Source organism: Mizuhopecten yessoensis, unplaced genomic scaffold, assembly GCF_002113885.1.
Source record: "Mizuhopecten yessoensis strain PY_sf001 unplaced genomic scaffold, ASM211388v2 scaffold8393, whole genome shotgun sequence".
Classification (NCBI taxonomy): domain Eukaryota; kingdom Metazoa; phylum Mollusca; class Bivalvia; order Pectinida; family Pectinidae; genus Mizuhopecten; species Mizuhopecten yessoensis.
The window spans coordinates 351,473-423,561 of NW_018407525.1; the positions used below are offsets into that span (position 1 = coordinate 351,473).

At 34.6% G+C, this 72,089-nt stretch overlaps 1 protein-coding gene across 2 annotated transcripts; it reads right to left on the reverse strand.

Annotated features, from left to right (window-relative positions):
* Positions 1-2,528: 2,528 nt before the first annotated feature.
* On the reverse strand, positions 2,529-43,267 carry LOC110455885 (transcription factor AP-2-epsilon-like). 2 transcript variants are annotated; one of them, XM_021506306.1, is made up of 8 exons: positions 43,179-43,267; positions 40,778-40,888; positions 14,710-15,189; positions 9,855-9,918; positions 6,377-6,578; positions 5,210-5,328; positions 4,214-4,355; positions 2,529-4,010 (listed from the first exon to the last, which is right to left on the reverse strand). In XM_021506306.1, exons 2-8 carry the CDS (start codon positions 40,814-40,816, stop codon positions 3,710-3,712), a joined length of 1,347 nt encoding a protein of 448 aa, XP_021361981.1. In that variant the 5' UTR covers positions 40,817-40,888; positions 43,179-43,267; the 3' UTR covers positions 2,529-3,709. The 2 variants fall into 2 exon arrangements, with proteins under 2 accessions (XP_021361981.1, XP_021361980.1); XM_021506305.1 differs by lacking the exons at positions 40,778-40,888; positions 43,179-43,267 and adding an exon at positions 15,526-15,993.
* Between the last annotated feature and the right edge of the window lie 28,822 nt (positions 43,268-72,089).

Sequence of the window (72,089 nt, forward strand, 5' to 3'; positions counted from 1 at the left end):
TTAATGTATCGCGCCAACGGAGAATTACCCGAGCAATAGAGCTCGCTAAATCACTGTGATTCGGGAGCAATTTTGCAGTGATTATACGCTCGTTGAATACCCTCTCTAGCGTTGAAGGTACAAAACGTGTAATCCAAAATATCGTTTTGGTCATGTGACACATTGAGAGATTCATTTGAAAGGAAAGTGTCGATATACTTAGCAATTTGAAAGGAAAGGACTGAATTTGGAAACAATCCTGATTTCGAATCATTTATTATTATTACCTTTACTTTTACAGCGATGTGGGAGAAAAATACATTTCTCATTATCATGAATATCTTATACACAAAAATAAACCAAATCCATGTGATGGATTTATAATACTGAACAAAACATATACGCTTGGAGCAATTTTCAAAGAAGGCACTTGTATCTTTTTTTATGAAAGAGTCCCTGTGTCTTCTCGCAATTTAAGTTATAATTTAATTTTCCCTGAAAAAAGTAGTTTAATAAACGACTCGGTCATAAATATTTGAACACTTAAGAAATCGTTTTTTCCTGTCTGTCTTCACGCACCTAGGTCTTCTTCAAGGCGTGCAAGTATTTCTACCTCAGATGGACGTGACCCCGTTACGTTGTCGTGTTCATTTTTAATTCGAACGAAGTATTGATGTTTTATCTTCCTTTTAATTCTGTAACTATCTGTTATGTAGAGCGCCAGAGCAGTCCAAGTAAATCCTGGCCATCTGGTACATTTGTAATTCAAACAGGTCATTTATATTCAGTGAACTTCTGTTTATACAATCTAGGGAGAGTGTCGGTCGTGAGGTCTACCTAATGTTTACAAGGATAGATCAGGTTAATTCTCACATGTTTAGAAACGCGTCCCCCGATTTTTAACTTTGCACATGAAAAAAGATGTATTAATACAAAGAGAACTTCTTTTTTATTTGCTGCAAAATATAAACAGTTTATTAGCGTTACTTTAAACAATAATTTTCCTGTAAACAAGTTTAATCTTTATTATCATTATCCCTGTAAAATTATTTAATTAATATTATTCCTATAAACACTTATATCAGAATATTTTATTATTCAGCACTTAGATACAAGAGGAATTGGGACAACAGTTAAAACCAACAAACAAAACACTTCCGGTTAACATTACTGCTGTAAACACCTTAATAAGAATAATTCTAGTCATTGTTGTTAATATTTTAATTGGCATTTCCCCGTAAACAATGCTATTTACGTTAAGCATAAATCATGTTAACATATAAATAACACTTCTTATTTGCACAATTATTGTAAACATTTTAAATTAGAGGTTTTCCTGTAAACACGTAATAGTATTATTATTCCTGAAACCCGTATTAATTTGCAATATTCCTGTAAACGTTTCTAATTAAATTTAACAACATTTACTGTAAAAAATGCTTATCATATAAAAAGCATTATTACTGTAACACTTGTAATTAGCATCATCCTCTAAAACTTTTTATTAGCATTATTAATAAGTCTAATTACATCTACTCTGAAAACTTCTAATTACATTTACAATAATTCCTGTCAACAGTTCCAATTAGTATCATTGGTGTTAACACTTCTAATTATTATTACTTTTAATTGTTTTTATCTGTTCAAAAATATATCCTGAATTTTTTTATTTTTTTTTGTAATATGTATACATGTTCCATAGTGTAAATCTGTCAAACAGTTGAGCACGTCACCGGCAGGAAGTATATAAATCAGATATACAAAATATAAAGATACCTCACATCAGATTGCTCAACGACATTGATCAGTCAACTCATAATGTTAAATCCTAACCAGGCTTTCTACTTCGTTCGTTAGGGGATATCATGATGACGAATATTGATTATTTAGGCATCAGTAAATCAATTTTGTCATAAAATTTCTATGTCGCTAGATGGTAACTTATGGGCATTAAAATCGACAATACAAACAGCGTCAATTTCAATTTAACGTTATAAGTTATTTTAGTATGCGCCCGCTTCTAAATGCGTTTGTGAAAGGGCCAAGTTTAGGATATTGATAAAGATGTACTTTTTTGAGAAAATAAACTGCTGGTCCTACCTGCTCTGGTGATAGTGTTTTTATGATTTTTGAAGCATGTCTATTTTTGTAATACTCTGGATAACGTAAATTCATGTTAAAACCCTCAACTTCCACAATGTTGGAAACGTAGGTTTTTGGATAATGACTCAAAATAATTTTGACAAAAATCCAACAAAATATAGTTGAACTATAAATTTTCCATAGAGCATTAGTAATAAGAGTTACCTTGAAGATAAAGAAAAATAAGGAAAACTGCCTCTTTTATATCAAATAAAGAAACGAAAAGAAAGGTTCTCATATTGCCAGATAAAAAAAATCCTAGGAAACAGAAAATTAAATGCCACCTAAAATAATATTTGATCACCATCCTTGAGAATTTTATTTTCTGACAATGCAACACTTTATTTTCGTATCGCTTAGTTTTCCCTTTTCACCTTCAGCAAAACAAATAACCACATACAAAGAAGTGAAATTTCTAAACTTTATTAGGATTCGCATATCATCCATTTCATTGAGTGACGAAATGGACATGAATATATTTGATTCTTTGTCCATCTCTCTTACATAAAACTTTTGGTAAGAGGATAAAAGATATCGTCACAGACAAAATTTGTACATGTTACAGGAATGTCCCTAGAAACTCCTTCAAGACATACACATCTCAAAATAAAACAAGAGACTCGAAAAATTCTCACATATATACTTAAATTAAAATGTACACTCTCGCCTTGCAGCTTGCTGAAAATTAAAATAAATGCGACACAAACATGAACTTGGACTAGAGATTTAAATTATAATCACATAATAATAATAATTTTCAAAATATTTCAATATACAACAAAATGGTGATACAATGAATGTAATATGTCGACCCGTTTACGGTGAGGGAAATCCGGAATGCTGAAGTAAAGTTCCAAACAAAATCAACTTTGAGCGACCTACGTTGTCATCGTTAACTATAAAAAAATGACACCCATTCTCAATAAAAGTGTTCAGCCAGAGAACTTTGTATTCATGCGCATGCATACTTTTATCGAATAGGAATAGCGATAATAGTCCAGAATAAACCACTATACCAAATCAAATCATCAGTTTATTTTTTTTAGAATCGTGTAGGTTGAAATGTTGACGAAGGAAAATTATTTGACATGAATAACTGACTTGGATAAAGAGACATTTCTTTAAAACACAAAAGGGCAGGACAAACGCAACGCAATAGGCACTTACAATCTTCTGTGCCCCCAGGTCACGTGCAACGGAAACGTCCAAGGCCCCAACGCAAGATGGGTTCTACCACATACACTATCGTAATCATTGCACTGTCGTTTGTGTGGCATTTCACATAGTCATGATTAGTCTTTCATGATAATTGTTCATATATATTACGTCATATTCCATCCTTTGTCCGTTGTGGAAAGACACATGGATTTCCTGTATATATAATATTGTATCCCATTGTGAAATAATTTAATGACGTCACGGTTTTATCAATAATGGTCCATTCAGAAGCACCGAATTGGTTATCGATCAAAACACAGTTTGCGTTATTTAAGCATGACGAATTAATGCTATGTTCAAGCACTTCTTTGACATTGAACCGGAAGTTCACGTATGTTTTTCTCCAATTTTTGTTCATGGAATATAATAACTACTCTCTTCTGTTTTCATCCTTTTCCTGTTTTGTCTTTCCATTGTCTAATTGTCCACTTGGTACCTGAGCATTTTGAGATGTTGAGTAATTTTTGTCTAAAATTTTCAGCATCTCGTTCAGATAATTTTGAACTGCAGTGAGTGAGGCAACGACAGCTGGCGATCCAAATCCATGGGTGATGAGGCTGAAGTGAGTAAGATGGCGCTGTATCCCCGGTTCCAGGATCATCTGTGGTCGGGTGTTTCCTAGCGGAGATCGGTCCTGATTCAGTAGATCCATGAACTCCTTGAGAATTTGTCTGTAAAATAAAGGATAAAAATAGATATTTTTTGTTAAATAATATTTGGAAGTGAGAAATAAATATTTAATTATTGAAAATGTATAAATATTACATATTATTTATTATTAATATAATATGATATATTTAAGTATACAGATTATTCTATCGAAACCTCGTGATAGGTGTGGCTGGAAGAACGGGAAAAGTACAAGTCTACTTACTTTGTGGCTAAAATCATGTTTTTTCTGGTCATCTGGTCGGCAGGATCTGTGTATGTACGACAGTTGTATTCCGCGCATTGTCTCGATGGAAATTCAGTCTCACACAGGTAGCCATAGTCACGAGCTAACCTCACGGATTCACCTGTAACATACATTGAAATGTATTAGGATACATCAAATTATATAATATTAAGCAATAACATACAAGTAAGGCGTTGAAACCGATTCAAAATGAATATTGATATATCTCAATGTTTCTCGTAATCAAATCCTTTCTATCAACATTATTTATTGTTTTTGATTTTATGTTTGCTGAATCGGACAGTCAGTGGTAAGTTGTGGTATCTGCTAACACAGAATATGTATTCCCTGATGCGTGTTAGGTTTAAGACTCATTAAGTTAGCGTGTATTTCCAGGACCCTTGGTCACGCATGGAGGATTTCACTATCCCCATTTATCATCCGTGTCGTCGCCAAGAAAGCTCAGTCGACCGGTGATCAATGATGAGGATACAAAACAACGGCTTGATTTTCAAACGGGGTGAATCACTTTCAATATACCTTAATATTCTGAAGGTTTTTTTTGGTGATGTTATTAGAAATTTGCCAATCAAATCGTTTGAATGTGTAACTGAAAACATGTAGTGCAATTAAATTGATCAAGATGACTGAACGAAAGTGCTCGCTTAGAAGAGACCGGTGTTGTGGTGAATGCTATGCACTGTGCGCGTCATAGGTAAGAGGTACATGTATAAAACCACAAGCCCACATTGCTACTCTGTCAACTACTCATGTACTTCCTTACCTCGATGCTAAGTTTAAAACCTGTAACTCGCTCATGTGAGACGTTGTAAATCTTATCTGATTTTTGAAACGGCAGAAAATTGAAAAAGTTACAGTTTTTATTCTCAGTAAATATATTTAACCGTGATATACGTCTGACTTATTTGAGCGCTTATACATTCTTGAAATAAATATATTTCAATTAAAACCTACCTTCGACAAGCGACGTCAGCAGGGTCACGTTGGCTGCCTTCCTGCGTCCGGCCGGCAGACTCAGACCAATCTTGTCCAGTTTGTCACGGAGTGACCGTCCGCCATTTTTGGACTTGGCCCTGAAACAAACAATATTTTTTTTTTATTGAAATGTAAACGTAACGACATACAGCCGGTTTTGTGTTGACAACTGACTTGGCAAGAATTAGAGAAGATTGGACGTTATTAACGGTATAATCTACATACATAAATGCCGTACTTGAAATTATCCTGAATACACTCGATTGCATAATTACACATACTAATACTTCGGTCAAATACACGCAGTTAATATTTCAAATACACACAGGTAACATTTCATAACCGATCTCCTTGATTCGTGAACTTTAAAACGAATGAAGCTTCCACGTTACGAAATGTTAACGGATTAACCGCTCTGTTGTTTCACCAGGGAAAGATAATCCATGTATTGTTTAACGTGTTGTTGTTGGATTATCTGCTCTTGACGGTAACGCCTGGTACAGGTATTATCACACTCTAGGGCTCTTATGCCACGGATATTTATCTTAACGCCTAATACCCTTAATCCGGTCTATTCCATTCTACCTACTGTCAAATACATAGAACTTTCTACTTCATGCTACTGTCGCTCCCTATGTAGGATTTATCTTGCTGACTTGTCGCTTTGGTTCACACAAATGTAGCCTCTAAAATCACCTTTACTTAAAGATCCACCCGTGTCAGCTGTTGTATGTTAAAGACGTGCCGGATGTTTCTTCAACTAGCTGGGGTTATGTCCTACTAAACACCGGCCGTGATTCTGAGGAACTGTTTGTAAAGGGCACCATGGTGAGCGGATCATTGTCGCTTAGCTCTTCCACAGAAGCTCACAATAGTACCGCCAAACACTAATGACAATGTTCGCAGTTTCAAGCATCACGTGACCTTATTTTAATGAAGTCAAATTGTACAGCGGTTCTAAAGATATATCAGATGGCTGGACGAACGTATCCTAGGGGGTCCACTATCCGGTGTACAGACAAACGCCCCATCTAAACAAGACAATATCGTCTCCAAATATGTTAAGAACAGGTTGAGGAAACTTGATAATCCCATAACTATCCCGTAAATACCAAATATACATGCATGTCATAAAAATCTACAAACCTGCGTAGAACACCTCCCAACAGCGATGCATTGAGACATTCAGGGGGAGACAACCGTCTTTGGACTTCAGCTACTGTGACCTTGTACTTTGATGTGGAACTAAGCAGAGAAAGACGACCCGGGACAGAACAGAAGACGTCACTAGGCGACGAAACACCGGAGATCACAAGGTCTTTGTTGTTTTCATTCTTTTGTCGGATACCTAAAAATACCAAAACAAAATACAATAATCATTATCACGAAAATGCCAGTTAAGTTGTATAAGCAATAAAACAAAGTATTCCATGTTCGACTCAACACTAGATTTTACGAAAATGTCACGGTTTTCCACGTCATGATAAAATCTGTTTAGTGCACTAGATGGTTAAGCTCGACTTGAGTGGTGGAAGTGAGAATTGCTTCACAGAAGATTATCAATTCTCGTCTTCCACTCGGTGTGTGAGGCGCTTGAAATTGGTACATTATTGTTTCCATGGCGGTCTGATAGCCCAGAAATCTGTCAGGCTAGGGATAGGGAATAGGCCTTTTACTTCAATTTCATAAATTGTGAGAGAAGGCCGCAGACACATAATCTGTGAGTAATTTCTTCTCATTAGCTACGATCTTAGAAATATTCACCCGAACAGAATTAATTCAATTTTCCTCTCGCTTCTCTCCTCGGCTTGGTAATGATACAGATTAGCTAATTATGAGGCACGCATCCCCAGTCAGCAACGAGACTTGTTAAACCAAAATACTCGTAAAAGATCGCCTATGTTCGAGATATTCAAATGAGTAAAAAATGTATATGAAAGAGAAGAAAAAAGACATTAAAATAAAGAATGTAAGACCTTAGGTCTCGTTTACTTAATAATCAATACTTGAAGAATTGAAAAAACGAGGTAGATTGACTAGCGTGTTGTATCAGATTCAGCATCAGTTGCCGTTGGAGAGGACAAGGCAGGGAAACTGATTGGGTTCCAAGCGATCGTGCCTCATGAAATTAACTGCTATCCTATTGCATTCAAGATTGGGCAAACAATGACATCCTCAGAAATTTCATTAAGTAAAACCACCAATGTTTACTTCCACCTAAGTTAGGCTTGTAATTGGTCGACGATTAGAATATTAGAACTTAGAATCCTTTCCTCAAATATTGCAATCGATCGTCTCTGCAATATTCCAGAAGATGCGAGACATATCTAGGGTAATTTAATTGCCGCCATAAACGGAAGTTATTCTGTTGTAAGACGCCATATTTGTTTTGGTAGCTATGACACCCCATTTGATTATGGTGATAGAAATGTACAAAAAGCACATATTCGAGAATTGATTCAGTTCTAACATGGGTGGTTTGATGTTAACTAAAACTCTATGTGCAAACACTTCAGTATCACAGTCCCTTTGAAGCTATCTAAACACCTGGGGAGAGTTGAGAGGCTATGTTTGAACAGCAAGGTTACAAATCGCCTACAGAATGAGCATTTCAAAAGGAGTGTATTCAAATTCAATAAAAGCCGTTGTCGTTTGTAAGGATATGATACACGCTCTATCAACAGTGTGCTCATTACAATTGTCGACTTCTATGACTATTTCATAGGACACTTCATTGCACGTAAATGGTAGGGACTAGAGTGGATGCACGTTGCATGTCGACCAGCTGATTGTTAATGATGTCTTATTGGTAGTTCCTAATCTATGGTCTATATTACTTCGTACGTAAATAATGTATCTTTAATTTTCTGAAGAGCTTGACTCGAGGGATCTGAAACACGTGCACTGTGTGTGGTTCTTGTAGAAAATTATGATGTCAAGTTACAACCACATGGAGTAATCAAGATATAAAGACAAAAGGAGAGTAACGAACTCTTTATTTATATGGAAATAGTTAGAATTGAAGTTTTGGGTCAGCGGAAGGAAGGCAGCCATGATGGGACCTGCGGAAGTGACGTATGTGATTTCACACTACAATCTTCAATATAAGCTATTTGTAAACACAAAATTGATGTCAATATCTTAATACTAGGGTGGTAATAGGGTATGTGAACCCTGTCAGCTCACGAAGGGAGATATTAGGAAGACAATTACGGTTTATACGCGGTTTGATGATGCCGCCTGAATGTAGAAAAATGCCCTCTTGTGTTTCGCTCTGACAATGGACAATCTCGGGACATTTGCCACCCATATTACCGTCAAACACTGAGGAATGAAACCCACAACAAGGAGAGTTATTGTGGGAAGAATCTTAAATTTCTCTTTCACGGTCTTCACAGAGGCGCACGAATTCACCTCTGTCGGCGAGAGTAAAGCTGCCCCAGGGGCCTGTATAGGTGTAGCTAGACATGATCGTGTTTACGTAGTTATAACCTACAGTGTCAAGGTAAGAAATTATACCTAACCAGAAATGTAACGTTACACACTGACAAGCCCGGGGGTATCAGACATTTTACTTCCGTAAATATAGCTTACCGGGACACTTAACATTAGCTACTGGAGGGATATGGGAAGTACATGTATATTGTAGTACTGGCATTATTTAACATTAAAATTGATTGCTCTTACACATTACCATTTTTTCTTTGTTAACGAAAAATTACTAAAAAAAGAAGCACTTTAATTTTATAGGGGTAGGCATATGTTGCTGAGGATGCAGACAACAAATCGAAAGAATTGTTTATGCAATCAGAGCAGTGATTAATTTCTACAACTCTCCGTAAAAAGGTTCCCCCTCTCTAACCTTATAATGAGTGCGAAAACACTTGAAATCTTTATCAGAAATCTTTTACAATTTTTCATATCACAAAAGCTCTATTCGGTATCGGAAGATTGGGGAAAAAAATATGAAAAAGTCTGCATTATAAAGCATTCCAAATGTGTCATGGTGAGGGAAGCCTTTTAGTTACAAACAAGTATGGTCTTTCAATTACCACGCTAACTGACGCCAACAACCTTTATAGTTTTATTATAATATCAAACCCACCTATGTGTAACGAGGAGCAAGGGCCATGAAACTATCGCTAAAATGTCTCAATCCCAGTAATAGAAGTAACACAGTAAACGGCACCTGCTTGTTCACGTAGGAGTCACAACCTCACGTTCAATATGCTACCCTATCTAAACAATTCTAAAATGTATTTCATCGAAGTTATATCGGGAAAAAACATCAAAATTATTTAAGAGGTTCAATATTGCTTTTAATTGTTTGCCTAAAATGTTATACCGGAAAGGTATTTCAATTCGAACTAATCGATTTTTTACGAGTTTTTCTTTTGAGACCTTTTTTGTTCCTAGAAGTATTACGTTTTCAAATAAAACTGACGTTTCGTCAAGAAAAGGAAAACTCGCAATAAATAAAATTACATGTACATGAAATTATCTTATTAGTGAAAACTCAGAAATAGTTTCACGTTTGACATTTTATCGGCAGGTGACGTCATTTGGTCGGAATGAAGTTGACGGAAGGTTGAAAATAAGAGCTGGAATCGAATGGCGGACTTACCTTTACGGATCACACTGTGGTTATGTTCCCCTGAGATGAAGCTGGTCGTATCTTCCAAGCCAGCCTGCAAAATAAAACCAAAATCAATTCTGGTGCATTTTCATCCCCATCTTATGGCACATCATACATTATCTAATTGATTCGGCTTAAAATGAAATTTTCGTGCGGAAATGTCAAAAAAGTAAATCTTTTAAGAGAAAGTTGCCATGGCAACGCGGTTGACTAGGAGTTTTTCGATGATTGAGGATTCGCATTCATCTGTCGCGTACGTCACGAGCTGACGACATGCCATCAATCACAACAGGTATACAGTAGGTCCAAACGGGCACCTGCTGTAGAGCTCAACAGAAAACTGGAAATTCTAATCTATACACGAATAGTACAAAAATGTTAAAAGCTTCTATTTCCACCAAATGGGAGTTTTTGTCTAACCCTGTATTGTAGGTAAAAATGTATATGTAAACTGTAATTATGTGTGCAATTCTTTTTCAACGTCAGATTCTCAAAATAACCTAGAATTTTATACAGCTAAATTGAGGTCAATCGTTTGTGTATTAACGCCTTTGTCTTGGGGATGGAGATGAGCCCCTTTGTCTGTGAGTTAGCGTGTACATGTATACATCTATACTTTATCACCTCTCTGTCATGGATGTGGCCTGTGATTTGGAGCGGAAATAAGCGATCGCGGAGTCCCTATCCTCACCTCTGTAGGTAGAGCTAACTTACAACCCTCTATTAAAATAGCCAGGACATTAAATGTCAGTACTGAAAAGCTCTAGAATTAAATCACGTCTCCACCACGGTTTTATATTTAGAATTAGATTTACCATAACCAAGTAAATATAGGAAAAAAAGAAACACTTTCGTTTTCACAATTCTTCAAAAAGTACCCTTAAATATTCGTTGTGATATCAGCGCTAGTTGTAGGAATTCATTTAAATTCTGTTTATATTCAGAGCTTTTTCAATAACAAACCGTGGTTATCTAAGCCATCAATTTTTGACAAAGTGTATCTTTTTTAAAATCAGTTATCAGTAGATAATCGCGAATTATCATCATGTATTATTTAGTTTTTTTCTTTTAATATTTGTTCTCTATCTAAATCTAAAGAGACGTCAGGGGAAAAAACCAGTTCTGTGCAATAACGGTTCTTTCTGTAGTAGTAGTATTATATAGCCCTGGGGCAGCTTCTGCTTTATAGTCAGTGTTACAATAAACACAGCTATAAAGAAATATACAAAAATGAAACGCCCCATAACACACAAGGCATTCAGGTGTCACAGCACTATAAACCTGTTCACATATATCTTAAAAATTCATCTGAATCATTTCAAATATTTATTTAATTAAATCATTTCTTTTCCCGGGTATATATTTGAGAAATTTGAGAATATAAAATTTGATACATTCCTATTGATACCGCCTCGACAGTTACGGCCCTTTTATACATATATGAAAAAATAGAATTTTATGGAAATGTAGAAATTATCATATAATAAAAAAAATACACTCCAGTCCTACTATATACAAAGCCAAAAAAACACTGGTGGTATTTTCTCCTGAGATCGTGAGCATGATCATTTGAGAATTATTGTCAGATAATTATCTGGAGACATACTGTAAATTGCTATACCGGCATATTGCCTTCGTTTTGATTCTATCCTAGTATTTTCACACTAGGCTTTTTTATGACTATATGACATGTGGGAATGTGATCGATTCCGCACCTACTAGCAATATAACAGTAAAACAGTTATAGATCTGAAATTCTAGCTGTTTTGTGTTTGTAAAAATCAAAATGCACTACCCTGGACTACTGGGTAAAATCTGAGAAATAATCAGTGTTAATTTCAACATTTCTCTCTGTCAGTTTCCTTTTAAAATCAATAAAATATCCCTATATTTTTTTCCTTCTCAATGTTTGGTGTATTGTACAAGGTTATACCATAATAACAAAATCTGATACTAACAGGTTCTAATAAGGAAATACATGCATTTCATTTTTGTATAATATAATGAGTAAGGAGCCATACATATTAAATATTTTGTATCTATAACAAAAAAAAATCCACTGTAGATCTAAGAAAGATGTTAATGTTATGACACAGCTGGTTTGTTGGTTCAAATTGGAGAACATATATCATCCTAAATTATTTAAAATAAAATTCCTACCATAGAAATTACCTTATTAAATTCGGTATCAATTTTCCTAACAGGACACGAATTTAATCATAAAATGATTTCAGATCCCAAATGATGCGTTACAGTTTGATACCAGTGGGAAATACTATATAACAGAACCAAACACCGGACACCGTTTTGTACTAAATCCTTTCCTACTCTCTCTGTAAATATAAGTATCGTTTTGCCAAAGTATCTTGTGATATGATTGAGGAGTTTTAAAAACCATGACACCTTTGTAAATGTGACAGTGAACTGATAATTTTTATTCCACAGCTTCACAATTTCTCAAGGAACCCAGTTCTGTTGAGGTGCCTGTCAAATGTAAACACTTATTTGTAAGGTTGACGTGAAATGGTCATCTGATGACTAGGTATGTACGAGGAACCGGAATGACCACTTACGTCACTTGTGTCCGACCTGCATTGTCCAGTTTGATAAATGACCCCTACATTTCGACCGGTTTTGGGTCGAGCTGGGCGCGGAGGTGACAAAACCTGCCCCTCCCCTCGCGTAGGACTGTGTTGTTAACCTATCATGCATTATATTTGAATGGAAGAATTCACGTCGGCTTGTTTACATAGAGATTTAATTAAAAACCAACATTGATCTAGCGGATGAGGTTGATACTGGAGGTGTGCCATTATACTTTATAACTGAAGTGGAATACTCAGATTTTAGGATAAATACGGAGTAATAGGGAATGGACTTGCTCCACAGTGTCTTATATAATTTAAGTCTCCAATGGGTACCGTCTAAACAACTGAATCTTGTCTAAATAAAGATTAGTATTTAAATAAACACCGGAAAGATATTTTACTTAATTAAACCTGTTCTAATGGAACTTAATCTTATATTGAAATTGTAGAAAACAAATATTACCACAAGTTCATGGTATCCATATCCTACTAAAAATGTAATAAATAACATTTTTAAAATTGCCAGAAAAACACCAGAACGATTTCTCATTTATCAACTGATGAAGCTGTCTGGATATTAATTTATCATCCGAAAAAAAAAGAAGTGAACAGACCATATCACGTTTGCTTTTAGTCACACATGGATGATTACTATTTTGGTAGGGCCCTTTGTTGAAATGTCATATGTGCGAGGAACAGTTTTGTGCGATATGCTTCGGTCAGGTAGAACAACCCTTTGTAGTTCTTCCAGTATTGTTTGTTTCATAAATTCTGACAAATATCAAATGAACATCTTCATATGAAGTTTATTTTGTTGTGAGCGTGTTTTTGCTGTCAGCGAGATTTATGGAATGTTACAAAGTAAAGACCTGAATGAAAATTACATTAAAAATAATACAAAAGAAACTGTCGGGCTGAATTAAGTCATTTCTGTAGCTAAACACGGAAATAAGATTCTCGTGATAGACAGAGTGATTCGGCGCCACCCCGGAGTTCTAGACAGGCGCACCAGTTTTGAGTCACACTTTTCTGGTCATTTTAGTCGACAATTTGTACTCCAGATGATAATAGGGTTTGGGTACGGTTCAGTACAGGTGTAAACTACATCCATTTACAAGTCTACCGGTCCCCAACGCATGTTTTAATATCAAAGTTAGGTGTAGGGCTATATTTAAATGTTCTAGTAATTTTAATGGAATGTTATATTAAAATAACTGTACAAAATACCACAAAGGTATGTAAAATTTAAGAGAATTATTTTTCAGTCTAAAAAATAATCCGTTTCATTTTTCTGTTGTAAGTATAATTGAAGTTAATTTCTTAGCTAGTATGTTTCAGAGTTAAGTGTATGTATAGGCAGTGGTGTTGAGTGTTTGGGACTTTATAACGAAAGATAAACTGTACTATTGTTGTTACAAAGAAATAAAAATTAAATTGACCTTTAAATAGTAAACAAAAAAAAGGAAATAAATTTTTGAAATCCCATACAATGTTTTCCGACAAAATTAAAGAGTTATGGGATAATTTGAAGTGGTATATTCTCATTGATGTTAATTTAAACAATCGTATTATCAATGTCGTCTTAAACATTTCTTTCTCTGTTCATTTATTTTCTAAATTAATTTTGGTTGTAATTGTTGGCGATGTCTGTGAATTATTGCGATAAAATTAACACATGAATGTAGTTAATAAAATGGCCTCTTCTTCCTCATGTCGATCACTGGTAGAAATCTGGTTCTAATGTCATTTAAAATTACCTCAAAGTCGACATTCAATTAAAGAAGAGAGCATCTTATCACCTTCAATTCTCACTTCATTCTTTGTGGAGTTGTAACTCGCCAATTAGCTTGGAAATTCTAACGATATTTCATAATAATTTCTACGAGACTAAACGAGGTGGAATTTTCTGAGGTAGAATATTGTAACTTGAGACCGACTCTATGCGAATTTAATGATAGACATCGAGGAAATATATGGCTTTGGTAACCGACAATTTGTTGAGAAATGCTTGAAAGGGACCTTTGGTGGCCTACGTTTGCTTTAGTTAATACTCGTGTGACTGTCCTAATCATTGGAGGTGTTGAAATAATCCGATATTATTGAGACAGAACAAGACATGTGTGACGTCTTAATAGTAAAAAGAAAAGGGATATGTAAATGTCCCAAATCAACTCGGCCGATATTACAGTCGGCGACAATAAGAAGAAATAATTTATACATATTCTAATTAAATGAAATACAAAAAAATAACATACCTGGTGAATACCTTCGTCTAAAACTTGTAAACCATTTCCTGCGTGTATATTTAAAATGGTTGGGTCCTGATCAAAACCAAGATGATGTCCGCCGGGAACTAAAATATCCGGACGCCTCATTCCACTGTAGTCCGTCCTTCGGGGATCATGGGGGGCCGGGAGCCCGTGGTGCATGTTGTGTAGTCCATCTTCCCGGGGTCGGAGAACGTTCCGGGAGTCGGGAGTGTGAAGCTGGTGGTAATGCTGTTGAGTGACCGTTCCTTGATGGAAACTTCCCAGATGGGAGTAAGAGTCCGTATTAAAATGAGGGTGATGGAATTCCATACTCTGCTGGGATGGCAGATTGTAGGGAGGGGGGAAGTACGGAGGCTGGAAATCGGATGTAGGTGTGTGGGAAAGTCTTGGGGCCGGAGGAAATGACCCTGCACTTGAAGTGACCAATTGGCCCAAACCCTGGCTGCTGACCACATCTCGGCGGTCCTGAAATTAAAAAAATAATAATAAAGTATTAGTTATATACAGATATTACGTATACCAAGTTAATTGTAATCATGATTTATACATAGTAAACAATGGATCCGGGATGGAGTAAGTCAACCATATGGAGACGAATTTCCCCTAGAACTATTAAATTCAAACGGAACTTAGTGTCTTATTCCAACGACCAGGAATATGAACTAACTAGAAAAAACCCAAAAGGTGTACAAAATAATTCAATAACTGAACATGTAAACAAATCTGGAATGTCAATAAAAAAGGTATTATTTCCTCGAGGTGGTACGCGATTCAGCCTACAGGTAACTACTGTATAATCACCTCAGAGTCTATGATACCGAAAGCCGAAGGCATAGTTGTAACTTGAGGTTTGTAGTACTGTGAATTGTGATCCAAGTCCGTAAGACTCGCTGTGCCGTTCACCACGCCTTTTTGTTGTCCCCCTACCTCCTCAGCTGTAGCCCCAATATGATTATGTCCCACGGGGCTGACTTGTGCCATACCGGGGGGTCACACCCTCACAAACGCCACCCCACGGGTAGCACTCCGAGTACGCTTGTCACAACACTACAGAATTCCTCCATGTAGCATAATTTAACACGATGAGATATTACCACATACAAAATTTGAAGACAATATTTCTGAGAAATTCTATAAGAGAAACTGCTATCCCCTAAATCCTTGTATAAGTCTCAAGAACGATCGTTGTGTGTACTTCAGACAAGACACTAGCGTTCATCTCGCCCAGAGGCACGATTTCTAAATAAACCGCGAGCTAAATGACTGCTTATACCAGTGGGACGGCCCATGGTTCATTGCTACTGCATGGAAGGCACGTGTGGGCGGGACTTAAACTGAACAGACGCCTTTGATTGGATTATCATCTTACATGGATGATTGGTTCAACGTTGTACACGGATTAGGCTCCGCCCTCTTTACGCTAGCTTGCCGATCAAGTGGACGAACAATAGAGAAAAATGCTCACCTACAGACTTTTATGTTAGTTATCTAAATAGGTAGAATAGCGGTATTTTATTCTAAACAATGGTAAATAAATGGATAGAAAAAATGTTTTTTTTAACTGAAAGGTAAATCATCTTAAAATATTTATTTTTTTACTTTATAATCATTTTTTTACTTGTAAAATGTAAATCAATTTCCATTGGTATCAGACTTGTAGAAAAACAAATATGCCCGAAAAACATGATGAAATTAGGAAGGATACTCAGTGCCATAACATTACGTTCACATATAGGTAAAACAGACGATCCCGTGAGTATATCCTGTTTGTAAGAATAATAGGTAGTAAATACAGTAAGTCAATAAAAACACGTTTCTTTGTCTTCAAAGCGACGGAGCGGTGTGGTAATCGATTTCAACAGAAGGTTTTTAACACTAAGACAACACTATACGAGATAAGACCGGTCTTTCTTGTTACGTCATTAAGCCAAGATGAAATTGAGTGCCTGTGCCTTTTTGTCAATTAGTTAATAGGATCTTAAGTTTATTTCTTAGACGAACAACTGGCGACAACTTGGTTCAACGTCAAAACAAAAGACTATTTTTGAGTAAAAAAATAATATGAGAAAGAAAGGATCGACATGAAAAATAATCTCATTATTCAATTGACGGGTTCTTGATAGAGGTTCTATTACAACACTCACGGAATCGAATTAACAAGTAGTCATAACTGTGAGTTAGCCTCGTGGGATTCAAGAAAAATCTGATTCTACCTAAATATATGTTTACTCACATTTCACGATATTTCATAAACATATTAAAATATCATTATACGACTCTACATATATGACCAATATACAAATCAATTTACCTGAAAATCATCGGTTGTTCCTGTGACGTCATACATAACTATAGGAGCCTCCATATTTCAATATTAAATATGGTTATTTTCAAAGACCTAAATAGCTGAGGGGCTACTTGCAAGCTATTGATATCAGATCATATAAGTTATGTGTGCTTTGGTAAATTCTTCAGGGTTTCTCTGATGTCAAAGGAATCGATGTTTCATCAATATAGGTCTTAAATGGACTGGGTTATATCGTAAGATACAAGTGTAGATTTCAATATGTCTCGACTGGTCAGTTAGAACAGACTGAATGTACTGATCGATATCACGCTGGGTGTATATATAGGCTACGATGCAGCTCGGGGGTGGGGCTGAGTACCCCGACCCTCAGAGTAGCTCTCTCCGTCCCTGGGTGTCAACTCCACCCAAGCGTGAGAGGGATGACCGAGGAAATTGAGCACCTTAATTATCCTTGGGACACCCTTATCACCCCCGGGACTCCTCCGACTAATTAAAATATCTAATTGCTTACACAGTAGGTGCGTTAAGTGGCAAATTAAAATATTTAAAAACACGAAGTCAAACCAGTTTATTGTTTTAATTACACAAATAAATACTCTCGTTGTCAAAAATTACTGATACATCCGCAAATAATGTTTTCTAAGCATCACACATCATTTTTTAATTAATCAGTTGATATTATTAATCTTTTTATCGTGAAACAGGGCGAGACATTTTGTCAATCACCAATCATTGTTGGACAATGACCAAAGCAAGCAACTGTATGATAGTAGAGGGAAATGTGATGAATTATGAATTGGATAGTGTGACCAGCCACGGTGAATATTGGAACCCGTGCATTTCTCGGTCTACCTGTTATTGATTAGAAAACGTTCTCACTAACACGACAAACAACATATATCCAAACATACAGATACTCCAGCAATGAAACTGTAAGTATACATTATCTGTATAACGTTGAATGGCATTGCATTATGTATGTTATTTCAGTTAGATACTTTCTACTGGTTAATTTCGATGTATATAATTACGTATATCACCTTTCGATTATGTGTGTTCTACCTCGATATGTAATTTGATGTATCGATATGTAAATTAATGTGCCCTTTATCGATACGTAACATTGTGTGTCCTATATATTGATACGTAACTATGTGTGCCCTATATATCGATAAGTTACTTTGTGTGTCATATAAATCGATATGTAACATTGTGTGTCCTATATATCGATATGTAAAATTTGATGTATCGATATGTAAATTAATGTGCCCTTTATCGATACGTAACATTGTGTGTTCTATATATTGATACGTAACTATGTGTGCCCTATATATCGATATGTTACTTTGTGTGTCATATAAATCGATATGTAACATTGTGTGTCCTATATATCGATATGTAACATTGTATGTCCTATATATCAATATGTTACTTAGTGTATCGATATTTAAATTAATGTGCCCTTTATCGATACGAAACTAAGTGTGCCCTATATATCGATATGTTACTTTGTGTGTCCTATATATCAATATGTAATTTTTCAAATTTCAGATTTTTATATTTCTCAGACATTCATATATACATGGCGGATAACAAAGGCATCGATATGTAACTTAGCGTGCCCTATATTTTGATATGCAAACAAGTATGTCCTATATCGATATGTAACCTTGTCTGCCCTTACATTTCAATATTGAACATTGTGTGCCCCTATGTGGTATAAAATGTAAAAAAAATCTGCCGACATAGCACTATCTAAACAGTAAGGTGTATCCGTTTTTCATGTAGCAATATATACCCTTTCATCAATTTCGCTGTGTGTGAGTATATCGCCTCACGTTTTTTTCTGAAAACTGATGAATGCAATCAATTTCAGGCAAATATATGCATTATTCATGTAGTCAGGTGCATATTCGATTGAGAGTCGAAATATGAATTCTGGAATTACGTTCGACGTGAGGGTAAATAAGGCTTTCAACGGCCGCAACTGGCTATAAACAGCTGATATGCAAATGTCATCTATCGATCAGTTTATATAATTCTGAGCAGGTGCAAGTACATTTTTTTCTATCGACATAGTAAAAACCTTGGTTGAATAAATATGTAAGTAACACACCATGGTTATTTCATGTTCAAACATAATTTTCAAAGTTAAAGTAGTTTTAAGGAATTTATAAACGTATATCTCATAAAGATTACAACGGGTGTACTGTATATTTGCTAAAAAATGTGTTAAATATTTATTAGTGTATCCTCGTCATGACAATTCTTATAAAATAAAAGCACATTTGTGCATTTGAAAAATAAGATATATTCCATAGAATGTGTTTGAATTAGTATTTTTATTTCCCGAGTTAATAATCGCTTTTTATAATGAAGACATGAGGAATCATGCTCACATGCTTGATACCAGTTAAGTATTTTCAACTTCGGGAACCAACAACGTAATTGTAAAACCTTCTTAAAATATTACATTTCATATTAAAATTAAATTTAAGTCAGGTTCAGTTACCCCAGAGAATAGAAAAAAACAAAACAAAATATAAAGATGATAAATTATTACAAAATATACGTGATAAAGAATGACGATGTAGAATTATAGTGTATAAACTGTATCATGGTTTATAACAAATCACAGTGTATAAATGATAAAGAAAATGTCATTACCCATTGAAAGAGTAGTATAACCTTACTTTTAACTCTAGCGGATACAAATGAGAATAAAAATCAAACAAAACAATAACAAACGTCGTTAGCAGCTTTTTATACATGTTCTCAATTTTTTATATACTTATATCTATAGTGCTCTAAATTCTCCTCATAATAATTGTTGGTTTGACAAGTACTATTTAGTCGAACTACATTTTGGATTTTATCATAAATGCGAATGATATGTTCTATCTATGTTTTAAACAAAATGCATCCAAATTGCAAAGGATCTATGTTTGTAACAGGAAGATAAAGAGATTTTCCTGTTCCAGCGTGATTGACATTGGTAAGTTTTAGATAAATCTCATATAATAGGGCCGACTTCAATTGCAGTAGCAGATAACATATAATCAATGTATAACGGTAATTAAATAACCCTGACAGTAATATAAATAGAATAATGAGAGATCCCTATCGGTCCTAACCGGAAACATCTAAAGCCTCGTAAACACCAGAGACAAAAGCAGTTTACCGATTATAATCGAAAAACAATAGTAAGCAGATCATTGTCGGGATCTTGTAAATTCCTATTGTTAACCTATTTTGAGTTGTCAGTTTGAGTGGACAGCGGTCAGCTAAGTCCAGCTGATGCCAGACACGCCCGCGAGACATGCAGAAGTACGCTACGGTGGCCTGAAAAACAAACAAATACGGTGTACCTTGCTCCACCATATGTTTCCTTAAAGTTTTATGACCACCGACCTGTTATGTTTTTCTTTTAATTAACTCTACATAAGTACGTTATTCAAACACACTCGTGAAGCTATTTCTTGCCCAAATCAAAGGGCATTATAACACGCGGACACGGAATCGTTACAATTCCTCCGGAACATTGCAGTACACGGCGCAAATAATAGCTATACACTTGTCGCGAATTCTCCTTGACCACTTAAGCACGTTATATAATCCGGACACACTTGAACAGAATTGCCTGCTGCGATTAGAGTGTTTAAAATTGAGATTAAACATCATAAAAGGCGAGGTAAGACGATTTGTGGCCGTTTTTCTGGCCCTTTGATGGTTTTGTGGTCAGTACAAGGATCCTTTAGCCGGGTATAGAGAAATCGACAGCACTGAGTGGAGAGGTGTTGTGTTTTTTGCAGTGTTATGTACTTGAAGTGTGGATTGGTATTTTTCGTAACAATAGAGCTTTACATACGACCAGACTGTCCGGCGCTACCTTCTCAATACAATAAACATTCTCCTCGGACAAATTAATGTATTCCATTAAACCAAAATCATCTCCACCTACCAAACCGGCCACCGCAGTGCTCTGTGGAATTTAAAAGGAGTGAAAAGCTATAATGTAATGATACTAAGAAAATTGGCTTAACGTAACAGGATAAGAGGGTGGCGAGTGATACTACCAGGTACGGATTGAGTCGTGGTCACTTTACACTGGACAGTCGACATATAATGTTTCCCATGAACTGTGTGTATGGACAGTGGTCAGTACTTGGGATCTAGACGATCTATCAGTTTTGAACTATTGGCTCAAACATGTTATGGACGATATAATGGGTAGTTAACTTTTACCGTACTAATTCCACATAGGTCTGTCTAAGTGGTATTATTATAGAAACACTCACAGTGACGTGTTCAAACCTTACCGTGACATGAACAATGCAGAGGAATACCATTACATTTGAAATACGAAAAATTCCAATATTAAACTGACTCAATGTAAAGTACATAATGTAGTATATATTTGAATCCAAAACGAGGAAAACGTCAAAAGAAACTGAAATCGAGCATATATAGGAAAATATAAGATGTAGACAATTCGCCCTGAAAAGCTATGAGCATTTCTCCAGTTCTCAAAAAGATGGGACTACTGGGTTTTTTACAGCTGTAAATATCATGATTCGCCCCCAGCAACGAGAGAGTCAGCACAAAGTCGGGTTCATTGAGTGCAACAGATAAATATACTGTATAATACAAAGTCGTTTCTTCTGCACGGACTATGCACACTGATTAATAAGACAAAAAAATGTGAGACACATCTTAATGCTTAAAATAATTACACGTGATGAAACCTATGGCGCCCGTGGATGAAAAAACGTGTTCTTATTTGCCAAAAACAAGGAATCCTTCAAGACTATTGTAATCGATGGCGCACTGGGAAATGCCCGCACATAGTACAACTAACGTTCTCCATGACATACATGTAAATATTGATGAGGTAAATTTAAGAACACTTAAGATGCTATCATCCAATAAATCACTGATCAGCTTAAACGGAGATAAATCATTTCCATTAGTAGCTTACAAGTGAAAGTGTGTAACGCTAAGGGTTCTTGTTAAAGCGAAACGCACAGGTATACCAAAATATGCACATATACACACCTTTATACATGTACCAAATCACAAACATACAAACGAATGTCAAAACATATACATGCACACGCGCACATCACACATGCATACATGTACCACAAGTGTTTTGATAAACATTTTATGCAGTTTTTGAAATTGTCAAGTAATATGATATACCCCCCCCCCCCCCCCCAAAAAAAAAAAAAAACAACCAAAAAATACCCCAAAACACACCAAAAACACATAGACATCCCATATTGGGATAGACTTGTAGATTGTACATTATTGTAGACTTGACATTTACAGAGCTAATGCAAGGGAGGCTATACACCTAAACAGTAGGCAATACGTCATTGCTGTCCGTCCTTCTTTGTGTCCAGTTTGACCACTCATGTATTTTTAGAACGAATGTACACAGGACCTCAATCGCATCATTTAAACAATGTCGTATAAAGCAAAATAAACAATTTATAGGGGTTATTTAGTGTTTCACTTTATCAATCCATAGGATTACATTATTTGATTGAAAGTCATACAGAAATTGCGTTCATATTGAAATATTTTATACGTGAAGATAATTTTTAAGAGTTTTGTTGAAATGAAATTGAAAAGCAAATGTTTCTCACACTACGACCTTGAATTCTCATTTGAAGAAAAAAATCTGTTGGACAGAAAACGCGTCAATACGCCTGTTTTAGTCACAAGGCAATTCCAATCAAACGGTACCGGAACTTTTCGGCATAACACCAGCTATAATACAGATCCAATTTACTCAATAAATCCTCTCAATCACCCCCCAAAATAGTCAACACAGAATGGTAGCCGAAACGTAGGTACAAAACGTTTAATGTGACGGTAAAGTATTGAAGAGACTCAACGTAGATTGAAAAAATCGTAGCTCAAAAGTCCACAAGAAAATATATTAATAACATAGCGGCAGCGTAACGATAGGATTAGACACCAAAACAAAGGGCATGCATGAAAACCCCACACGCGACAGAAAGCCAACCTAGGTCTTCCGGTAGCGTAAGCGCTTCCTAAAATAAATCAGGCACCTAGCATGCTGTCTACCGCGAACTCGAGGAACACACGTTGTAAAACACAGTAAACTTGTCCTAACTACTGAAAGACGACATCGTTGTATTACATGCTGTCTATATGAATACTAATATTGTTGTGACAGCACATGATAATCATTCCGAAGAAAATAAATAATATTCATAAGTAGATAGCGAAAATTGTGTTTGATGGTTCGCAAATACGACTGTATATTATAAACAAGTGTCGCCATAACCTTAGATTGCTGTGTATCTGTCTTTGCGTATTGCAGAGTTATCTGCTCTTGTGAGCAGTTATTGATTGTTACGTCATGTGTTTGTGAGATTAACGTCATCAATTTTTGAGAAAACGACGTAATTTTCTCACACAAACCAATGGCGTATCAATCAATGCCTGCTCACAAGAGAAGATAACTCTGCAATACGCTTGGTCTACAGAAGTGCCCAATGCTTTCTTTAATTAGATGAAGTCGAAACGCTCTCATAAAACATCAAATGCGTATACACGTATGTATTATTGATAGATGATCGGACTTCTGTTTTCCAACACAACAATGCTTCGTCTAGAAATACCCAACTTATCGGAACAATTACTAAAGGAAACAAACCGCTTGTTGCTGAACGCCTTAGAAATGAGCAATGTCATATCAATATATCTGAAAGCAACACTATCATAAATGAAACAGACGGAATTTAATTGTGGCTTTGAAGTGAAGCACACACATATGTATACTATCTTAAATAAACTAAAGAAAAGCAAGCATGTATCGTAGTTCCCAATGATAAAATCAAATCCACAAAGCAACAAAGTCGGGATTGATCCTCGTCAATGCGAAGATATTATATAAAGTTATTAATTATCATTAGGAAATAAGATGACAAAATCGGGAACAAGCAGGTCCTTGTGTAAGATTCAGACCCAGGATATCCAATGCTTCAGCTAAAGAAATTAATGGATACCGTCACAGTGCCAAATAGAGACGTCAATCAAGACAAATGCTACAGTCACCTTCTGACTGGAGAATTGGGCACCCTCCCAGTAGTGTCATCAGAAAGGTGTTGTACAATCGACAACAGCCGCTCAGCTAGGTCGTCAGTGGAAGCCGTGGTCGAATCATGTCGCCGTGACAAACTGCTCTCGATGGCAAAACAGACGCAATGATTTGTCAAGCTGGTTCGTCCTGCCGTCATATCGACACTATGTAACCTCCACTATCAACCCTTGGTTTGTATACTTGTTTGTGTCATAGTAATTATCTGATTAAGTAGTGATGAAGTGCAAAGGTCATTAAATCATATTCACACATTTGCTTTTTAAGAATGAATTCTGTTTTTAAAATAGAATACTGCATTAAGAAATAAAACCAGCACGTTTTTTTATGTATTATTAACAAGACTAGCAAATGTTTATTCTCGAGTTTATATCTTTTGTAAACAAAAATATCCACGTAAAAAAGGGAGCGAGATGTCACATCAGAGAGAGATGTGGGCTTAAGTGACAGACGGGCATGGCTGACCAGGTAGACAAGCTATAAACACTATAAGTTTGTCATCGCGGTTTCGGTCTTGGGTGGTGCTCGTGCTTGTCACCATTCCGGCTTTCATCTGACCACCTCCATTTTGTATATTATTATTGCTAGCATCGGCCATTATTTTTCTCTAGGTATGACATAATAGCTACGTTTGCTATTTGTTTTACTTTATTTGTTCATCTGCAGATATGATAACTTGAACGAAGATTAAAATAATATAACATTCGCGACAAATACATATCAATCATATTTCTGGTCTGTTCTTAAATTACTGTTTGACATCCAAGTATTGATGTCGGTCTTGTTAAACATAAATACATCTCCTCAAGTTCACATCGATATCTAAGCTACAAGTTTAACACTTTTTTTCCACAAATCTACCAGCTCAAGCTCACATTGACAGGTCAACTTCTGTCTGTTATTCCTTTAAATCTGAAGTAAAAGTCAAACTTCTGAATTGAGAAAAAAACTACCCTCCGTATCATCCTCGCTTTGGAGATAGATTAATCTTGCAGTGAAATCTCATCTACACATAAATATTGAACTCATTAAATATGTTCAAAATTTATGAAAATTATTTCAACCAATCAGCAGGCCTAACGTACATATTTGCCTAATAATTCATGTGATTGCAAGAAGTGTCTGTTGTATATTATAATAAGCGGTAACATGGCGTTCAAGTTGTATCTTAGTTGTACAATATAGTTAATCCAAGCAATAATTCTTTGTAAATGGTTGTTATGGTTTTATTCAATTTTGTCATCTTCACAGAAGAGAGGAAATGCAAAATGTCAGGAAAGCTTCCGCAAAGGTCAGACCAGGAACAAAGATGTTATATAGAACAAAAGGAACAAAAACAGGGATGATAAAATCTTTAAATCTGGTTTTTGAGAAAAAGGATACGGAGTACTATCTACTGAAAATGTGTGATGTCATAACTGGTATTGATACGTGTCATGATATCATTTCGAATATATTGTTATCTTGTTTTTCCCCGAATTAAAATGTAAAATATAATTCGGTGCAGTATTGGTAAATTTCCAAATGATTAACGTTTTTAATACTGTAGTTTGTAATAATTACAACAGAACACTGTTATGTCATTACGATCCATTTGTCTGGAAGATTGGACTTACTTACTCGACGGATACCTGAATATAAAGCTATATTTATCCTGTATGAAGAGTTGGCATTAAACACTTTTTCGAAAAGGATCAACATGCATAATTTTTTTTATAATATCTTCGAGGCAGGATATCTGGGGACGCTTACCAGATCCGTGTGTAAACCAAACCTGTACTAAAGCGTGTACAATATAGATTTTTGTCGGTGATAAGACTCTTATAAGACGGCTATGAAGTCCAATATTCTTGCTTCATCTACCCAGCCCCTGTACCGTTTTTCTGCTGCCCTGAGTTCTATTTACCGAGTGTGTCGAGCCGTGTAACAAGATGTGAAAAGCTCTGAAAAGAACTGACAATCTTACCCTCTAATTGTTAACACCTCGACCGGAATCCGGATAAAGATTGGGCGGGGAAGGGGATTCTATGTAGTATGAGGAGTATTGAATGCTTCGTCACGCAAAAATCCGGCTATTGTCGCGTTTTTGAAATTAGTATCTTCCCGTTTGTATAAAATGTAAAACGATGGATCGACCGTGGTGGATTTATGGACTCAAATAAATGTCTTTTGAGGACTTAATGATACAGACATTACCGATTGTTCACCGTCTAGTTAAATCCCAGTAAAACTATTCCTCGTGTATCTAAATACAAGAAAAAAAACTACACCCTGTCTTTATAAATTGCATCCGATTTCTGGGAACTGATTTAGAGTTTGTTCGTGGTGTGACATTACGTAAATTGAATTTAGCCGAAGACAGAACAATCGAAATGAATATCTAGGCAAAGCTATGAACAAACATTATAAATATTAGCCATTTAAGGCTATTTGTATATGCTATCTAACATACACGCGAAGTAAATTATGTCAAAGGTACTTCTAATTGGTCTATTAATATCCTCGACATGTGCGCTATGACTAGTTTTTGCATATAAGTTGATTATCTTTGGTTACCATGATTGAGACGCTGGTTAAATACGTCTGTGTCACAATGTGATTTGTGAAAGTGTTTTAAAGTGCATATTGCCTGCTGATATATTTTACTTAAATATAACGAACGGATGTTTTAAAGATTTCAAATAAAGACACAAACACAAACACACGCATATAGGTTTAAATATATATATATATATATCACTTGACAATGAGAATAAAACAACAATTCTTTATAATCAACTTTAAACCATGAAATTGAAGCGTATACAAGCTAGTTAATGAGTGCATGACATTTACATTTTCAGCTGTAGCAATTCCTTGGTGAATGGAATGTGTCGTACAAAATGCTTCGATGTGGTATTTTGTATTACCACGGCAATTTGTACGTAATAGGTATCAACTAAACTGTTAGTTAAGTTAACAGACCTGGAACCTAGAAGTCCTGTATTCCCCTGGGGTTTCCTTATCTGAAACCATGTCATCGCCGACTAATTAAAATATCTTTTGCTTATACAATTATATGTTTTACCCTAATCATACTCATTTCTGCCTTACTCATTAAAACGTTAATTGGTTACATAGTAAATTAATACTTAATTGATTAATTACTGAGGATATGGTAAATACTCGAATTCCACACGAACTAAAGAAGGATTGCTGATGGAAAAATCTGATTATATATATAAATTTGATGTAAATCTATATACTATTTTTAACATTACTACAGCTATTTATATCGTCGTTGTATGATTTAAGTTAACTATTTTAAATAGTCCAGTACATTTTAATTCTGCAAAACCCATTCTTTAAAAATATCATGTCAACAAGCGGTTATGTTTTATAATGAGAAAATGCAAAAATTTTTAGCTACCACATGTATGTTGATAGAGCTGGGGAGTCAGAATTAGCTTAGGTAGTGTTGTGTTGTGGTTTGAAACCACGGTAGGCAGCGCGTGCAATGTTCTCTACGATCCACTGAGAAGTAACCTAAGCTACGCTCGAATATGGAGGTTGGGCTTCCGGAAGTGATGAGTTATGAGGGCAGAGCCTGCCTAAGTGATGACGTGTCAAGGCGGAGTTTGTATGTGTAATGGATTTTACTGACAGCTGTCAGCTTTCGCTCCTTAGGAAGAGGTGCTATAGGATATAAGGGAAGCAATCCAAAGAAAACTTCTGCACATTTCCGCTATTGAAATATTTACATTCAGATCAAAACAAATAATATCCAACTTTGGGGGAAATAGGTGTCCATAATGTAAACATATATACATTTATATATTATCATTTAAATCTGGATGAATGGTATTTACTTCGAAATGTACACCATACTATTTGCACTTTTGTATATACAAGGTGTATTCTGCCCAAAGCCGAGCCGTTATTAGACTACTAATCACTACTGACGTACGGATTTCGTGGCCAGTATCCTGCGGACACATATACTCCACTGATCCTTCTCTAGCATTTTCAATTTACACCTGAAGTCTGATATGTGTAGACGTGTTTAATACAACATATCCCCTTGTAGTAATAACAAATGTTAACAGTTGTTTACAAATGTATATATCTTAATTAAAGAAAAAATAACAGCGTATACTGATATTTATCTTACTTAATTAGGATTTTACATTTCCTTTGCGAGATAGAATTTTGTACATGCAAATGTTGTCTTCATATTTTATCCAAATTGTAAAATATGACGCCATCAACGTGCAATGATCACTAGAGATACTAGATAAGGAAACGTATTTTTAAAAATGTATAAAGTCTATGAAGAGAGCCAAACAAAGTAAGCATTTACTGCACTAAACGGTACTATTTTCTATCTTAGATCTCACCAGTGGCACTGAGGGCCAACAGAATGAAAAACAACGAGGTGCTCCGAAACACACACAAAAATACCGCGAAGGGGAAATGGTGTCTATCAAGCCCTTCATAACGTAACAACTTTACAACACAAGACATATATTGAAACTAATTTTCTGTTAACTATGCCACAATGAATTTTAACCAAAATATTGAACAATAACCACTTGTGTATGTTTATAGGACTATGTTCAAGATACCTAACATTTAGTAATACGGTATTTATCTAATCTGTTACTTATGAAATTATAACAATATTACATTTTGCAGTTATAAAAGAAACTATAATAAAAATGTTCAGACTGTATCTTACTATTAACTTACTATGAATGTGAATATTTGTACTATGACATTATTACAATACGGCATTTTGCAGTCATAATGGTATTATGAAAATATGCAGAAAATATATGTATCAATACAATATATCTTACTGCAAACGATTGTGAAGATTTGATATAGAATAAATATGACAAGCTTAGTTTTTAGAGTTATACGTGAAATCACTATTCCCCCACAAATCCATCTCCTGGATTGAGCAGAACACCCTATCTAACTTATATCCACCACATGACACGTTTGACAGAGATGAATTATTTTACGTTTTCCTTGGTGGTTTTACACCATATATGTGGGAGACGATAATTTGTTATGAAGTTGATGACTAACGAATCCCCACACATTGGCCTTGTTTTGACTCATTCCACATCTTTCAGACGACCATGTAGATTTAGTTGATGAAGATATACGATACTACCGCCAAACGGTGATGACGAGAGTCCATATCCGCCCAGGTAGAATCAAAGGTAAAGACCTCTGATGGATGAATATGGTTCGCAAAGTCAAGATTGTGTGACCTTTTTTCTTAGGAAAGTTCATGCATTAAAGGATGATTTGTCCATCATGTAATTGTGCGTTCAGACTCTTCTTAGAAAATTGTATTTAACATTCTGTAATCATTATTATAAAAAATATGAATCACACTGGTGGTATTTAAAAGCATACAAGATGTTTATAAATTAAAATATGTTATTTCACAATAATCCTTTCTGTTATGCAATAATTAAATTTCTCTTTTTCTTGTTAAGACTTAAATGCATACAAAAATACAACATTTTTTCGATTCATTTTAATACAACACACAAGTAGATATAAATGACGAAAAGATTAAGACACTAATGACAAAGGTCAACAAGAAATATACCACATCATAACAAAATGGTCTATGATAAAATTATTAAACAGCGAATGACTATCAGTGTTTTCACTGCACGATTAAAACCCATATAAAGTCAATGTGGTTGAACAATATGACCTTGTTGCCCTTTTCAATTATATCCGACACGTGACATGATAATGGGAGATTGTAATACATGGACCCGATCCCGGACCTCCGCAAAGTGAGGGATGCATTTCATTGATGACATGGCCGCCGTTCTATTGCTAGATTAAAATTTATTAATTACTTACGACGAAGGCTGCAACCTTTCTCATTAATATTTTGCCTTCATTAAGGTAAGATAATTTCTATTAGAAATGCCGTTCCAGTCCATAGCGATGGCTATTACGGATTACACCAAGTGAGACGGAATCCAAAGCGTTGGTCTAGGATATAACAACTAGGGTTTTAGTAGTGCAATTAAACCTTCAGCGAACGTGTTTATGGTGTCAAAGGGGATAATTGTGATCTTATCACCTAAAATATGAACATAATTATAAGGAAGAAATCTCACTTCCTAAAGTATCAAGTGAATAATCTTGTCCTGTATCTTTATCCATAGAGGATGAGGTTCATATGTAGTATTAACGCATATATATTTTTTGTTTTATCTTCGGTGATACGTTAATTTTGTTTTGAGAAAACCATAGCTATCTTACAATTATAAATATAAAAAAAGATGAGTTAATTACTTAAAAGCCAATTTCGGTGTTTAACCATAAACTATCGATAGGCTTAACAAAATATTAAAAGAAACTTTTTGTTGTTTCATTTTATTCCATATAACTTCAGGTTATTGCTTATATGCACACCTCATCGAACATTTAAATTCGAAACGTACGAAATCATTCTGATAAGCTGTAGAACTTCCTCGTTTCTGAGGTGGTATGAATACTTCAGAATCTACTAACTTATATGTTAGCTTTCCGGATTGTTTTTCATAACAAAACAATAAATCTATCTCTATCTTGCATACAAACATTACCAATATGATAATTATACAATATGATTTTTAATATACTGTTTCAAACAACAAATGAACATATTTTTAAAGTCAAAGTTAAACCAGGGAAACATTGAATACATTTTTAAAGCTAGACAGACATTGACGATGTGACCAAGACTTTGAATAGCATGTATTTAGCAGAGATTGATCAGCTGTTTGGTATGACGGATGGGACGGCGTGACAGGCCAGGCCTCGTATGTCAAGCGTGAATGCGGGTGTTTCTGTCAGAAACTTCTGCATATTTACGTACACGGGTAGCTTAGTGTGGCGTCAATGGGTTCGTCTGGCTTCTATGAAACCTCTTAAAAAACATGGCCTTTTAGGAATTTGATAGTACGCCCACTATCAAAATGGCATAAATTCAATTCTATAATTTTATTGCTCGCTCATAGTTACATAGAAACTTGGAGGCAAATAGCAAAACAACAAATATACAAAGAAACTGCAAAGTGAACAATATATAAACTTACACAGAAGCAAGGCCCACGCTCCTCAGGCAGTTCAAGTGACTGTCTTATGAATAAGCACGATATAGACCTACCATATGACCATTTATTGATTACGATAACGTACCGTATGCTAATTTATGAAATTTACGAAATGTTATAGATATTATTCATTCTCAAACTGGTATATAGAGTTACCATATTAACTTGTTATTAAATTTAATGAATATGATAGAACGTTCACTATCAAAATGGAATATAGACCTACCATTTAACCTTTTATTGAATTAAATAAATGTAATAGAACATATCAGAACGGTATATAATCCTGACATATAACTTTTTATTAAGATTGTGATATTGTGTGTATTAGTTTAGTGTCAGAGAAATAGACAACAACGTTACTTTCCTTCTCATCATTAAGTACATAACAATAAGCGGAGACATATAAACGACTCACTACTGTTGTCTTCAATATTTTAGTTATGATAAGGCTCATCATATTTTGCAATCTACTGTAATAATTCTACTTTGAAATGATGAACCGGTTTTCACAAAACAATATATATATAAGGAGTGTATTATGAAAAATCATGATCATTTTAAACAGAAATGCAATAAATTTGGCACAAAACAAATGTATTATATATTGTACCTTTGTTTGTAAAGCCTATAGATTAAAAAAATAACAGACATGCAATGCCGATAAATGCTTGATTGAATTAGCATATTTACGGTAAATATCTATCTGATGTAGAGAATGAGTTAAGGAAGCAATGTAACAGAACTAAGGGACCGACATACAGGATAAATGAAGATTCGTTCGAATTATGGTAAGGCAAGAACGATTTGTTTGACTAATATGATTCTATCTATCTAAGTTATAAGATTAAATTATTCTTCCTTTCGAATTTATTGACGCATAACCTCGTCGGGTGTATGCTGATTATACGTATCTAGCTTAACCCGATTTTCGATTTTCCTTGAGGCACACACACAAACCCCTATTCTGTCTTTAGAGCTTGTTACATATACGCCTCCTATCAATTTCATTTGATTTCTTGTATCTGTCGAATTAAGGGGATTCAAATGAAATTTAAGAAACCGACTTCTTTATCATGGCAATTTGTATCAAGTAGTTGGTCATTTGTGATACTCAAAATCAGCAAGGCGTCACATTTAACGACTGTGTTTGGCGCGTGACAATCGCGTGAAGATGAAGTATAAATCAAGAGTCGTGTGCTACTCATGATACGATGACCATCGTTAATGGTTTGTAGCAATTCGGGTTTTTTATTTTCACAGACGTTCGTTTACCTGCTCATACAAGGAATACAATATCATGATTACCTGGCCAAGAATATGTACCGCAAATGACTCCCCACGGTGCGGGTGGAGGACCTTATTCTACAGGGTGGCGAGATACACGGCAAGGTTTAATATGCAGTTAAAATAAGAGACTAGTCATAATTGCTATAGCGTCGTGCTACTCACGAGATCTGACAGGAGCATTTAATGAGTCATTTTATATGTTGCTCTCCGTTAGTGACTTCCTATTAGTAATATCAATCAGCCATTTGGGATTCCACACCACGACTATAATAGAATACCCTTGAAATATCTTCACATTCATTTCCTTTGTTCCTTATGTTATATCAATTGAAAGCTTTCGACTACTCTTGTTCAGACAAAACCAAACACGAAAGTGAAACAATTATGTTGATAGCATGCTTGTATAGTGCCCCATATGTAATGGACATCTCTGTGCCGTTAGTACACAGGTAACAGGCACTACCACTTATCCGACACATCTAGTGGAACCTCTTAGTCGACCTATTAGATTACAATTAAAAGAATCGCCGTACCCATTGTGAGTACAAACAGCGTGGTTTATATACAATTAGAGTCCAATAACAACATACCAGTCTGGGGTGTAGAATTATGTGAACGTTTGTGGTATTTGAAGTGGACTATTTTTAAACTCGAATTTGACCTTGCATGGTCAAGGAACATCTTATTACGATCCCATCCGGTTAAAATATAAATATATTTTGATTTGAGTTTTATATTTGATTGGATACCCATCCAAATAATATCTTAAGAATCATAATATTTGTTATTGTATTGAAAATGAAACAGATATGGAGTGGTATATATTTAGTAACACATACTTGGGAACGTTCAATAAAGCATGGTATGTGTGGTATTTAAGCTGTTCACCTGCTATTGTATATTGTGTGTTAAGGTACTGGCCATGTTTGCTTACGAAGTCGTACTGCTATTTATATATAAGGATAAGGTCTTTTTGCCTTTTGATCTTCTTATCATCTGTAGGAAAACAAAATGAACCAAAATTAAAGTGTCAAATTAATTTCAATTGTGAAATTTTTGATTTTTTTTGAAATTTGTATTTTAGAGATATATCTTATCATTATTGTGAGTGGAGTCATTTCAGACATTAATTTAATTGTTAACGATCAAGATATTTTGCTATTTACTTTGTTATTATGATTTATGCACAACTGACAAATTCTACATGTATGAAACGTGCCATATAGCGCAGTGGAATTTTCTTTCCTTGGCTTTCCGCATCGATACACTACACTTTTCTTCGCATTTCTAGCGATATGTCTCATGTCTACTTTACGTGTCCCCGAGGTTAACTGTTACATTTTAACTGAAAGTTAGAACATTTTCTGCTCTATAAAACAAATTGTGAAACTATAACATAATAAGGGTGTTCATGGCACCTTTACTGATAACGCAGCATACTATATATGTTCCGGAACACTTCAGATGTTTATTTCCATTCTTTTGACATTTAGCCCCCACTGCTTTCTTCGAAATGGACGAAATGACAATACGGTGTTGCAGGAGATCACCTTCAATTTGTCCTGCTTGGTATTTCTAACAAAATATTTATAACAAGTATGAAAGAATTCAGAAAGTTCACAGGGCATATAAGGGATACATTACCTAGAAAAAACGGTGATATTTATAACACACCGACAGATAAGCTTAATAAAGATATGTGCCCTTTACCAGCTTGGTATATACGTCATTACGACAACTTATAGCAGCCCTGATATGTCAGATTCAGAAAGCCTTAAACTTACAACGCTGAGTCACTTTGGTCACTTCATTCACAGTTAACCTTTGACACAGAGGTGGACCAGATTTGGACCCCAGCATTCGTCAAACGGGCGTGACAGAATACTTTCCACTGGTCAAATGAAGATCATTTGTCTCTCGGATTTCTGTTCTCCCTACCACCACCAACATAGACACCCATTTGGCTAGAGGGACGATTAGGAGTATGACAACACTATTATGGCAGGTGGGAAGAACGTTATTCTACAAATATATACAATATAAAGATAGTGTACATATCGGTCAATGCATTAGTGCAAAGAAAGGAAATACAACTGTTGGGAATCCAAATTAATAAAAATATAATGCGTTTCAGAATAAAAAAGTGTGGTTTGGTCTGATCCCAAAATTATATTTATAAGATTTTGTAATTTCAATTTTGCTATATATTATTTTATACAAGGTCTTACAGTTGGTGTCCAGGTCACGCTATAAGTATGTTTCTAAAAACTTGCAATTGTAGTGTAAACGTTTGTAATGCTTGATATTTTGATTAGATGCTTGTCAGTATTTCTATTACCGTTTGTTAGCCGCAACCTTTGTCAGTATTTCTATTACCGTTTGTTAGCAGCAACCTTTGTCAGTTTGAGATGGGTGTTATCCCGGCACCACATCTGGTGCAAGAAATACGTACCCTGATTTAATTCTCCCTGGTTTTGATACATCGTTAGTTCTTACTTTTATCAATTTGTATCGCCACTGAGTTTGGCTTTGGTTTTTGTGTATTGACAAGGCGGTACTCTTTCTACTTTACGTTAATGAAGATGACAGGTTTCGCCATATTTTAAATCGTTGCCGTTTATATTACTTCTTTAATTCTTTACAAACTATATGTTGATCTGCAAAATAGTTTAAACCAATCCTAGTGAAATTAACCCACTTTACGGTAAAATACGGAATTATTTAAACGTCTTTTTCAAATCAAGGTTTCAGGTCCCGTTTTTATATTACCACACTAGTGTATCTTTGGTTTTCCATTAAAATGATTTCATCAACCACTTTCTGTTAATGACAGGTCATACGATATCTTTTAAATAACTGAATATAATAGATTATAACACTCAAAGTAATTAAAGAGAGAAATTAGAGGATGTTGCAGAAGATGGTGAATTCTTCTATCCCATCTTGACGACACAGATGGTTTTAGGTTTAGACTGCAGGATCAGATCGCCGCGATAGTACCACATAGGACATCGCCAGAGGCTGCTGCTGCTGCTGCTGCTACTGCTGAGGAAATTGACATTGGGAGAGGTCAAAGATTATGGGCGAATACATGGTGAGCTGATAGGATAGTGCCGATATTGTAATTGTGGCATTGCCCCGTTATAGCTGTAGCCATGGGACCACGGTACACAGCTCTCCGACGCGGGAGGGACGAAAGAGAGTCAACACTAGCCGCGTGCAACATATGTTACCGTATACATGATCCTGTGACGAGCAAAATTTGTCATCCAAGTGCCAACATGTCATCAACGTATGTGTACAAACGACACCGATTACACATCAGATCACATGCTGTATCTTATGTAGCTGCTGTTTAGCGTCGATGCTGATCTCATGCTTGCGGTTACAAGAAGTTTGTACAACATGAAAGATAAGAAAATATATCTACATTCGTCTATGACATCCTCCTGATAAATGATTATTAGAAAATATTACAGAGAAGCGTTTTTGTTTGTATTGACGTCTTCGTCTTTAACCTGTATCAGTATTTGTCCAAAGTAGTCGAGTTCTGTTTTGCTATCCCTCGTTAACCCTTCATGTATCACTCTCCAATTAGGACTTTAGTGGACAGATTGATATGAGAAACAACCCTCTGAATGTCAGGTATCCGTCCTATATGTATATCAATTGATAAAAGTGTTTTGTTAATAAACATGCATAACACTAATAGATATAAACCAACGTTTGTGCAATTGAAATTCCATTGTCATGTGAATTGGGAAAAACTGTATATCGCTGAGATTATTTTGATTATTTTGACACCTGCGTTAACATAGATATGATTTGAAAAGGTACTGTCCGTCAAAATAGTTGTCAGTTAAATGTTTATTCAAACAACCGGAACACAACAGTAACGCACTGTTTGATCAGTGTCAATGTCAACCTTATATGTTCACAACACCAATCCAAATCTTTCATTGAAACAGATTTTCAAGTTGTTGATAAATGCCGGAGGCGGAGACGGACCTCCTCATACAACATCCTTGTTTTCTATCGATTTATATACTCATTTACCGGTGCGTTGGTGCTTTCGATTGTTGCTTGATTATATACGTCAGACATATTAAACGTATTCATTCATATTAAATATTATAAAAAATCATTAAAATAAGTGAATTAAAAAAAAATCCTTTTCATTTATGCTATCATATTTCTATTTTTGTATAAAATTTTTCTTTTAAGAATTGACTTTTAAATTTCCGATTGCATGACATTTTATATACTAGTATTTTACATTAATAAAGGTGACGCTCAAAATAAATATCAGTTTGTATACTCAACAGCGACCGTAGTTGATTAATCTGAATCGGCATTGCGCGTTTGTGTTTTCCCAAATGATGAAGCGTTTAATTGATTTGGAGGCTGTGCATATTTTATTCGTGTGTAGCGGATGTTGAACAAGGCGATCAAAGACAATGCTATCCGAGTCACAATAGAGGGGACACGGAAACGTCAACCACAGCCAAGGCCCTGCCTGGAAGACCTGACTACGAAATAGGTTTCATCCAATGGCTTTTAGCTATCATCGTCATGTTCAGAATATATTATACAAAGTGGAAACGGCTTATGAAGTTGAAACTCAAAACGCGTATACTTTTTTATTGTCTAACGTTTACATAAACTCATATACTGCCACAGAAGAATTAAGAATTCTGAGTGGTGCAAGATACAAGTAAGATAACGTGTCATATTCAATTTAGGCTAAAATAATAACTTTTTCTTCCAAATATTCATGTTTCAATGCAAGCGTTTGAAAAGTCATTGGTACGAGTAAAACCTACTTTGATAAATCATTTTTTTACATTATTTAATAGGTAAATGTTTTCTTGTCAGAATGTTCTGGATGAGCTCAGTTTCTAAATAAATACGTCTCTGGTTCTCATCATGTATACAACATTTGTACACAGGTTACCTATGAAACTGATTGTATTTGCCATAGGGGACAATGCTGTACGAGGTCATAGATAAATGACGGTAAGTTAGTCGGACAATAGTTCCGGTCACTTATGGAATGAAAAGGGATGCCAGATGTGAGTGGACCTGTCACTGTCGTATCTGTTATAATCTAACGAGGCACACCCTACCAGGTGGGTCCCTATTATAACTGACTCTAACTTTAATAAATATAACGTTTAATAAACAAATGTTGTATTTTGTTTTATAGATTGTAATTAAAAAGATACTTCCTAAATCTCCATGCTATTGTAAATTTTTAACACAAAAGCCATATTTCACTCGTTTTTCAAACAAAATCATCCATGAAAATATTACATATGCTTTTTACTACGATGGCAAATTTTCTAACAATCACAGCATGTAAACACTTACTGTCCATTGGGGGGTCGTCCATGAATTTATTATTATCAGGAAAAAATACCGACGATGTGCATTCTTTTCTCATAAGTTTTGTTTGTTCATTATCAAGTTTTATACTCGTAAATATACTATCAATTCATTTGTGACTGTTAATGACACCATTGAATAATTTTAATTAAAATCATAAACTGGAACCATTACAAAATAAATGTTTAACTGTCATCATATACTAGAAAATATACTGTCTCCACATATTAGAGACTACACTGTCGTCAAATACTAGAGAATATACAATTGTCACACAATAGATAGTACGTAATGTAAATAGGATGTAAATGGCCATCTCACTGATAATCTACTGTCATCACATACTAGAACCACGGGTAATAAGTTGTAATAAGTTGTGAACCGCATTGAGACGACCTACGAACTAGGTTGTGATAAAGCGGTATATAAGAACTTCTAATTATTTTATTGTTATTATTAGAAAATAAATTGTCGTCACATACTAGATGATATACCGGTGTCACGTACTAGATAATACACTATCGTCACACAATAGATAATACAGGATGTAAATATCCATCTCACCGATAATAAACTGTCATCACAAAATGCTACAAATACAAACGTCATACATAGTAGCACACAGCTGGGGGTATTGATGTTAATATGATAAATTATGTGTTTTGTTTTAAGGGAAATTTTATGCACAGCTGTTTAATACATTTTTATTAAATGTATTTTATACCTGCATATACGGCAACATACCTTGGTAGACGCTCTGACACAACTACACGGATTTTTCGTTTCTAAATTAATATGCCATTGTTTCCAATTCGATATTGCATAATTCATTTAGTATTTTATCTACTTAATTGTCAGGCCTGTCCGATCAGCTGTTTCGCTGTAAGTCTATTTATGTTTTAATCTGTCAATTTGCTCCGCTCATCAAACAATTAAGGCAGTGTGTGGGGATCCACCAATGGTACAATCATATCCGTCAAAACCTTAATTGAAATAATGGATCGATTCAATTCACCCTTTCCTGTTCCGATCATGACACAAGCTAAATAGATTTATTTTAATTGAGAGTCAATTAGCCCGTTTGAGTCGTTTTACATATGTAGCATGCTATTGGCAAGAATAACGTTTTTTTTTATAACAGTAGCTATACCAAACGCCTATTACTTTGTATTGCATTTTGGTTTTATCACATAGAAAAATAATAATTGAACTCCATGATTTCCTATAGAAGAGTACACTAATCCGTATACAAGTTTTAAATAACCTTACATCTGCTAGCAGAAATAGTTAATGATGACACACGTTAACTATTGTTTATTACCTGAATATCACCCATCGAAATTTATAATTGTGAATTAAAATTTTAATTTAAGGTAAATTTTGAATAGAGAAACAAATAACAGAATTTTACTGGAGATTTTACAGTTCTAAAATAGTACACTTTATTATTTTCTAGCTAGCATGATCTTATTTGATAATGTATTTTATTCTTTTATTCACCTTGGCAATTATTCTTCGACAAATAAATACAATATTTAAAAATGAAATTACATTTTACTATAAAAAATATATTTTAAGAGTATGTTTGAAATATAATAATAATAATTATATTAATTAATATTTGAATCTAGTAATAAAAAGAAATATGTCTGGTTCAAAATATCAGCGCTGTTTTATCATAATAGACAAGAGATAGTAAAATTCAACACTTCTGAATCAAAGTTAGTAATCAAAAGTTTCTTCAATGGCTTTTTACCCTGTCGCTTTCACCAAAATCATAACAAAATATATTTTCATTAAGTGTTAATTTGAATCCAAAATTTTCGAGTGCTAGCTTTATGTACTTTCTCCTTATTTGTATTACCTCTTGAAATTATTTTGTTGAAGTAAGCTCACTGCCGACATTTTGCGAAAACATAAACAATACCTGACGAGCTAAGAACACCTAGGGCAATGCTTATACCAACAACTTGACGGAAATTGAAATCAAAATTAAAAATACATGCTATTCGTTTAAGTTTCTATTCGTAATTATTAAAAACAATTCTTTAATACAATTAACTACTCCGTTATTCAAAATTTAGTTCTTACATATAACTTACTTTCAAGGAACACATTAAAATCCAGTAGTTGCATTTTTAGAACATTTTATAAATTTCCCGAAACTGTCAATTACTGGTGAGTTAGTGACAACAATGTGTTTGTATATGTGTTCCAGTGTTAAGCATGTGACATGATAGTTGTAGCGTATGACACATTTCCCTTCAGGTAAAAACAATTAAAGCCCAAACATGGAACATTCGTTTTCCTTCAATTATTCATGTACAGCGTATACCTAGTTGTATTGGTCTTTCTAAAGTATTTACAAAGTCTTTGTAATTTCCACACTCGATACAAAATGCGTCCTGAGAACTCTGTAGCAACAAAGATCTATCCGATTCAGGTCTGGGAACTTTTGGATGATTACATTGATAAATCAGGCAGAATTAAGAAAGGAAGGGAAATTCAAAAGGCCGTGTATAAAAATCCATGCAGTCTTATAAAGTTAGTTCTGACTTTAAGTAGGCCTAAAGGTATGGTTTCATGTTTCAATGCAAAAAGTAGCAACTTCTTTACTTTTGCTTAAATTCCCTTGAAGCAAGTGTGTAAAGAAATATTAGTAAACAAATCGTGTAAGTTGCTAATTTTGTCGGATTCGCCTTCCAGTATTGTCAGCACCTGGTGGGTGAAGTGGCTGGATAGAACTCCAAAGTTTCGCCAAGGGGAAATGACGGGTACAACAAAAATGACGGAAAAGTAAGAAGAATGTTAACTTACCTGCCAGGGTGAATTCGATTCGATGGCCAGGAACGACATCACAAGCTCCTGCCTTGGGGAACTGTGGTTCTTAGACTGGCCTGGCTACCTCCTCAGGCTTCTGCTTTCACTCTGCAATGACCGATCAATGAAAAATCTCAAGTTTTGATTCGCCCAACGTATGAACCAGTATAGTGAAGGGATGTTCGGATGCTTCGAGCTATCTCCTTTAACATAGATAGCAGCTTGTACCCCGGACCGCACAATCAACGCAATAATATCCTTTTGTTCTCTTAACCTAGAGCATATATCTAAAGTCTGTTATCATGTCTAATTGAAGGTGATTCCGATTCAAATTAGGTTTTTTGTCGAGTTTGACAATGAGGCTGATGATTGGTTCACAAGTTCTGTGCTAACTTGTGGGTGTCGCCATTCGTGTAAGTCTACCTAAACGGTTCTGTTATGCATAATAAATCCACTACGGAACACGTGTTTAATCAAGCGTCGTGCCTCCTGCTCTCGCGGTGTGATAACGGCAGTGCTGGACGGTATGAGCTATCTCATTCCTATATACATCCGCGTCAGGGATCACAGCAATGATTTTCAACGGACATGCAGCATTGTGCGATTAGACAAGGAAAATCATCAATTGTTTTTATTGAGAATTGAGCGGGTTCATCTTATTGGATTTACGACGTCATTCATTAACATTGAAACTAATTATTAATGATGATGATAATTATTATTATATATTTAAGTAATATATTCTAAAACACTATTTCAGAATAGAACGGATTTATTATAATATTTCTCAACTTGGTAATATAAACTTTTTTTTTTTTTAAATATAGATAATAATACGTTTACCTGCTGAGTGGTATGGAGTAAGTACTAAGCTTTCACTGATATTCCGTCACTAGACCAGTGTTTAAGTAGTAAATGACGGACACCACAGCTACATTATTTCCAGTTGTTGTATTAACGTCGACAAGTGTATTGGTGTAAGTGAGAGAATCGAATGAACACTACAATGATTTTCCGGTTTAAAGGCCTGACCGAGCCACCACTAAACCCAATAGAAAACAAGAAAGAATAAATACTACAAATAAAACGTGGCAAACGGGGACGTGTAAGGGGCCATTTAACGGACGGATACATCTATTCAAACCCTTTGAATTGATTTAATAGAAGGGGGAGTTCTATCACTCAGTCGAAGTTTGTTTTCCCCTCAAATTACAAAAAGATAACACCAGAAGTATTTCACCCTGTTTTCACCGGGAATTTAAGTCGTGATTATTATAGGTAAGCAGGCACAAAAAAAGTATAGCTACCGTTCCGTCTTACGAGAACCTGCAAGCCGTCTCAATGACGGGGAAACGACGGCACAGATCTCCGCGAATTGATGACAGCAATGTAATAAGATACCAAATTGATAATTACAAGTAATTCCTAAATTTCATTTTCCTATCAGAAGTGCCGATGAAGCATGACAGCGGATCAGCATCATCTGTTGGGTGTAATTGTATGTTCTCACTTATCCAAACTAACCATAAAGGAGATGAAATTGAAAAGTTTCACAAGGAAAAGTCACAATGTCAATTAGTTAGTTCCGACACACATTTTAGATTTGGGGACACACCATAACATTTTTAGCGTACTAGTAAAGTTTCACAACTAGTAACATAAAACAACATTTATTTTAACTATAGCAAAATAAAGCAGGTTTTCAGCTTCATATATATCATCGATATCCACAAATACTTATTTGTGAACCTATTTTTGCAACCTAAACAACATCAAAAAGTCTTTTTCTGCTGCACAAGTATGTAAATGGTATCCAATTATTTATAACATGCTAAAACAAGGGAATCACAAAAGATCTTATTCTTACCTGAAATATTATTACAAATAATTATATATGAATGTTATTCTGTTGGACACAAGTATAACTAGATAATACAAAATATTGCACATGGAAACATATTTAAATCAATCCATAATATCAAACATTTATGTGTGTATCCTACTGACATTTATATTAAACTTAAACTTTCCGTTGATATCATAGAATGCGCTCTTAAAAGTATTTTATAGTGTGTTATGAATTAATATATCTTTAATAATGAGAGCAATCAAATTTTATGATTGATCATGTAACAATAGAAAGAGTAAATGAAACAGAAACGTCTTTTACATTTGATATGTCGTATGTGTTATAAATTACAAAAAACATCTTAAGTTTGATCAGTGAAAGTTCCGAAAAGTTACAGTTTATATTGCACAAACGATTATGTAGTTCGCAGCACGACACATAAAGGTACACATCAAAGAATATTCACACACAAGAGAAACCATGACAAACGATTCCTCAGATCCAATTCCAGATATCATAACAAATATGAAAGAAATGTGAAGACGTTACCTCGGGTGGAAGAACACCTCGGTTATCTGTGCCGCTCTGCTTTGCCTGTGCCGCAGGTAACGATCTGGTTCGTATTGTTTTGATGCAGCCCGTACTATGCCGAAGGGAAACGGCGCTTGTTTGTATATATATATTGTCCTGCGTCACCTCTCGTCTCATTGAAGAACCCTGCAGACAAAGTTAACATAATGATGAGGCTCTATGCAGTGTCTTGACACGGTGTTATTTGAAAAGGGGAGGGTCTATATTTGTACGTCAGAACAAGTATATGGCTTAGCCGTATGACGTTAGGTCATAACAACAGTGTTTATATTACTTGTATGTGTTTAGACATTTTTTGTGTGTGATCAACCATAGTGCCTTCACGAATACTTTAATTTGGCAATTGTGAATACGACATAATTCTTTGTACATATATCTATATTCTAGCTAACACATGTTTTTGGAATTATAAATCCCATTTCCTGGGTAAGTACATATTTTACATGTTTCTTAATTGTGTGTAATAAACGAGTCCTTGTTTCAGTTTCATAGCTTTGATTATACAGACATGGTTTAACTTTTAATATCTTCCTTTTAATATTGTTTAAATAGATTTGAAAAAATAACAAAATTAATTGTTATCATCACTTTATATTGCTGCAATATTAAATATTGATGGTTTGGTTTAATTCTTTGCAGATATGTGCATACGAACCGCCAAAGAAAACAAATGTAATTTTGGTACACCGAAAGGTATATGAGCTGAAATAGTATGCAGGAAAAAGATTTTTTGCATTTTGTTTATAATAAAATTCTTGTGACAACTACAATATCCTGACACCATGGTTTTATTTTAAAGTATAAGCTTTCCACAATGTCTACGTAAATGAAATGATGATTAAGCATACGATTTGGAGAAAAACAGACTTGTTGAAACATTTTGAATTAAAATCTAACCACGCAATTTTATTTTTCTTATAGATAAACTAATATAAATAAGGAAGAATGTTTTATAAAATTTCAATCGCGAACACTTTCCTTTTTCAATAAACACTTTACCATATATCATAATTTTATCATATCCTTATATTTCACGGGTATTGTACGCTTTTTGTAGCTGAGTATATCTTCTGACAGATTATTACTGTTGCGTTTATTACTTTATTCATCAAAAGTGTAAAATAACTATTCATTAACAAAATTTATTTGTTAACATTTACCGACAAGAAAATTAATGTAATTTACATACCTAATTGATAATCTTTTCAATAGCTGTACTTTATATGCATATCCAAAATAGAAATAGGAAATACAATTATTCAATATTAATTCGACGATTCGTCTTAATACTATAGCCATATATACATTCATTGTATTGCAAAATTATATCTTACTGAATTATATACGTTTGAATAAACTTTAGATTCTGACAATCCAACCAAGAAATTGACTTTCATTTCCTTTCTTTGCTCACGACCTTAACATTCCTTAATATTTACCAACATGCTGCCTTATCCGTTCTATAACAAATTATTTTATTCCGTCTTTTGCGGGAGAATTTGATTTGCTATAACTTTATTATCTTACTCCTTGCAATGAATTGTTCTGTCTTAGGAAAAAAATAAGCCTTTGGCAAACTAAATTTCTGTCTTTAAGAGGCAGTAGTTTTAATCATGGTTCCATCTTTCGATGCCGGTAACCTGGTTCTGTTGGATTATTTTTTTGCCTCAACATGGGACAGCAGACTGACTCTATTGATCAATCAACCGGTTCTACAATATGGCGTCTCGTCTCCGAGAAAATGATCATGAAAAACGATGCTCTGACGATGGCCTTCTGTGCAGCGAGTATTCGCAGAATGACAGCGCAATCAGAATTCGATGCCAAGCAGGTGTCAAGCCAAGCGGCCACTGACTTGCCGACAATGACCCCGATCTCTATTTGAAACTGTGCCAAAAAGTCTGCCAACACTGAGATATACTGCATAAACGGCACGGATAGCGATCCGAAAGAGGGTAGTGGACTGTAGAAATATTGGTCACTGAATGAGTAAGATAAAATATAATTGTGTAATTATTAGTATTTCTGACAGTACGCACATACTTACATGTTACTTTTGTTTGTATAAACCTTATCAATTTATTGACATGAAATGAAATTGAAATCGTAGTGTTTATTATGTTTTGTTGTAACAAATTGTTATGCATAATCTGATATCTTTTGTATTTATATATTAAAATATACAACCATGTCAAGACTGCACATTTACGTCACAATTCTTTAATTTGAGAGGGAAATCGAGAATAATCCAGTATGCAAAATAAATGCAGTCATATTCAACACAATAATTCCTTATCATTGAATCCTATTTACTTTGTGTTGAACATAACAATGTATTCACCTAGTAACAAAATACCTTTATGCCGTACCTTTACAATTCTTAAATAATTAAATAACAGTTAATACCCAAATCAAACAAGTTGGATGTTGACACCAATATAGAGCTCCACAAATCGACATTTTGTGATTTTTGTTCCTTGATAAATACGCAGAGCGGTAATTCACCGAACGAACAAGCGTTACTAACCAATAGTCCCCAGTTACTTTCGGGACACTTTAAACATTGATTTTTTATTCTTTCGGACTTTAGTAAAAACTTTTTTTTATTTCTTTGGCTTTCTACATCGACGTACGATTCATTAAATAGGTGCTTCGTTATTTCGTGTTTCTATTGATCGATGTTGAATTGCTATTTACGTTTGTGTCGAGCAATAATATTTTATGTCTGTTTTCCGCCAAATTTGTTTTAAACGAACAACTTTTTTTATGTATAAAACCCTCCTATTTGATTTGAACATATGTATTTAAAATCATTTGACCTATAACAGATTTGCAGTTTTATATTCGTTTTACTATTGATTTATCTATACATACATATACAAATATACAACATCAAATTGTTATATCAGCATTATATACTTGAGGTACAAAATCTTCATCAGATCGAAATATACATATCTATATTTAATTCGCTTTGTGCAACATCTCACCAGACTCTGGCCAACGGCAGGTTAAGTGGAGGCAATCCTGATACTGATTACGAAACTAGAAATATACCATCCTTGTCAGTATGAATCCCAAGAGGTTAGTTGTACCAGTCCTAGACTCTATATAGACAAAGGCAATTGGGGTAAAATATCTTTGGCTTAAGGACACAGCCACATAGGTCACCGAGAGATTCGAACCTGTGACCTGTGACCTCGTCACATTTTGTCTTTATCCAAGGAAACGACGCGCTGGCATATATATATATATATTTATATATTTATATATATTTCTGAGACCAAATAGTGAAGTTTAGACAAGTAGAATATGTAGGTTCTTCTCGTGTGAAATATAATTAATAATTAACAATCTTAAGGTGTGTAAACGTCAGGTATTCCTGTCTTAGTCGAAAGGAAATGCGAAATGAATGTGAAATTTGATATCTTTAGTCTTCCTCAATGCTCTTCGAAAGGAATTTTACATTTTCGAAGCAGCATACAAGAATATATTCAATTTCTGACATATTTGCAAATGGTAATTGACTACAGAAAAGTCACTAGTATATAAGACAATCAGATACAGATATAATAGTAAAATAATAGCAATGTCTCAATTAACATTAATTAACAATTAACAATTATCTCAAACAAACCACTCAGATGGATGGTCATAAATCGATTATAATAATTACGATTAAATGATTACCTTTTCTCTGTCGATAGTATATCTCGAATAAGAAATTGATTCCCCAATCTGAGAAGTTTTCCATTCCCTGATGCCAGCATCAGGATGACATTAAGACAAAAATGTACCTCATTAATTAAAGGGGCTGACGAACCCACTCGTTCACACTCGTTAAACTCCGACTGTCTCTGGATGCTTTTGCAAATAAATGTAATAAAAATGGTTAAAAAAAACCAGCAGGCAGCTTCCTGATACTGGGACTCACTTGCCACTTAATAAAAATAAGACTTGGGATTGCTACGTGACTAGATGTTAACCTCCATGTTTGTTTTAATCAACTCTGTCCCGAGGCAACAAACAACAGCGAATCGGGAAAGCGACCATTCAATAGGCCAAAAAGCATACTTAAACACGAATAGTATTTTTTGTTTTCAATTTGGCAATACAAGCTTAAATTAGATGAAAATTGTGTAATTTCAAGAACGAAAGAAATTGCTGACGTAACTATAAGGAGCTAAATGTGTTGAGCCAATTGAAATCTGACATACATTCGCGGGCATTCCAACGGCGGTGGTCAAATGTCATTTCTTCTTTCCGGTCATAATGATTTTTTCTCATCAGTGTCTGCAGACAAATTTCTAACAACAATAAACTATGTAATTATACGAAAAGCTATAAAATCACATTTCAGAATTGCACAGTATGTAAACTGAAGCAATTATTTTCAGAAAGGACAATGTGTAATTATAAAATTTACTTTATTTGAATGGTAACTTAATGAGAAATTGCTAGTTATAAGTTTATAATATAACTGCATGGCTATTCCTGGCTAACTAACGAACGATTGTTTAAACTGGATAGTAACACATTCATTAGATGGTAAATTGCCTTTGTCAAGTGAAATGGTATAATGTTGCTTTTTGGTTATCGTGTTGTTGATTGAATCATAGCTAAAACTACTTAATAGACTAGCTGCTTAATTATTACACAATAATGTCTAGTGTAACTGCGTATCCTGGGTATCAGGTATGTACGTGTATATACGTTCTCCTGACCATACATTAGTTAGCCAGGGTTTATATCAGAGGAACTTTCATCTACTCTAACGAAATTTCCCTATAGCCACCATCAATTGTTTATCACTACAAATGTATTCACTGGCCATCATCCTTTAAGATATATATAAATGGTGGCCTAGTTATCTTTATAATTTTAACTGGAAACTTCATGACGGGTGCCACATGTGATAGAACACACGCTTATCCTTCTTGAGCACGTGTATATCTTTCCTCCTCTGTTCCTGGTATTGTGTCATTATGTCGACTTTGAGCTACGTTTTGTAGATGTTGTGATATGTGTGTTCCTATTCACTTCAATGGATTGAAAGTAAAAGATTTCAAAACATCACATAATTCTTACCAACACTCTTTCGTACGTCACATGTCAGTTACCTCTCACTGGTTTTTGGTTTTGTTCGTTTGTATTCACTTCACATATCGTTTTTATAACACATTATCATCAGGGAAGACAAATGTTACTCTTCAAATACTCTATTTTCGTTGGTTTTAACACGCGTTGAATGATGTATTTCTCAGAATTCATTGTACAGTTCAATTTTTGGTTCATATATAACTTATATATATAACATCAGAGTGTATATACATAAAACAGTAATGTAACATCACGTATCCATCACCGACAAGCTCCATACAAATCCGTTGACACCCACAACTTGAGACAATATTGATCGAAATCCCGCTAGGGCTACAGGGTGGAACATTGGCACGTGGGCTAAGCTAACCGCACCTAAACAAGATTAACACCATGTACACCAATCTTACACGTCTCGTCTTACGCCGTGAAAATCTCGTTTGTGCCAGAATGTTAAAAAAATAAACGTAATATATATCCTTGTCAGTCTCATGGTAAACCGATTCCTTTAGATCTGTAGATATTTGTGACAAGCGCAAAACGGATAAATTAAAGACTATTTAAATTATGTGAGTGATGACTAGGACACGTAAGATTAGAACACCCAAACAGTGCGAGATGATTTATCATCGGTATGAAGACATTGAAATACTACCCCATCAGCAAACAAACTTCGGAATGCCTGCTGTCCAGTGTACGTCAAACGCTCGAGAGACCCCCTGTCGAATCATTGTCAAACATCTTCAAGACACCGAATCGAAGCATTGTGGACGGCGGAAAATCGTTTGCCATTCTTCAGTCATAAATAATTAAACCGTTACAGTATTTTTTTGGTATGATGTTTTCTGAAAGTTAATGCTGAATTGACGGTATTGTTACAGGTATTTTGAAGTAGACCTCTGAGTCACTATGTCCTTGTTTATACGGTAGTTCTGTGGTCTAGAATTATTGGAATTGTCTGCTGACAGAGACGCAATTTCAAACCATACAAAAAGGTGATACGTGTTGGATTATTTACCGCTGAATGACATTTCCTTACAGTTCGTCTGACTCTGTGGGTTAAATAATATTACCCCAGATACATCAGACCGTTGTTTGAATGATATTTTAATTAACAAATATATATAAAATACCTTTCTCTTTCAAAACTGGAAAAACTGATAATACAATATCATTAATACTATTAACTAATTTTTTATTCATTTATTACTTATTACTGGTGCATAATATATGAGTGATTTGATACAAATTTAATTGTTCATTTTCGAAATATTTAATCAATTGACACTCATTTGACACTCAATTGACACACACTCAATTGACACTCACTTGACACTCCAGTTTTTGATATGTGTAATCTTACTTAGCAGTTAGTTTCCATACATTTCCCAAACATATTGTCGTACCAAATCGTTAACCGTTTCTTGCCTTATATCATCTACCGTCTAAATACAATGTTATATATACGGATCTCACCTCCTTTGCTAACAGACATTTTCTAATTAATATCAATATATCAGCAGAAATTCGTTTCCCAGACAAAAATGCTAACAATGCTGGGTAAATTATTTTGTCTGCATTACAGCATCAGTTTGGAATTTGCTACCTGTATTTTAAAACGTTTTTTTAACGTGTTCGAGACGTTTTGATTGACTTCTCGTCATGCCTTCCTATGATCTCATATATTGTTGTACAGGTTTCGTAGGGATTAGAATTTCCAATTTAAACAAGACGATAGCATGGTTCTGCTTTGCTATTTGTAAGGATTGTAATTGGAACGTATGAGCATTGATAGAGACACCGTTACTGTGACACACTAGGACAAGCCACCTTTAACACTCCCTAAGTGTAGAGGGTAGATATACTCAGATATTCGAAAGACACACGTTGACCGTGTCAACAGTAATAACATTTGAAGTAAAGAAAAAACAATACCATTTTGTTAATACGTAGATGCAGTTAATCCAAACTCAATGTTGAATCTTTTTTGTGTACAAAAATACAACAATACCCCCTCCCCTCACCCCGATACAAAACATTATAAAAAACAAAAACTAAACAAAAAACACAAAAAAGGCATAAATAAAACAAACAAAATTGGTGGTCCGAATGAGCAATATTCAATCGCCTGCTTCGAATATCACAACTTCCAGACGGACTAACGGAGAGCAACATGAGATTAGAAAGGGCATGTTGATGAAGACTCATCATTATTTCGTGTGAACATATTTCCTTGTATGATTTACATATCGACTTTTTATATCATAGTCATTAATGTGTCTTGTGGTTTCGTTGTACTATCCTGGTTCTCACTTTGAGAACGTGATATTTCTGGTGTCCTTAACAATGGTAGTTGTAAACCCTGCTTAACGTCCAGCATTAAGGGGAATGGTAACAACTGGTCCACCAATTGTCAGTAGAATGTGAACGGGCGGAATGCTGGGCTTGGTGTCTTCGGCATGACATTTCAGTGAGATAGCATAATAAAGTCGGCAAGCACACCAACATACTGTCTCCTGCATACTCACACGCAAGCGCGCATATACTACACACATGGAGGCACGTTCTTAAATTTCAATTATACTAAACCCAAGTTTCATTGATCTCTTATTTAGATTCAGGTTTTTTTTACACTATAGTATTCTCTTAAGGATTTCCTGTGTAATATTGGTTGTGACCAGATTGAACTGTTCATAACCCTAAAAGAGGATGTTTGACGAAATGCTTGTTTAGAAATTTTAATTGTAAGAAATCCAGAAATATAAATTTTTAAAACAGGGTATCTACATAATTTGGCTGAATGAAAAATATAGAACAATAATTACGTAAACAGATCGTTATAAGTAAATCACAATGTTACTTGTTTATAAGAAGTGATGAAGGAAAACGTTTTCTGTTTTATATACATGTGTATTCCTGAAATATCAATATGTTTTCCCCACACTGATTATTTGTCTTCTATAGTAGTTTTTGATACAATTTTATTTAACACATCATATAATATCCCGTTACGTGAATAATAAAACAATAAAAACAAAAAGAAACAAAAAATACCAAATAGGAACAGCAATACAACGACGGTTACGGCACCAATAAACCAAATATACAACAGACATTCAAACTTTGTGTACATCTACCTCCCACCCCGATAGGAAGTACAGGCGAAGGACAACTACCGGTATAGCCTTACCCACAGAGGTTAATCACATTCATAGTCATGTGAATATCCTACACCCCATTCATCAGCAGGCCGCCATCCAGCTCTCAAAATTACACAGTATTAGGTATTGTACGGGAGCTGGTGTATAGAGCAGCACACACAAGAGGGCTCGAACGGGATATTTCCGCCACTATAGAGACACGTCCGTCGTTATTAGGGGATGACGGTATTGTGATATCAGACACCACATCCTGCCGAGAATTTACCCGAGGGGCAAGGATTTCTACAACGGGGTAGTTATGGGGTGAGGGTAGTCAAAATCTGCGATGTATCCTCTTTTCCCTTTGATCCAGCGTGGATTATTTTCTGTAAGAATCCCCCTCTGTAGGGTTCGAGTCTGATGTATCGGGTGTACACCCTTTCGATTCCCCGCTGTCATCAAAGCAATTAGATTTCCACAGAAGATCTCTATTAATTTTTTTACAGAGAGAAAAAATCAGGCTGTTATTTTATACATGGGTAGTTGGTGGAGAGGCGAGGATGTATAATGAGAGATTTATAAGGCTACTCAGAGGTAAAGGACCCAGCACGAGTTAAAACGATAAATCACTAAGCGTACCACCAACTTAGCGGGACTCAAAACCACACAAAATGGAATAGAACTAATGACGAAGACGGTCACTTTGATTCAAAACATATACTGCTTCGACTGGGGTATAACAGCAACTACTACAATAAAATTCTTACAGATTACATGCGCTATTCTTTGAAAAATGCTAGCAGGATATCTTGTAAAAATCATTTTCAAAGATTATACCGAATAGAACTATTTCCAATGAAAACATTTGACATTTGAAATGAATGAAGTATAACTGGAATCATTTTAATGAAAGTCTTGTCATATGATAAAAAGGTCACCATCATATTATTATCTTTGATATACACCCGTGTAGTGTCTTGTTATACTTCCCGAACGTAACGTAGTGGCGGTAGTCAACTATCGATAGTCATTGCACAAAACAAATAAGTAAATAACGGAATAAACTCGTACCATGAATGCTTAAACTGACATGAACAATTCAAACTTCCAAAGCTATTTTTTACTTTTTTAACACAAATGAGAAAACTCGAGAACTTTATTTTATCAAGGAAAATGTAAGAACTGAAGTTAGGTACCAATGTTGAATAAAACGGTCTAATACTTACTGTTTTACTGTTTATTTTCATTTTCTTAAATACATGCATCACAACATAGGGCAAAAAAGCTATACAGTAACTATGTCGTAAATTATATTCAGTATAACTGTTAAATGTCAATAGAAGTATGAAATTGATTTCTGTTCAGAGTATTCATCATAATCCTCTGAATAATCAGTCTGACTGATTTTGTCACAAGTTCTTTTGTAAATTATAGGACTACAATTCTGAACAAAATTCTTGTCTTATGCTTAACTACTACGACTTACAATGCTGGTGCATGAACACGCATTCACGTGTACAAATGGTTAAAAAAAACAATTTTCACAGAAACTTATATTAACTTGAACTTTCATTGTTCACTAAGTAATATCAAAACTCCCAATTATCACAAATTTAGACAACATTGCCGGCGTGATTTTTTTTCTCCATTTATATTAACTGTTTAGCTGTTACAAGTTGAAGCGATGTGTCCGCCCGTGAGATATAATTGCCCCACGTAAACACCAGGAATAATCTATAGTTACCGGTCGTTAATTAACTCCATCCAGGGGCTAGTTATAAATTGATACTTCGATCACTGCCGTGTTTAATATAGAGATCATAAAGGGGAGACAACAGCATAATATGTTTGAATAGCATGGTCTTAATTAACACGACGTAACGCATAACATTGTCAGAATATTTAATTAACCATCTATTACCATTCATAGAACGTACTAAACAAATGTTTCACGGCAATTTTGACCCTTTCAGCAACGTGTTTTCTACTTTATTCACCACGCTAACTTGTATTGAAGGCTTGTTACAGACAACTTGATGTATTATCAAAACATCCCTTGGTAACTCATCTGCATTTTCCTAGGGGCACAAGCTCGCTTTATGTGCTACGATAACACAGCTTCTATTTGTTTAATGTGTTTTCTTCTTTTGTTCTGTGTTTGTCTTCGAAATAATGTTAATAAAAAGCATCAAGGATTGATTACAGTTCTGTAATTACCAAGATAATGACATCAATATGCTCGAAGCTAGGTATTTAAGGTAGTATATAAAAATGTTGAAAGAACGCATCGGACAATGTCACTGACTTTCTTGTGTCCCTACGCTGCTTCCGGCTAAGTAGCTAGCGTAGTAACATAACAACGATAAATAGTGCCTTGTTCCGGCTGTTTACAATAAACAAACAATTATGTTTTGAACACGACAGTGAGTGCACAATGATCAAGCCAGGTTTACCTTCTCCAAATACCTAAAGGCGAGAAGAGGAGAAATTGAGACTGTCACAGAGAATAAGGCTCGTTGATCCACCTTAGGAAGAACGCTCTATCAACTAGGAGCACAATCACAGTTCTAAGCCAATTACATAGTGTTCGAATCGGGTAACTCGTCCCTTACTGATTATACAAAAGTTAGGTCAAACTATGTTTTTGTTTGAGGTATTTTGCATTGTACATTTAACGTCATATCATAATCCCATTAATATATATGAACTCCGCGACTAAGGACAAATATATTGACAAAACTACATTTAGGAAATATTAAATAATAAAACAAAGAAAACAATAAGATTAAATGTAAAGTTCCTCTGTAACATGTACTTGTTATTTGAAGTCTTTTTTTTTTTTATAAAATCTATACAATCCTTTGTTTAAAAGCATACACTGTAGCTATTCAAATATTGACATACCATCTAAACATCTGATCATATCGCAAAATCAGCAAACTTCTGTGATCATAGTAGGGTATTCCTTGCGAATATCAAAGATATACTAAAATATACCTGTTAGTACATTATTCTATATAAGGTCATTTAGCTTGAATTATCGACGTTTTTTATTGATTGGATGGTTACGCCAGGTATACGCTTTCGACTATAAACTTATATTAAACGAATATAAAATGAGCGAATATTGAATTACTTATTTTATAGGAAATCGGGTGAAGATCTTTTCTTTATTGTAACCACAACCAGTTCCCATGATATCAAGTAATATGAGAAAAGTAATTATTAATAAAGAGTACATTATGATAGATTGACAACTTGGCGAATTATTGACGGTCTGGTTAATTTTTCTGGTCACCAATTGTCGATGACACCATTAACAAGGTGTATTTAGTGATACACAAACAAAATCGTGTTGGTACAAAAATAACGGAATTAAAATGACATTATTTAAAACATTCATCTCTCCAATTCTATGGGTACCTGCAAATAACTTGATTTGTTAAATTTAGGCTACACCATTTCTCTGCACGGAGTAATCTATGATATGTTTATATTTATATTATATGCATGCTAATAACACAGTTATAGCCGTTCATTCCATTCTAAATAAAATAAAAAACAATATTTGTATGATTATCGAAACAATAATCACGTTACACAAGTCCTGCAATAAAAAGGATATCACAAAGAAAAACACAAAAAAGCTTACATTTCAACACATTCTAACTTCTTTTAAATCTATTTATTTTATTTAACCCACTGTTAAACTAACGGAGCCCAATACAACTTGATTACGTGCAATAACGAATAGCGCATATTAGATATATTTCAGTATTTAACAAGAAAGGAAACAAGATACCACGATACGTACGGATATTGTGTACCGATTTTTCAACGGAGTGGCACTTCACTAGACATGCCAAATTATGATCACTTGAGGCTAATAGTTGGCTGTCGATATTATCAGTGGCAGGCTGTACCGTTATCATGTTCGTGTACTATATCGCTTTCTCCAATGCTGTATATAGCATACTCATATTTGTAATATGGAGAACATTCCGGAAAAAAGATGCAAATAAAATAAATATACAAACAAATATTTTGCAATAATAATAAAATGTTCTTTAACAGCCTGTTTATATATTGCACCATGGCCGCCTAAAATAGGCATTTTAGACTTATGTCCCTAGTCGTCTTATTTTTTTATCGAACAGAATGGACAATTCTTTGTGTAATTGTAAGCTAGGGTCGCTTACAAAAATCCGACTATAAACATATCTGGAAGCGAGACTTATTGATAAATGCATAAAGGAACACTAGTTCAAACAATTCCTAGATGTTCCATTTCATGTTTTTATATATGATATTCTACAGCAAAATATCCCGATTTCAAATTCGCGTACTGTGTTCTTGTTATACTAAAATACCATTTCATCCTAGAAGAAGTAAGAACATGTTTATCAGCACAATAACTAATGATAGTATGCTGAGAGTTTAGAAAACAATTTAGCCTAAAATAGGTTTTTTTATCATTCTATTGAATAACTTGATTTAAAATGTTTGCTATATCTTAATACTGTTGTACAATGCAATCTAATATCAATATACCTAGTTAAGTTACCACAAACATCTCTCACACTAGTAAAATTACTATAGACATCTCTCACAATAGTAAAATTACTATAGACATCTCTCATAATAGTAAAATTACTATAGATATCTCTCACAATAGTAAAATTACTATAAACAGCTCTCACAATACTTAAGTTACCATAAACAACTCTCACAATAGTAACGTAACCTTAGACATCTCTCACAATAATATAGTTACCACAAACAACTTTCACAATAGTGTTGATACCATAAACAACTCTCACAATAGTTAAGTTACCATAAACAACTCTCATAATTGTAATGTTACTATAAAAAGCTCTCACAATAGTTACGTTACCATAAGAAACCTCTCACAATAGTTACGTTACGATAAACAACTCTAACAATAGTTACGTTACCATAAACAACTCTCACAATAGTTACGTTACCGTAAACAACTCTCACAATAGTTACGTTACGATAAACAACTCTCACAATAGTTACGTTACGATAAACAACTCTAACAATAGTTACGTTACCATAAAAAACTCTAACAGTAGTTACGTTACCATAAACAACTCTAACAGTAGTTACGTTACCATAAACAACTCTAACAATAGTTACGTTACCATAAACAACTCTAACAATAGTTACGTTACCATAAACAACTCTGATAATTGTTGCGTTACCATAAACAGCTCTAACAATAGTTACGTTACCATAAACAACGCTAACAATAGGTACGTTACCATAAACAACTCTAACAACAGTTACGTTACCATAAACAACTCTGTTAATTGTTGCGTTACCATAAACATCTCTAACAATAGTTACGTTACCATATACAACTCTGATAATTGTAACGTTACTATATACAACTCTGATAATTGTAACGTTACTATAAACAACTCTCACAATAGTGAAGTTACCATAAACAGCCCTCATAAAAGTAACGTTATTATAAACAACTCTCACGTCTAACAATAGTTACGTTACCATATACAACTCTGATAATTGTAACGTTACCATAAACACCTCTGATAATTGTTGCGTTACCAAAAACAGCTCTAACAATAGTTACGTTACCATATACAACTCTGATAATTGTAACGTTACCATAAACAACTCTGATAATTGTAACGTCACCATAAACAACTCCGATAACTGTAACGTTACCATAAACAACTCTGATAATTATAACGTTACTATAAACAACTCTGATAAATGTAACGTTACTATAAACAACTCTGATAAATGTAACGTTACTATAAACAACTCTGATAATTGCAACGTCACCATAAACAACTCTGATAATTGCAACGTCACCATAAACAACTCTGATAATTGTAGCGTTACCATAAACAACTCTGATAATTGTTGCGTTACCAAAAACAGCTCTAACAATAGTTACGTTACCATATACAACTCTGATAATTGTAACGTCACCATAAACAACTCTGATAATTGTTGCGTTACCAAAAACAGCTCTAACAATAGTTACGTTACCATATACAACTCTGATAATTGTAACGTTACCATAAACACCTCTGATAATTGTTGCGTTACCATAAACAGCTCTAACAATAGTTACGTTACCATAAACCACTCTAACAGTAGTTACGTTACCATAAACAACTCTGTTAATTGTTGCGTTACCATAAACAGCTCTAACAATAGTTACGTTACCATAAACGACTCTAACAATAGTTACGTTACCATATACAACTCTGATAATTGTAACGTTACCATAAACAACTCTGATAATTGTAACGCCACCAAAAACAACTCTGATAATTGAACCGTGACCATAAACAACTCTGATAATTGCAACGTCACCATAAACAACTCTGATAATTGTTGCGTTACCAAAAACAGCTCTAACAATAGTTACGTTACCATAAACCACTCTAACAGTAGTTACGTTACCTTAAACAACTCTCACAATAGTTAAGTTACCATAAACAACTCTCCCAATAGTTAAGTTTCCATAAACAACCCTCACAATAGTTACTTTACCATAAACAACTCTAACAATTGTTACGTTACCATAAACACCTCTCACAAGAGTTCCGTTATCATAAACAGCTCTAACAATAGTTACGTTACCATAAACACCTCTGATAATTGTTGCGTTACCAAAAACAGCTCTAACAATAGTTACGTTACCATATACAACTCTGATAATTGTAACGTCACCATAAACAACTCTGATAATTGTTGCGTTACCATAAACATCTCTAACAATAGTTACGTTACCATAAACGACTCTAACAATAGTTACGTTACCATATACAACTCTGATAATTGTAACGTTACTATAAACAACGCTGATAATTGTAACGTTACTATATACAACTCTGATAATTGTAACGTCACCATAAACAGTTACGTTACCTTAAACAACTCTCACAATAGTTAAGTTACCATAAACAACTCTCCCAATAGTTAAGTTACCATAAACAACTCTAACAAGAGTTACGGTACCATAAACAACTCTCACAATAGGTACGTTACCATAAACAACTCTAAAAATAGTTACGTTACCATAAACAACTCTGATAATTATAACGTTACTATAAACAACTCTGATAATTGCAACGTCACCATAAACAACTCTGATAATTGCAACGTCACCATAAACAACTCTGATAATTGCAACGTCACCATAAACAACTCTGATAATTGCAACGTCACCATAAACAACTCTGATAATTGCAACGTCACCATAAACAACTCTGATAATTGCAACGTCACCATAAACAACTCTGATAATTGTTGCGTTACCAAAAACAGCTCTAACAATAGTTACGTTACCATAAACCACTCTAACAGTAGTTACGTTACCTTAAACAACTCTAACAATAGTTACGTTACTATAAACAACTCTGATAAATGTAACGTTACTATAAACAACTCTCACAATAGTTACGTTACCATAAACAGCTCTCACAACAGTATTGATACAATAAACAACTCTCATTATAGTCACGATACCATAAACAGCTCTCACAATATTGTTGATACCATAAACAACTCTCACAATAGTATTGATACCATAAACAACTCTCACTATAGTCACGATACCATAAACAACTCTCAAAATAGTGTAGTTACCATAAACAGCCCTCATAATAGTAACGTTATTATAAACAACTCTCACGATAGTTTAGTGACCTTGAATAACTCTCACAGTAGTTTAGTTACCCTAAACAACTCTAATAATATTTGAAAAAAGATAAAGGTATCGTTAAATGTACAAAATAGAAAAAAGTATGTCGTCTATAGACAGCAATTAGTTAGCTGCTGTTGCATATATAACTATTTTCCCAATTCGATTCTATGTATGTCCATCCCTTAAACTGATTCCATCATGGCATCCGGCGACAGGTCATTTTCGGTATGAGTAATGGTCCAGCATGTTTAATTATTCATTAAAATGTATAAACAACATATAACGTGAAAAGAAACATCGAAAATTGGATGGATAGTGGGGATGTCTGATACCTATCTCAACAAGACACGAAAAAGCCGGGGACTCCGGATCTACACGTTCGTCTGCGCGTGTGGCGTCGTAATTAGGGACAGACATCGCTTTCGTACTGTTTTATGAAATACACCAACATAAACAAACGAAATTGACATAAGATGTGATTTTTTACGCATAATTTTCTTTAATTTCATGTAAAAAAAACTATGAAATTGTTGTCAAATCTGGATAGCGAGGGAAGATTATCTGTTTAACAAGGCGCCCTTGACATAATTGAGACTGAGAGTAATCATATAGCGCATGCATTATTGTATTAAAAACAATTACTCCCGCGAAATTATTTTTACCTGACAAGGTGGCGCCTTTGATGTTTGCCCGAGACAATTACAGGTATGATGAGCTCCCAACCATCACTGTCAGTGAGATGCTGATAACACTATAAACGCCATTTTCATTTGCTGTCATTTAGCCGTCGTTTAAAGCATTCTTCGATCATTCTCTAGAGAATAATGCCATTTATATTCCTTCATTTAAATGTTTCACTTTGAAACGTAATGAAAGTATTTTCAAAAGGCCTTCGCTCCGTCAGTTAAAGTAAACTGGAACTATTTTTTACCAGTCCGGTTAACCTATGTGATTTGATATCAACGTCAAACCTTAATCTTTTTGGATTTTGTAATTAAGTCCATATTTGATTGGAAATGATTCACACATGTTCGTATCCTGCTTGCATCGATATTATCACTCACGGTCTGTGACATTGTCAGGAAATGAGGGGAGATAACTACACTTTGAGCTACGTAAAGGTAACCAGTCTGAGACCATTACACTCAGGCTTGTTGCAGTGACTGGATCTCGTGCAGTTGATATTATCTACCTAACGTCGCGAGTAACTTTCTACCATCCGCCAAAATGGTCGTTCGGGTCCTAGCCTGAGGACCTTATTTCTTATCAACACTGGCGTCTTGTGACCAGCTTTTCCAGATTAATTTTTCAAATTACCACCGATTTTGGCGTCAATCAAAAGAGCAAACGGTCGTAATGTTAATGGTGACTACAATGACTGGGCCGGCCTCGATTTCCTTCATTCCAGAATGGCTTACACGACAATTCCCCTGGTAGAAACAGCCAGTAGATGATTGTTAGTATCAGTACAGCTGAACGTTTTAATTCCATATTTGAGTGCAAGTATAGATAAGTGATTGAAAATCTATTTATAAGTAAAATACAGAATTAGCACAATTGATCTCAAATCAATGTACCCAATAAAAATCAATTGATATGTAGGCCATCGTAAACATCTTGTCTTAATGTTTATTCTGCCAAGGATATTTTTGGGAAATGAAAATATGTGATTTACAAACTCAAATAGTTTCAGTACCTCTATGACATGCAGCTATTCGTTAGATAATGACGTAAACTGCCTACTCGCATTGTGTAAAATACCTAAACACTGTGTGTAAAATAAACACTCAAATAGTGTACAATGCCTTGACAACCTGTGTAAAATAAATACTCAAATAGTGTAAAATACCTAAACACTGTGTGTAAAATAAAAACTCAAATAGTTTAAAATACCTAAACACTCTGTGTAAAATAAAAACTCAAATAGTGTACAATACCTAAACACTGTGTGTAAAATAAATACTCCAATAGTTTAAAATACCTAAACACTCTGTGTTAAATAAAAACTCAAATAGTGTACAATACCTAAACACTGTGTGTAAAATAAATACTCAAATAGTTTAAAATACCTAAACACTCTGTGTAAAATAAAAACTCAAACAGTGTACAATACCTTAACACTGTGTGTAAAATAAATACTCAAATAGTGTCCAATGCCTTGACAACCTGTGTAAAATAAAAACTCAAATAGGGTACAATACCTAAACACTGTGTGTAAAATAAATACTCAAATACTGTACAATGCCTTTACAACCTGTGTAAAATAAATACTCAAATAGTGTAAAATACCTAAACACTCTGTGTAAAATAAAAACTCAAACAGTGTACAATACCTTAACACTGTGTGTAAAATAAATACTCCAATAGTGTACAATACCTAGACAAACTGTGTAAAACAAATACTCAAATAGTGTAAAATACCTAAACAACCTGTGTAAAATTAATACTCAAATAGTGTAAAACACCTAAACACATTGTGTAAAAAAACCATTATCAAATAGTGTAGTTTAAAATACCTAATCACTCTGTGTAAAATACATACTCAAATAGTATAAATACCTACTCAGCTTGAATAGACAACCTACTATAATGATGGAAATGATACTGTAAATGCCGTCCCAAATAATTATATTATTGTGTATAATACATTCACAAATCTTATGAAATACCTACTAACATTATGTAAAACATCTGCGTAAATTGTGTAAAATAGCTACTAAAATGTACCAAATACCTACTCAAATTGTGTAAAACACCTACATTTTGTACGTAAATTGTGTATTTAACATCTACATATATTGTATAAAATACCTACTTACCTTGTGTAAGATACCTACTCGGCTTTTGTAAAAAACGAACAGAATACAAAACTTGAAATTGGTAGTCATGGATGATTTGTTTGCACAAGAACGGAATATTTGAGTATCCCTACCAACAGTGGAATCATCGATATATGAGGATCGACATCGATTCGCTAGGAGAGTTTTTGCTTTCATTGGGTGTTTTTTTTTTTTTTTAATTTTGTTGTTGATGTTGTTAACTTGAATGTTTCCAAATCTTATTGAGGTTTACATTGGATCTGAAATGTTAACATATATCGTGACAAAAGTAGTCATTATTGATGGTCGTATTATTGTAGCAATTACTCTAATTTGTTAGGAAGAATAAGACGTTTGTCTCTGAATGATGATGAGGGAATGCTACTATCTATCATACAGACAAACAATCTCCGACAATAAAAAATAATTCAATAATAGGAGAGCAAATGTATGTATAATTCATATAGGATGTAGGAAATGATTAGAAAAAACTTTATGATCATTTTATAATATTCAACAAAATAGTGACAATTTTGAGATAATGTTCGATCGTTTTACCCAGATTCCGTTACAAGACCGGTAATTAGTGTAGTCCTTCCTGTCACCTACATTGTCGCGTGCAGCTGCCCGGCCATAACAACATGTCGTCTTTCTCAGTTAGCTGATAGTTTAGAGTGATTGATCAGGTGTAATATTAGGCTCCATGTCAACGTCTAATACATTGCTATCTTGACAATTTCTGTATAGACACACAAAAACTCCGACATTGCATTAATTTTTCATAGTTTGTTGGAATAATTTCCGATAATTACTCATCAAATCATCTAAAACATTGCAAGTGTCGTCTTCCATCAAAATGGCGCCCTTTCATAACGGCTGCTGAGTATTACTGTCTTCTTCTCCTTGTCAGATTGAAACATAAATTATCTAGTTCATGTCCAACCTAGTTGTTATATATACGTACATCGGTCATCATCATATAAAACTGTGGTGATTGTAGCGGGGTAGAAAATATAATCACCTATTTCTGCATAGGATTCTTCATCCTTGGATGGTACAAAGTAACAGATGGGTTGCTAATGTTTCTGGAACTGACGTTGAAATAAATTTAACCAACGCTCTTTCGGATTATGCAAAGTTTTTTTGTTTTTGTTTTTGTGGTCGGGTGGCGCAGTGGATAGCGCACTTGCCTTTCACCTAGACGACCGGGGTTCGATTCACCGATCGGACGTGAAAAGGTATGGGGGTCACCTGCCGACCACGTGGGTTTTCTCCTTGAACTTCGTTTTCCTCCCACTTTAAGACCCCCGGCGCGCTTACATCCGAGCCATCAAGATATGTTGTCAAATAAATAAAGGTTTTTATTTGTTTTTTTAAATAATACTCGTGTACAGATAAATAATTTGCAAACCTATTACAATTACAAGTTGTTGTATTTTAAGGAAAATTGAAATTTGAGACTTGCCTGTATTATTTCAGTATTTTAATGTAACTATTATCTTATTCATCTAGCTGACAGCTGTAGAATAAGATGATTTTTTTTCCGGGGCGGGTGGGCGGCGGGGATGGGGGCTGTAGTTGTTATACATGCAAGTCATGTTACATGTTATCATTTACGCAAAAGAACTGTATCACAGTAAAAGCTGTTATAAACGGTTAAATCCTTTGAATCATAATTGACATACACGATATTTGTTTCGGTTTCCCTTTAATAATTCAACACATCACTCTACACCTGTCGCACCTGTTATACCACCTCGCCTTCGTATTCCCGGCAATATTTCTGTTACATTGCTATCATCTCAGGTAATGACGGCTGATTATGGAGATATTTTCTTGCCATCTACCAAAATATCGAGAGCTTCCATGAATTTCGAAATGCTGAATAGGACTAGGCTCAGAAAATGGGGGCAAATGGAATGACATCATGCATATTCGAACATCGAAGTTGAGCAAAAATATCAATATCAAATATAAGTTTGCTGCATATACTTAAAAGATACCGGTTCCTTTCCTCGGCATCATACCCTGACGTGTACCTAAGTTATGACAATAATAGTCACATGACTAGCAAGACTTATGACAAACGACTTTACCGATCGGTAAATGTCTTTCTTCAACGGCATCTTATACTACGAGCTAAATGAGATTACGTATAACAGTTGATTCGGTAAATCGCAGCATAATATCTGAGTGATGATCAATCAACTACTATTACTTTGCCACTGTGGGGGAGATGATTCAATCTACGTTGGAGGGTACTGCAGTTGTCAGGATGACCTGTTTCAAAAACCTTTGATTTTCAGTGTGTACCATGAGTACCACACCTGGTGAAGGACGCTTATATCCTATCAAAGAACTAGTTGTAACTTCCAAATTTGTAGGGATGCTTGCATGGATTCTTGATAAAAATAATATTTTTTATTAACTTATAACCGGAAACAGAAATACAGCTTGAGCACGAACGCCATGTTAGAGCATGGGAACGGTTACACGAATACAGGCCCTGGTATCCTCCTTTTGATTTGGTGTCGCATCAGTTTCTGTTATGGCATTTTTGTATCAAGCTTTCCTTTTCAAATGTTTATCACAATCAGAAATAATACGGTACAGCATTTATTGCAACGACCACGAAATTATCACCGTGAATATGACGTCATGTCTGCTTGTGATCATGTCCAATTTTACCGATTGGTTTCAATGTCTATAAATATATATATACATATATGCAATTTAACATGTACAAATCCAGACCATCCATATTACCAATTTCACCTCAATCGGGACACAAGCCAAAACTCAGTACAACCTTTTAACGTCTCACATGTTTTTTTCAACAGGCCATTGTTTCTGACTGGTTTGAGAATATCTGTTGGTTGGATTTCTTTAATTGCATGTCAGTACCATTGTATGGAGAGGCAGATCATACCCACGACACAATCTGTAGTCTTGTCTACTGCCGTGAACCTTCTTGAACTTGCTGTCACGAACAGGAAAGACACTCGGAGTTTAACCGGCACCACTGTACGGTATATAGACTCAGTAACTGGCCGTAAGAAACCGTTTAAGTAGCATCATTCCTCAGGGTACACAGTGTTGAAATATGCCCGATAAAAGGTTGAAAATGAAATTGGTACGGCCAAAGACAACACCATAGAAAACATCGGTGTCTATTGAAATGTAATATAAACAGTTTCTTGTTAATTAATAAATATGTGTCTGATGATTTTTTTTATTAAAACATGTATATCTGATGTATTAACTGCAGTAATTGTGTGCTGTTGAAAACTGATACACGATATGGCGTCGGTAAATTTCCAAGACCGACAAAACGGTTCCAAAATCCGAAAGACACACTCAGAAATCGCTAAAACCTGGCGACGAGAAAGAATAATGTGATGATTTGTTAACTAGTAACAGGTACATGTCACTGAAACTAACAATACCGTTCAAATACCGCATAATGTCACATTAAAAAAGACACTGAATATGTTTCTGGGGTAATCTTGGTATTTCAATAAATGACGTATTGTCGACATTTTAAGGGAAGACTAAGAATAACCAAATATGCATGGTGGATGTACTGCATAGAAATTATAAATGTTCTATCAATTAAAATTGACTTAAGATTTTTTTTTTCAATGTATTATGTGAAAATGAAACAATACTTTTGACTTTCACATAAGTCCACAACTGTATGAGAACAGCCTCAAATAGACTGTTTTATTGCATTACTAAATTATCATTCAACTGTAGCAAGTTTTATCAAAACACAAATTTAAAATTAACTAACTGCTACATCCATATAACTCCCCATCAATGTGGACAAAGCTATATACATGTATATCTGACATCAAGAAGGTAATGATTTCCCATCTGTCACGATTTTTATCAAATGGTGTCACACCAAAGACACACATAAGACGTAACGTTTTTAGGTAATCTCGATAGTGCAGGAAAATCTAACCCTTTTTAGGAAAAATCACCAGGTGAGTATGTGATTAAGTCTTTTAGATAATGCTGCCATATTCTATAGCTTTAACCATTCTCCGGATGGATACCGGAATACATTCGAGGGTGTCGTTGTTCTAGTTTGCTTATTTTGAAATAATGTGGTTAGTTTCTCATGCAGATTCAATGTCTGTCAATGTTAGTTTTGGTTGAAGGGGATGATGGAGATCAGTGGCTATATCACATTACAAGTGCGTATAGTGAAGTTCAAATACCATCGGTAATCTAGGAAGAGACCTTGACATTTAAACATTACGTTACACCGATCGCTAGGAGGAACAATTGCACTAGGAATTGTGTCTTGTTAAACTGACATCTTTATGATATATTTGATGTATTTCTTTCTTTGATAGGCAAAATCAGAACAGTTGTCGATTTCTTTGAAATGCTGCAGTGCCTTGTGTAAAACTGGAGTGTTATGTTATAGTGTTATTTGATTATTTATTGTTAGTTCTGCGTTGAAGGAAATGGAAGAATTTATCAGAATAACAACATTCTTATGTACTTGTACAAACCATACATGTCATGAAATTAATATGTTTCCAAAAAATGGCTACAGCTTGCAATTAATTGCATTTTGCGATGGCATACCTGAAGCCTCGAAAGATATTTAATAACGAACCTTTTGACTAAGTTACAAAATAATTAAATCTGTCATTTTAAAGTTCACAGGGAAACGTCATTACCACAGAAAACATGCATTAAATTAACCTTGGCATTTCTTCACTTAAACTTCAATTCTAAGCCCGTTTTTACTACAGCTGTCGGGTTTGCGAACCATAGCGGCGGATAGGGATTTAAGTCGACACGTTTCTTTCAGAAATGGGAAGGAGTACCACGAATATCATTTTATTCCAACAGAACTTAGTAGACTTTAGTATCGTGACTGCAATAATGGATTGGAGCACAAACTATTTTATTAGTATTTAACTCCACTTCCCATTGTTTTACAAATATTCCAACAGTGTTTAATGTTTACCTGGTCAAACGAAATTACTACAGAATGTATTCGAAATAAAGGAAGAAATAAAACCCATACAGAGTAATAAATGAACATCAAAACAAAGCAATCCAACACGCATTTCTTAGTAAACACGTGTGTGAATTAATTAAAAACAAGGCTTAGTTTTCAAAGGGACATCCTGGTAATGTTATGATGGTATTGGGGATCTGATGAGCAGTCCTCGCCGTCATTATTGTATCCCGATATCTCCCTGTAATCACACAGATAACACGCTTCGTACAACAGAGGCCTCAACTTATGGTATCCCATCGGTCGGTATGGTGATGTCGACAGTGAAGAGCAATCAATGAATGTATCGGGGATTCTATCTATACTGTTGGGAGGAATTGTTCATATTCCAATGACTCTGAATAAAAACCAATACACACCTACGTGGTTTGTAATTATGGGTGGGGGAAAAATAATTTAAAAAAGTGTTTAAATATATTTTTTTTACATTAAATTAAGGGACCATCTTACAATATTATTTGATGCGAATGTTCAAGAATATGACATTACATTCAAAACAATCATTCCGAACAGATCGACTTCACATCCGCTTCCGATTATACTATATAGAACTATTTTGTCGACAACAAAATTGTTTTAGAAACATAATACATTTGTTTGGTAAAATTTACTGTTTATAGAAACGCTCTATTCTCTAGACTAGGTATCTAGACTCCATTGACCAATCCTGTCTAATTAGAGGTTAAAAATGCACGTTGTCTTGTCGTATGTAACAAACATTGCATCAATACTATTTGGAACAAAGATATATCGATTAATATTTTTCTCATATCAACTGTATATTTTTTTTACACAGTTGTAACCTATACTATGATCAGTTGAACTGTGATAGGATATCAAATGGTTATGGACTAGTATTAAAATGTTGTCGAACTTTAGGCAGGAAGAAAGCAAACATAACATTGAAACTTGTTTTAAAAGTAAAAACAAAGTATAAATCATGTTTCTGATATAATTGATGACTTTAACAAAGGAAAATATATATATACATATAGTATATGTTAAATAATCAGAAAAGAAATAATGTTGAGACACGGTAGTGTAGTGGTAGGACGCCGGGCTCGTGACCGAAGGGTTGCGAGTTCGACTCTCGTCACGGCACTGTGTTGAATCTTTGAGCAAGATATTTTACTCCGCTTGTTCCAGTCTACTCAACTGTAAATGAGTACGTGGTTGAGTAGTGCTAGAATTGTAGAATGCTAACTGTGAGCGCCGAAATGACAGCACCGGCTGTATGCTCCCAGGGGTGTTGAGAAAGATATTTGCTGGTTGCAAAGGCCCTATAACCACGGATAATAATTTGTGAACCACTTTGAGACGATCTACGAACATCGTACATAAAAAATCTGCCTTAACTTTTGTGATGATGATTTCACGAGCCACTATTTTTTCTGAATCTAAAAAAATAAAATATAAACAAGAAATGCACATTATCAAAATATATAGATATTTCAGAAATATATATATATATATATTTTTATGTAAAGTCAACTCAAAAGAATATGTGGGATTAAAATGCGATATTTTTAGATAATAACTATTACTGTTAAAGACAGATGAACCTATCAGAAAATAACCCTATTTATGTAGGTGCATTTAGTACATTTAACATAATGATTTGCAAAAATGTACTTGCATGAATACTACAACCCATGTAAAGGTTTCTGTTGTAATTTATATATGTACTTAAATGCTCATTTAATTTATCAGTTTCACAGTACCCAAGTTGTTTTCATCGATGTGGCCCTACAGCAATGAAAACAATTAAAGTGTTTAGCTTAATGACAGTTTCTTATAGTATGACATACGATTTAAAACATATCATTTGTCATGTTAAGACATTGTAAATCAATTTACACCAGAGCAAAAATTAATGTTTTGAAAATGACGTCATCCGACAATAGATTTTTCTTTTTTCAAATGTCAGTTTTTGTCCGTATAGGAACATCGTTATTATCAAAGTGTTTCTCAAAATTATACAAATTGGGAAGCTGATCCGAAAAAACGAAATATGGGTTAATTAAAGGGTACATATTGTTACTCTATGTTTCCAATGTAACTGAGTGTGGTATCGACTGATTTTCAATGAATTGTGATTTAAAACAACTATCGATTACAATAAACATTGATGCATATATCATGATCGTTGCATTCTTAATCATTAAGGTATACTGAATCACCCACATCGTACTAGGGGAGACAGTCTGATAAACCAGTCTAGATGTCCTATCATAATCTATTATAATTGTATTGAAGGTCTTCTGAACGCCGTCATAATTGTTATATACAAATATTTTTTATGTAAGATTTTATTTGGCTTAAATGTGTGGGCAATGATAATCAGACTGTTGGTGCATACCTAAATTAAAGACCATGTACATGCATATTGCAAGTACTAACGTTACAAGTTTAAGGATGTTTTCTTCAAGGAAATAGAAGTAGGATGGTAATCATTTTTCTATAGTGATACTATCATCATTATAAAAAAGAATGAAAATATTAATATTGCAATACCAGAGCGTCAACAATAAAACGCCTTATGACCCCGATGTCTATAAACCTGTGATGACTGTCAACTGTATTTTCTAGTCGATTGCTCAGGATGTGTTTATTTGATTTACACAGGTTTTCGTTATGTGGAGTTTTTTGGCATATATATGGGACTCTAAGAGGAGGTTACCGTTGTTATTCAGACTCGAACCGGATTTTGTATTAATAAACATCCCGGTCGTCTGTTTAGGATCGTTTGTCTGTGGTCAAAAAGAAATTCCAAATAACCACTTCACGTGCAGAGAAACACGTGACCTAACCAAGACAGTATTATAATATGTAGCATAGCCTAGCAACACGTTAACGACTCGTGTCAGCCATTTTTGGAAGGTACATCATTTCTGTTAAATACTATCGAACGTTTAGCCCTTCACATACTGTAATCATGTGATGAAAAAAGCTAGGGCACGTTATTCAAACGCTGTGTTAGAATTTGTCAAATGTAAGATAGCACATGTTTGGAAAATAAACACCATGTGTTAGATCGGAAAACAGGGATAATTCAGATTAATATAGATCCATTGTCTCAAAAGTTGTGTGTGCAGTGAAATCATTTTTCATAATTATATAGTACATATATGTAGTATTCATCATTCACCATCATGACCATGTGTTAGAGATTGAAGTAAAATTGAACTATAAAGCAAAGTGAAAATCAATCTAAAATATCATTTTCCCAATCGTCCTACACTAACGCATAATACTGATTACTGGGTCTCGGTAGGTCTCCGGGCGTAATGGCGGCCGCTGTTCGTAGTACAGGAAACACTTGAACAGTCCTGTACACCTGGTTTCCTCTCAACGTGTTATAGTGAACTGGTGAAGTAGGTAGAAAGTTTTCCAGCGTTTACTCATCAACCCGGCTTTTTGTTATACATATTTTTTTTCATAACTAGGGCATGTAAGTAGTGTTCAATATTCGATCTGAATAGCACGTATTGCCCTAGACAACTTGGCCGACACAAAGTATATCAAAGAGGTGTGACATCCACTGCTTATAAGCATGATCTTGAGAATATTTTTGTCGTCAAATGCTTATTTCGAAGACGCCGGATGATGTATTGAGTACAATTAGGGCTATTACGACTGTAGCAAGAAACAAATTGTCCATTGAACTCAATGACTACCTCTTCGTCGGAACTTCGCTTATATTTTGATGCGAACAATTAAATCGAAGATGCAGTTTTTCAATGCAATTGTGTCTCATACTTGTGTACATGAAGCAGTAGACTTCTAACATTTCTGACAGAGAAAATTGTTTTAAAAAGATTAAAGCGATATTGCCTTGTTATGAAGTGGGTTTGTGTATGTTTGCTGGAAATAGTAAGCCAAGCCATGAACAAGCAATATATGCGAACGGTTCCTGGTTTTTAATGCCGATAAACGAAACTATATATCAGTATTACATTTTGAAATAGTTTTTTTTTTCTTTAGTAAGATATTTTTGTCAATCCGTTCAAAATTTTCTGATAGTGAGGTTAGTATGATGAACTAAAAGATATCTAGCATTTACATTAGTGAACGAAAAGTGCAAACCACTTTTTCGGTACTGTAATAGAATTAAATTTGATTTCTGAATGTATTTCGAGGAATGAAATTGACTTGGTTAATTTCCACCATTTCCTTTGTGACTTTATCATCAAAGTCACGTGATAAGATTGGAAACAGATTCACTTCTGTCATAATCTATTTCAACACAAATGACTGTCAAATTTCACTAATCAATTTAACAGCTGACTTTTGATCTCAAACAAACCTATCACGCCCTGTGATTGCTCTCGTTTGTAATTTTCTCCGTTTCACACAGTTCAATTTGAATTGTGTTTATTATATCAATTTGATTTTCTGGCTTTTGGGTGCACTACGCTAGGGAGTAAAACGCTGGGTACCTTATACTAATCACAGTGAAAGAGACATTTCGTTTTCACCCCTGGGGCCGGAGACTTTGGTCGAGCGGCGGTAAGGTCCACGCGCCGGTTCTCCCGACACTACGTCAGGATCCTTCAGACACAAATAGGTCCATCACCTCCTTATTAGACCCCAATTACAACACATGTAATTTCCTAGGATGCTCCTTTCGGAGTTTATAAGCTCCGGGCCGACCATTGATAGCTCCCCGACGGTGAAAAGAATTGAGACAGAACCCGAAGTCCAGTGCTGTACTGGATGTAATGTAAAATAGAACGTTCCTTTTACAGATTACAGACTTGATATGTTGATAGTTACTTATCAGAACATGTAACAATTATATGTATAAATATGTAATTCTGGCAAGTACCATGTGTTTCAATGTGACAAGTGTTATACAGATGTAGGAAACCATAAACAGGAAAACGTTGTCATACATATTTACATACGCAAACATACAAAAGCAATGGAAACCACATAATACAGGTAAAAGCAGCATTCATTTGGATTTGTTTGTCTTGTGGCGTTGTGACAAATGTACAGCAAGCTAACTTACGATTACTGCACGGAGTATAAATATATATGAAAATATCGATTTAT

Excerpts from the sequence above, each read along its gene's own strand:
- LOC110455885 (XM_021506305.1), bottom strand. The coding sequence starts at position 15,705 with ATGGCACAAGTCAGCCCCGTGGGACATAATCATATTGGGGCTACAGCT. Across the intron at positions 15,190-15,525 it reads TCGGTATCATAGACTCTGAG|GACCGCCGAGATGTGGTCAG; the intron begins GTGATTATACAG and ends TTTTAATTTCAG. Across the intron at positions 9,919-14,709 it reads TAGACGAAGGTATTCACCAG|GCTGGCTTGGAAGATACGAC; the intron begins GTATGTTATTTT and ends TTTATTTTGCAG.